This window comes from Patiria miniata, unplaced genomic scaffold (assembly GCF_015706575.1).
Source record: "Patiria miniata isolate m_02_andy unplaced genomic scaffold, ASM1570657v1 HiC_scaffold_16, whole genome shotgun sequence".
NCBI lineage: Eukaryota > Metazoa > Echinodermata > Asteroidea > Valvatida > Asterinidae > Patiria > Patiria miniata.
Genome location: NW_024037054.1, coordinates 17,426,257 through 17,498,345, shown reverse-complemented (window position 1 = coordinate 17,498,345; position 72,089 = coordinate 17,426,257). Strand labels below are relative to the sequence as shown.

At 40.2% G+C, this 72,089-nt stretch overlaps 4 protein-coding genes across 4 annotated transcripts; 3 read left to right on the top strand and 1 right to left on the bottom strand.

Annotated features, from left to right (window-relative positions):
• The first annotated feature begins 30,528 nt into the window (after positions 1-30,528).
• LOC119722585 lies at positions 30,529-33,793 on the top strand. Its single transcript, XM_038192766.1, has 4 exons — positions 30,529-30,674; positions 30,774-30,867; positions 31,374-31,457; positions 32,293-33,793. Exons 1-4 carry the CDS (start codon positions 30,582-30,584, stop codon positions 32,508-32,510), a joined length of 489 nt encoding a protein of 162 aa, XP_038048694.1. The 5' UTR covers positions 30,529-30,581; the 3' UTR covers positions 32,511-33,793.
• Positions 33,794-38,627: 4,834 nt separating this feature from the next.
• LOC119722584 lies at positions 38,628-42,686 on the top strand. Its single transcript, XM_038192765.1, has 4 exons — positions 38,628-38,784; positions 38,884-38,977; positions 39,761-39,844; positions 40,676-42,686. Exons 1-4 carry the CDS (start codon positions 38,701-38,703, stop codon positions 40,891-40,893), a joined length of 480 nt encoding a protein of 159 aa, XP_038048693.1. The 5' UTR covers positions 38,628-38,700; the 3' UTR covers positions 40,894-42,686.
• A 1,321-nt stretch (positions 42,687-44,007) lies between these two features.
• Positions 44,008-60,328, top strand: LOC119723168 (UV excision repair protein RAD23 homolog A-like). The gene is made up of 9 exons (XM_038193731.1): positions 44,008-44,212; positions 47,315-47,393; positions 49,443-49,522; positions 50,271-50,440; positions 52,148-52,343; positions 54,092-54,164; positions 55,645-55,772; positions 56,711-56,950; positions 58,625-60,328. The coding sequence occupies exons 1-9, from the start codon at positions 44,147-44,149 to the stop codon at positions 58,739-58,741; spliced, it is 1,149 nt and encodes a 382-aa protein (XP_038049659.1). The 5' UTR covers positions 44,008-44,146; the 3' UTR covers positions 58,742-60,328.
• A 4,857-nt stretch (positions 60,329-65,185) lies between these two features.
• On the bottom strand, positions 65,186-66,205 carry LOC119723167 (tctex1 domain-containing protein 1-like). Its single transcript, XM_038193730.1, has one exon. The coding sequence runs from the start codon at positions 66,019-66,021 to the stop codon at positions 65,314-65,316; it is 708 nt and encodes a 235-aa protein (XP_038049658.1). The 5' UTR covers positions 66,022-66,205; the 3' UTR covers positions 65,186-65,313.
• Positions 66,206-72,089: the final 5,884 nt, after the last annotated feature.

Here is a 72,089-nt window from a genome sequence, read left to right as displayed (position 1 = left end):
AAAATACTGAAATTATTTAATCCGTTCAAATAATATCACCATTTAAACGCAATAAACCTAAAACCTGTTTCGTCCAAAAAAAGGAGCAATTTATTGTGTATTCTGACTATTTGGAACAACAAAGAAAACTTGTTTCAACAACTGTCAACAACTGTAGTACACAATATCTTTATTAATAACCCTTGTTAGGCAAAACATAGTATTTTTAAAATCCACTTTATTAAAAGACGGGCCTTCAAAAAGACTCTGTGTAATATTTTTTTACTTTTCAACTGAGGTTTTATCGCTGGTGATGTTTGAAGACAATTTGGACGACGATTCTTGAAATCGCTTTTTTTGACGAAAGAGATTGAAGGGTCATTGTGTTTAAATGGTGATATTCTTTGAACGTATTGAGCAATTTCAGTAATTTTTTCATCTAAAAGTAGCTTATGAAATTGGCTTTCCAGTCAGTATTATTTTCGGTGCTACATATTTTTTTAAATATGAAATATAGTTTTGGGGGTTTGGTTGCCGCTTTTTTTGACTCACCCTGTAGTTACCATTTTTGCTTTTGATGAATCGCTTTCTTCGGCATTCCAGTTACTCTCCACTCCACTGACGACAAGCATCAGACAGGCAAGCAGGATTCGGAGCATTTTCGCGACTGATCAGTTCAACAGCTCTGGCCAAATTGTACGTGAAAACTGAGGACCATGCACCGATGTGTACCGTATATATGCTGTTTATTAATAACTCAATGATCTATGAGTAGGGATTGTTTTTGCATTAATATGCTAATGTAAATGTCTTTTATTATGTACACTTTGTACATCCAAAGAAACATTGTTACACGTCCTCAATTACTGCCCAGTAATGCTCAATCAAGGCAACAATGTTTTACTGGAAATCTGTAAATCCCTAGACAAAATGTACAACAGCTGCTCTTACCGCAAACTCTTTGCCGATCTCGATGGTAAACACGCTCCTGGCGGCAATACCATCCCTTCATCCATACTACCAACCACACTTAAGCCAGACATTGTCATAACAGACGAACATAACAAAGACATCACCAGAGTTGAATTAACGGTACCATTCGAAACTAACATAACTAAAAGCCATGACTACAAAATGCAAAAATATGCCAACCTAACACGAGATTTGCGTGAGATAGGCTTCAACTCCAAACTCATCGCCTTGGAAATAGGAAGTAGAGGCTTCATAGACGAAAACAACAAAACACAAATCCGCTCCCTATTCAATCTGATGACAAAAACCGAAATACGGCAACTCACCACTCACCTGTCAAAAACAGCACTGGTCTCATCCTTCGTTATCTTCTACTCAAAATACAGCCCCGTTTGGATTGATTCTCAAGATTAAGGTATTCTTTCATATCGCCCATCCCACTCATTAATATCCCCTTGACCTAGCCAAGCAATCATTATTCCTAATACTTTTCTTGTTATGCTTTTCTTGTTATGCTTAATTGTTAATTATTTAATTTGTCAATTCTGCAAACCATTTTTTCCCTCTTACTTCTACATTAATTTCTAGTTCCTTGCTTCATTGACATTTAGACTGTTTCTTTTGATTCGTCTTTCATGTTCATGATGTTCTAGGTTTCCTCCATGTCTTTTGGTTGTTGTTGATTTATGATTAATGAATAAAAGACATGAATTAATAAATAATTTGTCGAATAAGCAATAGCTTTCGAGTAATTAAATGCACAATTCAAGGTAATACATCTTCTAATGCCAGGTACTTTGTTCTTCAGTTCCAATGTACTGTTTTATGTTGCAAAGTGCAAGAGGTGCAGCGGTGGGCATATACTCGAACCGAGAAACACACAACACCAGAATATCCTAGATATTAAAGTTTGCCATACAATTCAGCGCTGTCAGATGTAGGGCGCCTTCGCTCGTACCCCCCCCCTCCTGCAAACAGGACGCTGGGAAGGGCTGATTTCTTCGAGCTCTCTTTGGAGAGATTTTGCGTGACCTGTGACGTAGCATGCAGCGCTGCTGATGAGCTACCCATAATGCCATGCATACTTCCTTCACAAGATTCTGTGAAGCGGCATCAGCCCTTCCTAATGTCGGAAAAAAAGTTGCCGATTACATTTCACTATAGCCCCACACGCGATCTCCGTGTGAGATGCATATTGCCCATCATGTTTCCAGTGGAATAACCTAGCTGTATTGCAAAAATTGTGACTTCAGTTTTTTTTTCCCTATAGGATTCAGAATATTTATTTACCCGAAATTATATTACAGTGTTTGAAATTACCCGGTCTGAAATGTCCCGGTCTTCAATTTCCACACTGGCGTAAAAATATGACCGAGTAATAATTATTAATAAAATGATTTATAAATCTACTGACAAAGTCAGTGAACTAGCACACCATTTACAAGCGTGCATGTAGGGCAAACTTCTGTAGGATATTATTATTATATTAGTGAGTGCTGCAATCAGAACCGTGATTGGTCAAAACATCAGGCCCGGATTAGGTGTTTCGTAGGCCCTAGGCACCAGTGTTCCGTAGGCCCTACTCCGCTCTAGCCACCGGCACCAAATTCAAGGTACAAAGCACTGTACAAATCAGGCCAGGACCCGGGTCCTAGCTCTAAAAGCCTGTTGACACCAAGGGCGTCAATTGCTTCTCAAAAGTGGAGGTGGTACTGTATCTTGATCAGAACTAATGCGAGTGCGAAGCCTAAACGGCGTGGGGTTGGGGCCCGCTTAAGGGCCCTGAAAAACCATTGGATTCTAGACACTCTGTGGTGACATCTGAGACAATTATGACCACTTTAACCAACTTTTGTTTAGCAAAAGAACATCATCATTTTCGAGTTTGGAGTACTTAAAACCAGCTGTTCTGAGCTATAGAATCAAAATATGAAGTTTACAATGTTTTATTCGGGGACGAAAATAGCTTGAAGACGACGACATGCCCCCCCCCGTCCCCCACCGATCGACGCCCATGGTTGGCACCGTGCTTCAGAAGCACATATTTTACACGTACATTGTATACGTAGGTCACGTATGCTTACGTGATGTACATTTTACGGCGCCGCGCCAGTTGGTGAAATCGTTTTTTTAAAACTGTGGGTGTGGGTGTGTGTGAACGTATAAACACTGCCTTATATGGGGTACCGGAACAATGGAAGGTACCCCAAAAGGAATGTCCACTGACTTGCGGGGTACCGTTTTGGTACCCACAAGTTTTTCACGAAATAGATATATGGATTTTACTCAAAAACTAGGAATTTCCAAGGTGGGTTGATTGGTCGCTAATGGAAGAGTTTTAGAAAAGGGATATTCAGTCCGAATTTCAGCCCAGGAAATTAATTCTGGTTAAAATAAGAGCATTTTGAAATTAGTGTGCGACATTTTAAAATTTTAGTACACGAGAACAAAGGAAGTACCCCACTTCCATGCCTGTGTAAGCGTGGGTGCGGGTATATAGGCCTGTAATTATGTGTTTTATGGCACATTGCGGTATTTTCGTAGGCCCCCGAATTTTTCGTAGGTCCCGGATATTTTCGTAGGCCCTAGACACAGTGCCTACTCTGTTCCTATTGGATAATCCGGGCCTGCAAAACATCATGGGCGTGGCTTGACTGAGGGAGCGGTCTATTTCCCAATGGTACATAAACAATAATGTGCCTACACGCGTACTGTTTTGTCGCAGTGCAAGTACAGTGTGAGTATAAAAAAGGAAACACAAATGGTAGGACCAATTATTTAATTAAGTTCTGCATGTAGCACTTTCAAAATGTAGGATATCAAAGCCCAATCAATAAGCTTTCGTTTAGTACAAGAATCATTCAAAACACGTATGTGTACCTTTCATGTTATATACGGAATGATGAACGCAAAAACCGTTTTAAGGTTATTTCCAAGGATCACAAAAAGGTAAATGTTCTTTCATCAGCAAAACGAAAAACATCACATAGGGATGTGTGTGAATTGTTTTCGTTTTGCTGAAAGAACACTTACCTTTTTTTTGTGATCCGTGCATGGACAGAAGTTTAAAACAATGTTAAAATTCTGTAACTTACATTATGCTCCTGACATTTGGGTTTTCTTTACCGAAAAACTCTTATTGGCATGTATATTTAGCTATCCGCGATATGAATCACTAAATCATTGCAATACTAAATCTTTTGAATAAGATTATGGTAATTTGCTTAAAAAAACAACGACAAAGTACAATGGACTAGGAAACAAATTCATAACTCTGTATAATTATCGCAGTGAATTATGCAATTTCCCTTCAATTATTGTATTGGAATGTACAAGTAACTTCCAGATTAACACAGGGAATTCACAGACAAGCTAATTTATGCCAGTAATTCTTTATAAAAAAAAATCAAGCTGGCCCAGCATTTATACAGTACACATCGGTGTTAGGTGCTCAGTTTTCATATGGCCAGATATGATACTGATCAGTCGCCAAAATGCTCCGAATCCTGTTTTCATGTCTGATGCTTATCAGTCAAGTGGAGAGTAACTGGGAAGCTAAAAACAGTAACCAATCTGGTGCAAATCTGGTAACTATTCTAGAGTGGTACCTCGTTTAACTTGAAATAGGTCTATAACTTGAAGAAAGTTACATCTCATATACTTTTGTTTCTCTCCTCAAATCAGGGATTCAGTCTCATCAACATGACATGCAACGACGCTATGGATTTGTGTCAACACTATTTTAATCTGCCCCTCTATAGTCACAAGGCCTTAGCAGGTAAGTAACACTGATGCTCAAATATGGTATGCATTAGACCTGATAGGGCAACAGGAAATCTGTCCATGGGTTTGATACTGTGAATTGTTGGATCGGTAAACAGGCTTTGAGACGAAATTAACCTAGCTATACTGCCGTGATCAAGATGTGACCAACGGTGGTGATGTTACTAACAGTTGTACAAGCGCGCTGTTTCATTGTCATTTAGTTTAAGAATGACCACATTTCAAAAACCCTGTTTTTAAAAGCTGTGTCTTTGTCATTTTAAATTGGCCATCAAATTGATTACATAGTTATTGAGCTGGTGAATGATCATAATCCCAGCTTGACAAGTTAGTAACAAAATGATGCCTAAGTTCAAAGCGAATATGGTTTGAACAACCATGGGCGTCACCATGATTTTTGTTAGAGGGGGCAAAGCACGTTTTCCTCCCCAAAATCCCTGTACTTTTCCAGCATATTCTCAATTGATCATTTTTCGAGGGTGGGCAGATACATTCCCCCCATTAAATAAACAGCAATATGACTCCGCGCCTCTTTTTTATCTGTCTTTCTTTTCCTTTTTTTCCTCCTTTTTTTTTTTTTTTTGCTTTTCCGGGGGGAGGGGGGGAGCGCCCCCCCTTGCCCCCCCTTCCCCTCGCGACGCCCGTGTGAACAACATGACGTCGAAATGTGCCTATTATAAATTATGGCTAATATGTTAAAGATCTACATGTATAAATCGCCACCAAACGTCTCAAAAAGCACCTGTGCATTAATTCTTTGTTTAACGTTAAGCTCACGCATGTACATACTGCGATTATTTTTTGCAGTTTTCGAATACACGAAGGACCCTTACAAACTCCAGGTCGGTGTTCGAGAAGGGATACAAAGCAGAGACTGGAGATTTTTCCAGGGTAAGTGCAGATTGGTTCCTTTACATTGACTTTGCTAAATGACAGGCCTGCGTTGCAGTCTATATTTGGATGGGTTTGAAAAAAGACCAGTGCAACCTCAACTGTAACGACCTGACGGAGAGTCTTTCGCTTTGCAAAAACACCAGCCTCGAATTTGGTCTCAATTTTGTGCAGTCATATCACCATGTAACACTGTGTATAGTCCGATCATTCACCTGACCTTTCGGCAGTCGATTTTGAATTCCAAAGTCACGCTTGCGTCTTGTCAAAAGGCCTGGACTGGTTGATATAAACGCGACTTCCGATAGTATTACTTATTGACCCCAGATTTAATCCCAATGGACCTTATTCACGAGTTAGTCATTTTTGTCGTGTTCCCTGAATGCATTTCACAAATTGTTATCTGTTGAATGGGATGGCGCCAGACCATTTATGCAGCCTTATTTTACTTTCATTTTTTTTTAACAATCTGTCTTAAAACATTAGGGAATGTTAAATAACAGATTTTAAATTATTCATTTAAGTAGACTTCAATTATTTATGTACTTGCTTTCATTTCACTTCGCAAGTTCCAAAAATGAAGATTTTACCTCACTTTCAATTCAACATGGCCGACTCGCGAATAAGGCCAATGAGGGCTACACTTCTTAATTTATCTTCGTGATTTTGGAAGGAAACCACTTTTGTAAAGCTTATGGTTTGCGTTTTTGGCAGCAAGGCATTAGTATATGGACTATATAAATCAGAAGATGCATGAGAAACCGAACCGCCACCCTGCATCATTGTCGGCTTAGAGTCTTCTTCCCTTTTCTTTTCTGTCTCTAATTCCCAGACGACTGTGATGAGAAGTATCGATGGTGCGAATCCGTCGACTCTGAAGCAAGTTGGGACTACGACCAATCGTGGAGATACACGATTTGCTTCGAAAACTCCTTTGATGATATTTCCATACCCGAAGGATGCGCCAAGCCGCTTGCCGTCGTAACTTATGACAGTCATCATTACGATGACAAAGTGCGCGGTCAGCAGATGCTGCTCTGTCTGCCCTAGTTTGCATGGTTGTAATCAAATCATCACAGGTCATAGTAAGCAGGAATGTTGACCAAACATTCAGGAGTCGAATTTAGGAATTCAACTTTATGAAACTATTATATCGCAGACTTCCTATATTTTCTAGGATCTCGGGTTTTCCGACCAGCCCGCCACATCCTTCCCGGATATACCTTTATGCTGCCGCCACAATTTCAGTCATGTCCCCTGGCCCTGTATTCAATAACGGTACTGAATAGTAATATTTTTGTGCAAAAAGGAGCCAGACTATTTTCCTTCCAGCCTCGCTTAGATTACGTTGATTTGAATGGCAAAAAATCAAGATGGCCGCTACATGAAAATGGTCTATTGCCAATTGTCACAAGCACATATAGGCAGCACCGATAAACCTTGGCTGCCGAGATAGAGCCCCACCTTTACGAAGATGCTAACTTGGACTTTGCGAATAGTCCCTATAGAGCTCCCCGATCACGCAAAGTTACTACTTGTATAAACCCCCAAATAGACTGTCTGCGACGTGTGATTGACCTGTGATTGACTAGATTACGACTCTGCTCTTTGAAACATTCAGTTCCATCAGATAGACACGTCACATTGGGAATTATGAAGGGGCCATACTATAGACCTTTATCATGCTGCCACCATTTCAGTCATGTGCCCTGTATCCAATAACAGTACTGACTGATAATGTTTTATGTACAAAAAGGAACCAGCCTATTTCCCCTTCCAGCCTCGCTTTGGTTGATTTGAAGGGGACAAAATCGAGATGGCCACAACATGATAATGGTCTTTTATTATTATTATTATTATAATTGCATAAGTGGGCAAGTTTTGGAAATTAAAGTGTACAGACGTTATGAAAACGATTATGCTATACATGTACTTTAAAATAAGTTGTCAAACTTTTGCTGTTGTATTTAGTACGATTTCCTTGTAGTTATTTCGGTATTTCACATCATTGTGGATGGATGAAAGATAATCAGCACGTTGGATGGGTTCAGAGATGTTCATTACAGCACAATGACGTATGTACCGATACCAGTGGCGTAGCCAGGAATTTGTGTGTGTGGGGGGGGGGGGGGGGGGGGGGGGCGCTGGGGGGCTGGAACATTTCATGGGGGGGGGGGGGGCGTCATGTAGATCATTGATAATTTTTTTTAGAAACTCAAAATCTCAGTGGGGGCGACTGGGGGGGGGGGCGACGAGGTTTCATGGGGGGGGGCTGTCGCCCCCCACGCCCCCCTCCCTTGGCTACGCCACTGACCGATACACAAGTGTATTCCATCTATTAAATTCCATCTTATTAACAAGTCTATTCATTTAATTTCAGTAGGCCTACATTTATTTTTAAAATAGTTCTATATAAAGTTCTGTATACAACTTACACTGTATACACCAGCACGCACCGGTATTTTACATGAGAGTAGCTTAGATATATATTGTGACTAATAACATATACTTATTGGATACAATTTTTTCATGCAACGTCCTCAAAAGAATTGGTACAAATTCTTGTTTCCTTTAATTATTGAAGCATAGTTACCATGAAGTTCTTTCTTTCACAATCATCGTTATTTATGTTTGTCATCATATTGTATCTATTCTTGTAAATTTTAAAATTGAAATTCATCAGTTAAAATTAATTCATCAAATCTAAATTAATTCGTGATTTTAAAATTAACTCGTCAAATTAAAATTAATTCATCAAATGTAATTAATTCATCAATTAAAATTAATAGACCTTTAATTAATACATACAATTATACTTCGGTGGAGGTCAAACTCGATATGTACAGCCTGTCGAATCCTGATAAGTCTTTGTTTTTCTTGTTTTCGTTTGTTTTCCAATACTGTTAATACAAGGTACCTGTTATAATAAGGTAATTTGTAAAGTCCCAAGGACCTTGTTATAAAGGTGTTCGACTGTAACTATTAATATTGGTGTTCTCTAATACTCGCCCGTCAGCACCATTTGTCATTCGTAAAGTATCAGTCACAGACAATGTACTGCTACCATATCACACACTGCTATCATACCATATATTTTTGTTATCCATTCATATTGCGTGAGGAACGTTTTCAAATTACCGTTGAACACCTATTCAGACGGAATTGCAAAAGATTCATTTGTAAAGTCTATGGGTCTAACAAAATTTATAGAACTATCCGAAAATTAATTGCGAGTGTCCACCTTCGAACACACAAAAGGTCAACATGAACATTACTGCCTCAACTTTCTCGGTGGTCAGACTGACAAGAGGACCCAACTGATACCTGGGCACGATGCCACATCTGGAATTGCAAAATACTTTTCATGGATCTATAACCTTGGCTCATGTGGTAGAATTTTTATAGAATCCTTAGAATGCACCTTTGTATCCAATTTATTGTAAATCTCCGTAATGCCTTAATTACCTACTCACCGTTAAGTTTGGATATTTGCACCAATCATATTTTACTGTGAGTCTTTTCACGGGCTTTTTAAACGATTATGCATGATAGCCTACGTAGTGTTCATTTTTAAAGGAAGTTTGGTCTTCCGTTTCTTTCTTTGGCGTAATGTTATAATGTTAGCGTTCAGTCATCGTTAAAATTCAGTCATCGTTAAAATACATATATATCGTGGAGTTATTACTGTTACTACACTATAACTGTTTCATGATGGTATGCTGCCTTCGATGTAGTTTTTCGGCCGTTTGGATTCTTGTATAACTGTATGGCGTACATATTGCTCTGCTTTGGTTGAATAACGCACAATATATCCATGTTATATCCAAACCACTGCCGGATAATACTTCAGCACCATTGTACACTTTGCTCAAAGGGAAGAACACTATCGGTGGAATATAACATTCAATACACAGAGTGTATGCAGTCAAAGGACTTACTTCTTCGAGTTAATTATTAGAAGATGTATTATTGTTGATTGTAAAATGGGGGATGAGGCGAGTTGTGATTTGTTTCGAGCCCTCAGCGTTTTAAAGTCAAACCTTTGGTATTATATATGGCTTGCAAATCAATTGTTACCTTACTATGAAATTAGTGATCTCTTCAAGACCAACCTTTCGTTCAAGTATGGTTCACTTTGATAATTCCAATGATAAATCCTTTGAATAAAATTGGGTAATTTGACAGTACTCCGTATGGAAATGAAATTCACAAGTCTGCATAATTATTGTAGTGAAATTATGCAATTGACCTTTCATTATTGCTTTAGAATGTCCAGTAGCCTCCAGATTGACACAGGGAAACCGAGGAATTCCAACGATAAAGCCCTAAAACCACTTACTAAAATCAAGGTGGAACCGCGTTAACTATACGGTACACATCGGTGTTCGTGCTCAGTTTCATAGCCAGACATACTGCAAACTGACCAGTCGCCACAATGCCCTGAAATCTGCTTTATGTCCGATGCTTATCAGTCGAATGGAGAGTAACTGGAATGCTGAAAACAGCGATCCATCGAAAGCAAAAATGGTAACTACTCTCGTGCGGCATTTTGTCTAACTTTAAGTATACGTTCTGACGTACTGTGTTTTGTTATACCTCAAATCGCTGCACTTCATGAACTTAACCTCAAAAGTGCATTCCAGGTTAAACACTAATTACTCTTTGGCATTTGAATATTTATGCCTCTATACCTTGCACGATGCATTTAAGTGGTACTCAAGACAGTCATTGCCTATTCGACAAATAAAAGACGTTTACTAGATTTAGTTTTTGTGATGTTAAAAAACGATCTCTTATTGAATTCGACTATCAAGCAGTTACCTCTGACTTAACTTAAACCTATCGGTTAATAGACCAAGTCCTAATGACGTTATGGCTTTGTTTGCATATGCGCTTAATTTCCTATGGGAGCGAAGTCGGGACGCCAGACAAAGTAGGGACCGTCTGACGCATAGGAAAGCGCACATGTAAAGAAAGCGTGACGTCATTAGGTCCCAGGCCTATTGAACTGTGGTCAGCGAAACACCATATGGATCACTTAACTATTCAATAACAAGTGTATTGAATAAAAGTATGGTAATTTGTGTTAAATTAACTGCAGGGCCTACTCGTAAGGCAACAAATTCATGTAATTATGCACTTATCTGCATAATCATCAAAGTGGATTATGCAGTTGATCTTTAATTATTGAATTTTAATGTACAGTATCTTTCAGTTCAGTAAACCTCCAGATGTGGACACATGGAAACGGATTAGTAGAACTCTCTGCTCTGGTCAGCGTGCCTTCGCCAAGGCAGCACCTGCCGTTTTTGAATAAAGGCTCCCTGTCCTGACTAGACAGTCGTGAAATAACATCCCTGGACATCTTGAAAAGAGAGTTGAAATCCCGTTAACTTCACTAGTTATTTCTCTCAGACTTCGAACTATTTGTCCGTGCTTGGTGTAGGCGCCTTGATCGTGTTTTTTGATAAGTGCTGTGATGCCTTCGAATTCAGTGAAAATCGAAGCTCATCACCACACAAACTTCACGTTATAGTGGTAAACGTTATTACCATTTTGCAGAAGGAATACATGCAGTCATATCTGAGCTAGTGCTTCAGACTGCTCCCCCCTTCTTGATAGGATCCAACAACGAGCTACTAATTTGGTTGGACTGGACCAGGCATCACCCCTAGAACCTCAAGGTCTGTGGCAACCTCGTTCCCCATGGGTACGATCTCGCTGTGCGCCATGTTGGTTCCCATTACCGAGGCTGCCGTGCGCGATCCTGTTTGCTCCACAAACAAAAACTATACATATTTTCTAGATTTTCTTAGACTAGTGTTTCCTTAAGCAGACCGGCAGCTGAACCCCTTTGAGAACATTCCAGATCTGCTCATGTTAAATGGAAATATTTGGCGCGGTTTCCGAAGGAAGCGGTCCCCACACACACCAATCATGATTTAAACCGTAGTCGCTGCTAATTTACCTCCAATATGCATTGGGTTGTCATACAAACTCTTCTATGATTAACCGTTCTGTCAGATAATGCAGTACAACGGGTAATTTGAGGACGTTCTTCACGTTCCTAATTATTTTAATGTATAGCACAATTCAGGTAAATGCATTTCGCTTTAACAAGGGGCCACATTAACGAGAGACACACTACATGTGAATGTAAAATAGCGACTAAAACTTTAAGAATGACAAAATGATGGATAATCTGACGGACGAGTTAGAGAACACCAATATTTATTTAACATTTTGGTGCACATCGAGTTTGACCTCCACCAAAGTATAATTGTATGTATTAATAAACGTTTATTAATTTTAAATGGTGAGTTCGTTTTAATTTGATGAAATAGTTTGAAATTAAATATTAAATTTAATATATTAAATAGAATACAATCAAGCAACATGATGGGAAACACCAATGACGATATGAAAGAAAGACGTCCATCGTAATTATGCTTCAATAAAGAAGAAAAAAATTGTAAAATTTCTCTTAAAGGGAAAATACAACATTTGCAGACATCAAAAAAATAAAACTACCAAATCATTTTGAAATACCTTGCTGGACTGTTAGTGAATGACAGTGTAAAGCATCCTGTAAAATAATGGCACCTGATATACTGTCATTTTCAAGAAAAGTGGTATTTTTGTATCAATTTCCAACGCTGGTCGGCCGACCAGCGTCGGAAAAAAATTGGCTTTTTTCAAATACTGGCCCCAAGTGACCATCGCACTTGTTTGCAATCGATTACACACCTATGAACGGGTACAAGCCAGCTAGACTGGTTCCCTGACCTTACAATTCCCAAATGTACGTAAACTGCCCTGTTTCTTCTTATATGGAGTCAGGGAACCAGACTACAGGAAAATGATTGTTTTTCTTGGTTTTTATAGCATTTTCGAACCCAAAACCTCAAAAAAAGTCAGTGTAACTATATTTGCTATATATTTCCAACCCCCCAATTCCATCCATTTCTGAAAATTACAGCAAAAGCAAATGATGTATATTCCTTTTAAGGACGTTGCTTCAAAATTAGTACCCAATAAGTATAAATTATTAATCACAATATGTATCTTATCTACTCTAATTCTATATATCGGTATGTGCTGGTTTATTTTTTGTTGTTTTCCTTTGTGTTTTTATTTACCTAGTTATGTAAAGAGATCATTTTTTTCGCGAGAGGGGCACTGCTGCTTTTGATGGCCAGTTTAGTGACAATTTTCTTCACGTGCAGAGCAGTACTGTTTTTAGGGGCCAGTTTTCAATCTTGAGAGGGGGTCCACAATTTTAATGTCGCGAGCGGGGCACTATGCTTTCGAATGGCAGTTTTCCATCTCGAGAAGTTATAGCGAGAGGAGCACTATTGTTTTTGATGGTACATTTTCCTTCTCGAGAGGGGCACAAGTTTATTATTTCGAGAGCGGTATTTGTGCTTTTGAGGGGTAGTTTCCATCTAGAGCTAGGTGCACAATCTTGTTAATGCGAGAGGGGTACTTCTGTTTTGAGGGGAAGTTTTGCATTACAAGAGAGAAGACAAATGCATTTGTAGCGCGATCATATGCTTTCATACCTGTACGTTTGAGGGGCAGTTTTGTTTTCATTTCGAGGGGGCACATTTGTAACCGTAAGAGGAGCACTTTTGTTGGCCTGGGAAAATCTGGGGGGGGGGGGGGCAAATGCCCCCATGACCCCCCCTTTTCCGCCGCCTCTGCGCCAGTGTATATGCTGTAATGAACATCTCTGAATCCATCCAATATGCGGATTATCTATTATCCATTAAGTGGAAATTAGTATCGAAATAACTACATGAAACAAAAGACAAAAAAAACAAACGTTTGTTAAATCTCCCATACCTATGTAGCACGAAAATTGGTATCACATTATTGTTTCATAACGTAGCCTATAATTTGCACTTTAATTCCCCAAACTATCCCACTTAAGCAATAGTAATAAAAGTATGGCCCCTTTATAATTCGCCAAATATGACCCTGATGGGGCCGAATATGTCAAACGAGCAGAGTCGTAATCCAGTCACAAGCCAATCACAAGTCAAATCACAAGTCGCAGACAGCCTGTTCGGTTATTAGTAAACGGAAGTTTTTGATAATATCTGACCCACAGTAATTTAGCGTGATCGGTAAGCTCTACATACTGCTTGTCCCACAAAATTAATAAAGGTATATTGCAGGTGAGTTTTTGGAATATTTTCAAATTATCTTTGTAACAAACGCTATGCTTTATCAAACTTAAGGGTTGAACATAAGTTTGGCCAGTTTGGAATCGACTATCTGCAAAGTCCAGGTTAACGTCTTCGATAGGCCAAACAAAAAAAGTCTCCGGTTTCTGGTATGCGCGCGCGTCGCCGTAGCCTTGCGCGTCGGCAAAATGAAAAAAAAAAAAAATTCAATAAAAGATGATGTCTCAAAACCGCCAAACTCACTGGTTTGACTGAAATCCTGCTGCAGCACAATTTTAACGTGTTTTTAGATGGAGTTATGATAGAGAATAAGCTTTATGTGGCCTCTGTGGACTACCATATAATTGCACTATTAAAGTTTAGTCGGGCACCATTTTGCAGTCATCAACCGACATTTGAAGCAAAAAAAATCAGGTAAAAAAAAGCCGCGTCGCCGCACCACTTTTTGGGCAAGCTCTATACAAGAAACCGGAGACTTTTTTTGGGCCTTATAGGGAACGGGGCTGATTTTTGCTGATCTTAGCAATCAACGCTCAAGGGCGGATCCAGAACACAATTTTTTTTTGGGGGGGGGGCAAACAAATTTTGGTCTTCCAAAAGTGTCTCCCAAAAATAACGGCTTGGGGTTCGGGGCCCGCTTATTAAGGGCCCTGTGAAAAAATTGGATTATAGATGCTCTGTGGTGCAATCTGAGGCTATTTCTGATCACTTTAACTAAATCTTTGGGAGGAATAGATGGTGGTGTACGCAGTGCCTGCCTTTGATTCGACGCCACTTCAAAAAAATTGTTTTGTTTGGGGCCCCCTGGATCCGCCCTTGCCAAGGCTTATATTATAATATGTGTCGCCTATGTTGTGGCCTTCGGGTTAGGTGAACAGACAATCGGCAATGGTAGAATTTGTGTGGGCCGGGAAACCCAAAAACAAAAAGGTTCCCACGGAAGTCGGCAATAATTTCAAGTTGAATTAATAAATTCGACTCCAGTATGTTTTGTCTACCGCACAATTGCTTGCTATGACTTGTGATGACTTAATCATTGATTACAACCATGCAAACTAGGGCAGGCAAAACAGCATCTGCTGGCCGCGTACTTCGTCGTCGTAATAGTGATTTTCATGCGTTACGACGGCAAGAGGCTTAGCGCAATCTTCGGGTACGGAGATATCATCAAAGATGTTTTCGTAGCAAATGGTGTATCTCCATGAGTGGTCGTAGTCCCAACTGGCTTCGGAGTAAGCGGATTCGCACCACCGATACTTTCCAGCTAGGTCGTCTGGAGATTACAGAGAAAAGAAAGAAGTTGGTTAACAATTAGCCAGCGAATTAATGTCAATAGTATGCCCATAATGCATGGGCTCGATTTTTCCTAGAGCGATTCCGGTTTCATTTTCTAAGTAGTCCATATTCCAATTCTTCTGAGGATTGCAACTTTGTCATTCTGGAAGGGTTTGTGTGTCCCCTGGATGCAAAGGGGTCCGCTCATACTTAATAAGTCCAACGCCTCATAAGTCCGACGCCTCATAAGTCCGAAATTTCGGACTCATGAATCGTCGGACTTATGAGGCAAACAATTTATTTATTCCGCCTCATAGGTCTGACGCCTCATAGCTCCGACGCCTCATAAGTCCGAAACAGCGTTTGTCCATTGTCGGACTTTGCGTCGCACTTTATATGAGGCGTCGGACCTATGAGGGGGAATTTATGCCTCATAAGTCCGACGCCTCATAAGTCCGACGCCTCATAGCTCCGACGCCTCATAAGTCCAAAACAGCGTTTGTCCATTGTCGAACTTATGAGGCGTTGGACTTAATATGAGGCGTCGGACCTATGAGGCGGAATTTATGCCTCATAAGTCCGACGCCTCATAAGTCCGAACCGTCGGACCTATGAGGCGTCGGACTTAAGATACGGTCCCGACCAAAGAGCAGTGCCGTCGGTAGTCTCGGTGCTACTGGCAGGGCCGCCCTAGGCGTTAAGGTCGAGGAGAGGACCCAGACCAATAGTGTGACGGAAAGTGTAGTGTTTATGCACATGTACATGTTATTGTACGTACACGTGTACGCGCGGAGGTTCTGGCAAGTGGCAGTGAGCTGTACGAACGTGAGTTGAGGGTGCTCTCGCTGTGGTGTGTATTGCTATATGGTGAATTGCGCTATTTGCTACGCGCGGGTGAATTGTTGGACTGTTTAGCCGTTCACGTGCGGGTGCATTGTGGTTGATTTGGGCTGGGCCCATGGTTTCGTAGTGCTACGTGCGCGCGAACCATATCTCCACAGTGGCACTGAGCTATGCAATGCGATACTATCGTTCAGGCAGTGCAGCATTGGCTACAGTGTTCCTGTAATGCAGCTTTGGTTGTGCATTGCTACAGTGTTCCTGTATTGCAGCAATGGTTGTGATTCAGTCCTGCCATCGTTTTGGACAGGAACAGGAGAGGGATGCGACAGCTCAATTGCTCCGCTACTGAGTAGCCCTGTTTAGGATCCACTCTGCTCATCCTAGACAGGGAGGGGGCTAATTCGATAATGATTTATATTAATTTTCTTCGAGACTAAGTTTTGTTTCATAAACCCATGTAGTAAGAAGGTAACAAAAATCAAGAACATCTTAGAAATTGTGACGGTAAAGTGGTATTTGTTGCGATTTTTTCATGTCGCCATCCAAGGTGCCTTTTTAAAAAAGTCTCCCATTCGTCTTCCATGTGTGCATATCAATGATTACCCTTTTATATTATTAGTCCATAGTATGCCCTAAATATACAATGACAAATCGAAAAAGATTGGCTCATTAATTTTACTTGAGCGCCTTCAGAGCGCATGTCGCCAATTTCATAACCAGATACGTTACTATTTTTTTCGAAACGATAAACAGACTTAAAATTTCAGGAATATGCACGTTGAAGTTGCTCACAGACTAGACCAAACTGGGTATTATATTGTACAAATGGCATGAATCTAATACATTTTGAATTTGAATTTTTTTTAGAACTGTCAACGAAAAAAATCCATGTGTTACGTATGTGTAGCGCCAGATACGTTACCTATTTTTGCTTTTCCTTTCGAGACACGTGAAGGAAGCTGACCTCAAACACCATACCAGTCAACAGTGTGTTGGGTGATGACTGATCAAGTGGCGGAAGAAGTAGTTAAGGTCACACAGTTTGTCAAGGGAAGCCTATTTCAACATGAGCGGGCCAGATACGTTACACCAGATACGTTACACCAGATACGTTACTGATTATGAATTCATCATGCAAATGTTATGCTGACGTCAACAAACATGAGCTACGTCATCGATTCCCACGCTGTCTACACGTTTTAAAGTTTCTTAACACATTTAATTGTGATTCATAGAGCGCATGCTTGCCGAGAAGGATTGTAATGTTGTGCTGGATTTCTGTCGAATATGTAAAATATTGGTAAAATATGTAACTTGTAGAATCTGTAGATAAAGATTTTAGGAAGTGAGGGGTTGTAATTGCACAAAAACTTGATAACATGAAACCATCGTTGTTGGTTTACATAGAATATCTTAGTTTATTATGGTAACGTATCTGATCAGCCTGGTAACGTATCTGATGAGCTCGGTAACGTATCTGTTCAAATATCAATCTTTAATTTGCGAGCGTAGCTAAGATGATACAATTAAATGTATTGTTCAGACATTATCTCTAAGCAACAGGGACACTTAAATGATGGTTTCGAGGGTTCGGGTGGTAGTGTAGGTGGGTTGGTTGGGGTGAACTTAGGGGTGGGAGGTGGGGCAGCTCAACACACTTGGGAAAAGGAAACTCTGACCTCCATCCTGTGTGCCTGAATTCAATTTTAAATCATTTGGTCATAGTTGATCAGGATTGTTTGCCAGGGGATGCACTAGTTGCATTTTAGTAAAGTCATTAACTGTGATATGCATGCGCAAAACATATCACGCGAACAAAACGTCACATGATTATTCCGTATAATTTATATTCCCCTGCTCTGACCCCCCAAAAATGAAAAAAAAAAAATTATAACCTTAATAATAGAACAAGATGATATTCTAAACGCAGGCGCGGATCCAAACCCACGGGTCTCGATCCCCCCCCCGTTATGCTCTGACCCCCCCCCTCCCAAATCGCAACATTGGTATACAAAAAAAATATCTGAAAGGCCGACCCCCCTGCAAAAATTCCTGGATCCGCCCTGCATTATGGTCCTTGAATTATATACTTAAGTAATTCTTTGTTTTTTTTAACGATTAATGATGTTTTTTTGTTGACAGACAGAATTAACGAAACCTTTTATTTCAGTCTGTCTGTCACAATGTGTACCAATGAAATTCACATCTACTTAAATATCTACATATCTTATTTAAAGACATGAATTTATTGAAGTGGACTTGCGGTAACGTATCTGGTAGATCGTTACACGACGTTTAGAAGACTTAACTTCAAGTAGTTATTTTCCCCCCAAAATAAAAACATTTGTTAAAAATCGCCTTTGTTTTATTCCATGTGTTCATCAAATGCACATTATAACGTAGAGTGACGAAATTGGGATCGTTTCTGCTGTGTTAAACAATGCAAACTCGACTTTTCTTGATTGTTTTTTAATTGTCGGGTTCTGACTTTTTTCGTTTACAGGGTGTACACATTTTTATATTTTGACAACAACTTTGGTGTATAGTATATGGAGCGCGTGGCGTTTTCAATATAACATCATTATAATATGATTGATTACAGCAGCTGCTATAAAGTTTTGTGTAAGTGCTGCTTACTGCGTCATCCCGTATATGGTGTTTTAATTATAAATCTGATTTGCCAGATGTTACCAAAGCAGCCTGGCATTGTGGATCTCACTATCTCAATCTCATGGGAAATATTCGTATAATTACCTGTTCATCGAAATGATAATGACTAATTATTAGTTAATGGCAAATAAATGCGAAATTGCAACGTGCAAAGTGATAGATGTAGCAACTGAAATTATGTGCATAGCAAATCGAGACAGACAATTTATGTGTCTTGTTTTCACAATCTAGAAAAAAACACGATGTTTTCCAATGTACCTGTCAAATATTGTCACTCAAATCCCTCTATTTTTAGTCTGTCTTTCACAATGTGTAGCTCCGAAATTCATATTGACTTAAGCCTCCCCAGTTTTTGTTTCAAAGACAACTTTTCTATAAATAAAATAGTGGTAACGAGGCTCGTGCCATATTTTCAGTTGGGAGCGCTACATTAACTAATACTGTACAAATGCACCATTCTCACGACTATTTATTTAGGGGGAGTACATTTTGCTGGTGCAATTGATTGTTTTCATGGATTTTTTTTCTTTTTTTTGGGGGGGGGGGGGGGCTTGACAAATGTTTTGGGGGGTAAAGCCCCCCTAGGCCCCCCCCCCCCCCCGTAGAACCGCCACTGGGTCTAACTTGATCTTTTCTGCCTTTTCCCGCTTTTCTCATTCCTCCGCGGCCGCCCTAACACAGGGCGACGGGTCAAGGGCTAATCGTCTTTCCAGCTCTCATTTGATATAATTTTGTTGAAAAATAAAATATAAGGTGATCGCCAAGTTGAAATCAAAACGAGGCTGTTGTGTTTGCAAAGCAATGGGTCATCCAAGTAGCCGCGAACCTGCTAACACAGCTTTTTTCCAATATAGCCAGTGCAAAGGAACCAATGCGCACGTACCTTGAAAAAAGGTCCAGTCTCTGGATTGTTTTCCTTCTCGGACACTGACCTGGAGTTTGTAAGGATCCTTCGTGTATTCGGTAACTGCAAATAACAATCGCAGAACACGGGCTTAATTTAAAAGAAATATTGCATTAGGGCTTCTTATACGCTCGGTGGGTTAACGTCTATATCTTTCATGTAAATCAAAGAAGAGAATGTTGCTTTAATACACGAATCCAGACACGTGATCACGCATGAGACCTTCAACAGTTCAATATTGTGCACTGTTGCATACCACAATTGAGTCGCGGAAGTTTTATGCTTTTGCTATGACGGGAACGTCATTCGTGATAGAATTGTTTGCGTGCTGTGATTTGTCTGAATCCTTTTCTTACAAAAATAAAATCAATGGTTTTATCACTGAGAATTACCATTCAATTTACAACTGATTGAGACAATGGTTTACAAACGGCAATAACTATTGATTAATACCATTGGTTACCATTGCGATGGTGTTTTGGAATGCTACCATTGGAATACCATAGAGTTTACCATTTTGTACCGCTGATAACACCATTGGATTCACTGAATGGTAGACACCATTCATGGATTAAACCATTGGTTCCACTCAATGGTGTTCCAGGCATCATTGGAAATTGTTTCTGTTTTTATACAAAAACATTTTTGCCAGTTCTATATAGGCATATAGGCTCATTTGCTCTTCGGGCATTTTGGTCGTTTCCAATAACCACACCAAATGTCTATAGCTTTGATTCTAATCGCAACTAGAATGCTTAAGCTTTCTTTTAGAACAACAGTAATTCAAATCACTGAACACAAACACCGTTTTAAAGTTCTGTCCACAGCTCACAAAAAATTAAGTGTTCTTTCAGCAAAACGAAAACAATTCGATCCCTATGAGAATTCTTTTCAGTTTGATGAAAGAACACTCACCTGTTTTATGATCCGTGGACAGAACTTAAAAGCGGTGTTTGTGTTCGAAATTCCGTAACTTGAAAAGTACATGAATGATTTGAATGATTCTTGTATTAAACGAAAGCTTATTGATTGGATTTTTATATCCTAGATTTTGAAAGTGCTACATGAAAAACTTCATTCAAAAATTGGTCCTGCCATTTGGTTTTTTTTTTTTTTTACTCACCCTGTACACGGACTGATTTATGTTGCCCAAGGCTTAATTTACCCATCAAGTGTGGATACATACCCATTAAGAACTCGTGTCCAAAGAGGGGCATTATGAAACAGTGTTGACACACATCCTCAGCGTCGTTGCATGTCATATCGATGCGACTGAATCCCTGATTGGCGGTGGGAAAATCAAAGAAAGGGAATGTAACTTTCTTTTGTTGGGACTTTATACGTTAGACAATATGCGGCAGGAGAATACATGTACAGGGTGAGTCAAAAACAGAGGAACCCAAACCCCCCAAAATATGTTTCATATTTAAAAAAAAAAATGAAGCACCACAAATAGTAATGACTGGAAAGCCAATTTCATAAGCTACTTTTAGATGAAAAAAATACTGAAATGATTTAATCCGTTCAAATGATATCACCATTTAAACGCAATAAACCTAAAACCTGTTTCGTCCAAAAAAGGAGCAATTTATTGTGTATTCTGACTATTTGGAACAACAAAGAAAACTTGTTTCAACAACTGTCAACAACTGTAGTACACAATATCTTTATTAATGACCCTTGTTAGGCAAAACATAGTATTTTTAAAATCCACTTTATTAAAAGACGGGCCTTCGAAAAGACTTTGTGTAATATTTTTTAACTTTTCAACTGAGGTTTTATCGCTGGTGATGTTTGAAGACAATTTGGACGACGATTCTTGAAATCGCTTTTTTGACGAAAGAGATTGAAAGGTCATTGTGTTTAAATGGTGATATTCTTTGTACGTATTGAGCAATTTCAGTCATTTTTTCATCTAAAAGTAGCTTATGAAATTGGCTTTCCAGTCAGTATTATTTTCGGTGCTACATATTTTTTTAAATATGAAATATAGTTTTGGGGGTTTGGTTGCCGCTTTTTTTGACTCACCCTGTAGGTACCATTTTTGCTTTTGATGAATCGCTTTCTTCGGCATTCCAGTTACTCTCCACTCCACTGACGACAAGCATCAAACAGGCAAGCAAGATTCGGGGCATTTTCGCGACTGATCAGTTCAACAGCTCTGGCCAAATTGTACGTGAAAACTGAGGACCATGCACCGATGTGTACCGTATATATGATGTTTATTAATAACTCAATGATCTATGAGTCGGGATTGTTTTTGCATTAATATGCTAATGTAAATGTCTTTTATTATGTACACTTTGTACATCCAAAGAAACATTGTTACACGTCCTCAATTACTGCCCAGTAATGCTCAATCAAGGCAACAATGTTTTACTGGAAATCTGTAAATCCCTAGACAAAATGTACAACAGCTGCTCTTACCGCAAACTCTTTGCCGATCTCGATGGTAAACACGCTCCTGGCTGCAATACCATCCCACCATCCATACTACCAACCACACCTAAGCCAGACATTGTCATAACAGACGAACATAACAAAGACATCACCATAGTTGAATTAACGGTACCATTCGAAACTAACATAACTAAAAGCCATGACTACAAAATGCAAAAATATGCCAACCTAACACGAGATTTGCGTGAGATAGGCTTCAACTCCAAACTCATCGCCTTGGAAAAAGGAAGTAGAGGCTTCATAGACGAAAACAACAAAACACAAATCCGCTCCCTATTCAATATGATGACAAAAACCGAAATACGGCAACTCACCACTCACCTGTCAAAAACAGCACTGGTCTCATCCTTCGTTATCTTCTACTCAAAATACAGCCCCGTTTGGATTGATTCTCAAGATTAAGGTATTCTTTCATATCGCCCATCCCACTCATCAATATTCCCTTGACCTAGCCAAGCAATCATTATTCCTAATGCTTTTCTTGTTATGCTTTCCTTGTTATGCTTAATTGTTAATTATTTAATTTGTCAATTCTGCAAACCATTTTTTCCCTCTTACTTCTACATTAATTTCTAGTTCCTTGCTTCATTGACATTTAGACTGTTTCTTTTGATTCGTCTTTCATGTTCATGATGTTCTAGGTTTCCTCCATGTCTTTTGGTTGTTGTTGATTTATGATTAATGAATAAAAGACATGAATTAATAAATAATTTGTCGAATAAGCAATAGCTTTCGAGTAATTAAATGCACAATTCAAGGTAATACATCTTCTAATGCCAGGTACTTTGTTCTTCAGTTCCAATGTACTGTTTTATGTTGCAAAGTGCAAGAGGTGCAGCGGTGGGCATATACTCGAACCGAGAAACACACAACACCAGAATATCCTACATATTAAAGTTTGCCATACAATTCAGCGCTGTCAGATGTAGGGCGCCTTCGCTCGTACCCCCCCTCCTGCAAACAGGACGCTGGGAAGGGCTGATTTCTTCGAGCTCTCTTTGGAGAGATTTTGCGTGACCTGTGACGTAGCATGCAGCGCTGCTGATGAGCTACCCATAATGCCATGCGTACTTCCTTCACAAGATTCTGTGAAGCGGCATCAGCCCTTCCTAATGTCAGAAAAAAAGTTGCCGATTACATTTCACTATAGCCCCACACGCGATCTCCGTGTGAGATGCATATTGCCCATCATGTTTCCAGTGGAATAACCTAGCTGTATTGCAAAAATTGTGACTTCAGTTTTTTTTTCCCTATAGGATTCAGAATATTTATTTACCCGAAATTATATTACAGTGTTTGAAATTACCCGGTCTGAAATGTCCCGGTCTTCAATTTCCACACTGGCGTAAAAATATGACCGAGTAATAATTATTAATAAAATGATTTATAAACCTACTGACAAAGTCAGTGAACTAGCACACCATTTACAAGCGTGCATGTAGGGCAAACTTCTGTAGGATATTATTATTATATTAGTGAGTGCTGCAATCAGAACCGTGATTGGTCAAAACATCAGGCCCGGATTAGGTGTTTCGTAGGCCCTAGGCACCAGTGTTCCGTAGGCCCTACTCCGCTCTAGCCACCGGCACCAAATTCAAGGTACAAAGCACTGTACAAATCAGGCCAGGACCCGGGTCCTAGCTCTAAAAGCCTGTTGGCACCAAGGGCGTCAATTGCTTCTCAAAAGTGGAGGTGGTACTGTATCTTGATCAGAACTAATGCGAGTGCGAAGCCTAAACGGCGTGGGGTTGGGGCCCGCTTAAGGGCCCTGAAAAACCATTGGATTCTAGACACTCTGTGGTGACATCTGAGACAATTATGACCACTTTAACCAACTTTTGTTTAGCAAAAGAACATCATCATTTTCGAGTTTGGAGTACTTAAAACCAGCTGTTCTGAGCTATAGAATCAAAATATGAAGTTTACAATGTTTTATTCGGGGACGAAAATAGCTTGAAGACGACGACGACATGCCCCCCCCCCGTCCCCCACCGATCGACGCCCATGGTTGGCACCGTGCTTCAGAAGCACATACTTTACACGTACATTGTATACGTAGGTCACGTATGCTTACGTGATGTACATTTTACGGCGCCGCGCCAGTTGGTGAAATCGTTTTTTAAAACTGTGGGTGTGGGTGTGTGTGAACGTATAAACACTGCCTTATATGGGGTACCGGAACAATGGAAGGTACCCCAAAAGGAATGCCTACCGACTTGCGGGGTACCATTTTGGTACCCACAAGTTTTTCACGAAATAGATATATGGATTTTACTCAAAAACTAGGAATTTCCAAGGTGGGTTGATTGGTCGCTAATGGAAGAGTTTTAGAAAAGGGGTATTAAGTCCGAATTTCAGCCCAGGAAATTAATTCTGGTTAAAATAAGAGCATTTTGAAATTAGTGTGCGACATTTCAAAATTTTAGTACACGAGAACAAAGGAAGTACCCCACTTCCATGCCTGTGTAAGCGTGGGTGCGGGTATATAGGCCTGTAATTATGTGTTTTATGGCACATTGCGGTATTTTCGTAGGCCCCCGAATTTTTCGTAGGTCCCGGATATTTTCGTAGGCCCTAGACACAGTGCCTACTCTGTTCCTATTGGATAATCCGGGCCTGCAAAACATCATGGGCGTGGCTTGACTGAGGGAGCGGTCTATTTCCCAATGGGACATAAACAATAATGTGCCTACACGCGTACTGTTTTGTCGCAGTGCAAGTACAGTGTGAGTATAAAAAAGGAAACATAAATGGCAGGACCAATTATTTAATTAAGTTCTGCATGTAGCACTTTCAAAATGTAGGATATCAAAGCCCAATCAATAAGCTTTCGTTTAGTACAAGAATCATTCAAAACACGTATGTGTACCTTTCATGTTATATACGGAATGTTGAACACAAACACCGTTTTAAGGTTATTTCCAAGGATCACAAAAAGGTAAATGTTCTTTCATCAGCAAAACGAAAAACATCACATAGGGATGTGTGTGAATTGTTTTCGTTTTGCTGAAAGAACACTTACCTTTTTTTGTGATCCGTGCATGGACAGAAGTTTAAAACAGTGTTAAAATTCTGTAACTTACATTATGCTCCTGACATTTGGGTTTTCTTTACCGAAAACTCTTATTGGCATGTATATTTAGCTATCCGCGATATGAATCACTAAATCATTGCAATACTTAATCTTTTGAATAAGATTATGGTAATTTGCGTTAAACCCCCCCCCCCCCACAAAGTACAATGGACTTGTGTGGAGACAAATTTATAACTCTGTGTAATAATCGCAGTGAATTATGCAATTGCCCTTCAATTATTGTATTAGAATGTACAAGTAACTTCCAGATTAACACAGGGAATTCACAGACAAGCTACGCTGATATAGCCCTTTAATCACAAATAATTTATGCCAGTAATTCTTTATAAAAAAAATCAAGCTGGCCCAGCATTTATACAGTACACATCGGTGTTAGGTGCTCAGTTTTCATATGGCCAGACTTGTTATCTACTGTTCAGTCGCCAAAATGCTCCGAATCCTTTTTTCATGTCTGATGCTTATCAGTCGAGTGGAGAGTAACTGGGAAGCTAAAAACAGTAACCAATCTGGTGCAAATCTGGTAACTATTCTAGAGTGGTACCTCGTTTAACTTGAAATAGGTCTATAACTTGAAGAAAGTTACATCTCATATACTTTTGTTTCTCTCCTCAAATCAGGGATTCAGTCTCATCAATATGAAATGCAACGACGCTATGGATTTGTGTCAACACTATTTTATTCTGCCCCTCTATAGTCACGAGGTCTTAGCAGGTAAGTAACACTGATGCTCACATATGGTATGCATTAGACCTGATAGGGCAGCACTGCAGGAAATCTGTCCATGGGTTTGATATTGTTAATTGTTGGATCGGTAAACAGGCTTTGAGACGAAATTAACCGAAGCTATACTGCCGTGATCAAGATGTGACCAACGGTGGTGATGTTACTAACAGTTGTACAAGCGCGCTGTTTCATTGTCATTTAGTTTAAGAATGACCACATTTCAAAAACCCTTTTTTTTTTAAGCTGTGTCTTTGCCATTTTAAATTGGCCATCAAATTGATTACATAGTTATTGAGCTGGTGAATTATCATAATTTCAGCATGACAAGTTAGTAACAAAATTATGCCTAAATTCAAAGGGATAAGCGAATATGGTTTGAACAACCATGGGCGTCACCATGATTTTTGTTAGAGGGGGCAAAGCACGTTTTCCTCCCCAAAATCCCTGTACTTTTCCAGCATATTCTCAATTGATCATTTTTCGAGGGCGGGCAGGTACATTCCCCTCCCCCCCATTAAATAAACAGCAATACGACTCCGCGCCTCTTTTTTATCTGTCTTTCTTTTCCTTTTTTTCCTCCTTTTTCTTTTTTTGTTGCTTTTCCGGGGAGGGGGGAGCGCCCCCCCTTGCCCCCCCCCCCTTCCCCTCGCGACGCCCGTGTGAACAACATGACGTCGAAATGTGCCTATTATAAATTATGGCTAATATGTTAAAGATCTACATGTATAAATCGCCACCAAACGTCTCAAAAAGCACCTGTGCATTGATTCTTTGTTTAACGTTAAGCTCACGCATGTACATACTGCGATTATTTTTTGCAGTTTTCGAATACACGAAGGACCCTTACAAACTCCAGGTCGGTGTTCGAGAAGGGATACAAAGCAGAGACTGGAGATTTTTCCAGGGTAAGTGCAGATTGGTTCCTTTTATGAAGGGACATCGCATATCGCAAACGTGTGCGCATACGTATGCGATGTCGCGAAATTTATCGCGAATGTGTGCGCACACGTATGCGATGTCGCAAAATTTATCGCGAATATGTGCGCACACGTATGCGATGTCGCGAAATTTATCGCGAATGTATGCGCACACGTATGCGATGTCGTGAAATTAATCGCGAATATGTGCGCACACGTATGCGATGTCGTGAAACAATTCGCGAATATGTGCGCACACGTATGCGAATTTGTTTGCAATGTCGTGAATTTTATTGCATACCTTGTCGCATACCTTTCAGTAAAATTCCTAATGAACTGGGGAGTTGTAGCAGCTAGTCTGGAATCTAGACGTACTGTTAGATATAAAAAGGGTCTGACTAATAAACCTTCGCGCGTACGCTGTTCCTCGTGCAATCGTTACTACTAGTACTGTCGAGCGCAAACTTGCTACTTGCGCAACTTTGAAATTTGCGCGCGCAAGTTTGAAACTTGTGCAGAGTGGTGAATTTGTTTCAATACACGTACTTTTTGTGATATTTAATACAAATTAGAGAAATCTTATTCAATAAAGGATTTAGTATTGCAATGAACAAGTGATTTATAATTGTGGATAGCTAACCACAGGTCAATTTTCTGATGATTTTTAGTCTAAGTCCGGGGGAGGCGCCATATAATCGAAATAATTTATGAGTCGGGGTTGTTTTCGCATAAATATGCTAATGTAAACGTCTTTTATTATATTTGCTGAGTAGGCAATAGCTTTCGAGTACTAAGATGCATAATTCAAGGTAATACATCTTCAAATTCCAGGTACTTTGTTCTTAGGCCCCCCAAAAAACGTCTCCGATTTCTGGTGTGCGCGCGCGTCGCCGTAGCCATGCGCGTCGGCAAAATGAAAAAGTTTTTTTTTCAATGAAAGATGATGTCTCAAAACCGCCAAACTCACTGGTTTGAATGGAATCATGCTGCTGCACAATTTTAACGTGTTTTTAGATTGGGTTATGGTCTAGAAAAAGCTTTATGTGGCCTCTCTGGACTCCCATATATTTGCACTAAGTTTAGTCGGGCACCATTTGCAGTCATCAGCCGACATTTGTAGCAAAAAAATCAGGTAAAAAAAAAAAAAAAAAAAGCCGCGTCGCCACACCACTTTTTGGGCAAGCTCCATACCAAAAACCGGAGACTTTTTTTGGCCTTAGAAGACAAACGAAGGACGCTCACAGGGGGAACGGAATGATAGAAACGCGTTAAAGGGAATGAAACGAACTCCAGTGATGTGCACTGAATGAGACACAATAGCATGAATCTGGCAAAGGGACAGAGACAATGAGCATACAGGATGGAATAATACTTTATTTATTCAGATTTATTGGTAAAAACACCTGTCTCCCAATAATACAACTATCCAATTAAAAGTAGTATACCAAATTTGATTAAAAACCGTCCAACAGAGTAAAAATACATTAACAACAATAATTCCCTTAATTACAATAATTCCCTGAATAATATGAAAAATCTGTGCGACAATTACATGTAGTCGTGTATATTATAATTATTTTGAGTTGCATTATAACAGTGTGTTAATTATCTCAAATTTCTGAAAGATTAACGAAATACAAAGTCAATTGCAAGACTGAGCAGGAAAATATATACTAGAAAAACTGCATAGTTATATTTCTACAGAAATTCTATTGATAGAGGATAGTCGTTGTGTTTTCCAAGCTTTTGATTCATTTTTGAATACAACCGTTGAATGTCAATGAATCGAAAAATAAAAGTTTTGAATTGATGGGATGGAGCAGCGTTTTGTGCATTTTCACTTTGACGTAGGCCATGATGACATTTCATGCCAGATTGACTTTTTTCCTTAAACTTGAGCACCCTTCGTATTTCTTAGACCTCATGGGTAGACTTTATGAGTATAGCGGCCGTCTTATAGGGCATCCTTTGTTATTTTAATTCAGTAACAATGAGTGCTTAAAAGGTTTATTTCTGGTATGTCACAGCAAGACAAATGTATTGCCTTGATGACTGCTACCTATAAGGTCCATATACGCCTTTTTTGAAATATTGTGGGCAAGAGAGAGCGCCTTTTTTTCAGTGGGTGACCTCTCTTGTATATTCACCCCGCAAATGTATTATATTATGTTATTCATTTTTTTAAAAACTATTTCATTGAAAATAAAACATGACAGAATATAATTCTGGTATGCGCGCGCGTCGCCGTTGCCATGCCCGTCGGCAAAATGAAAAAGTTTTTTTTTTCAATGAAAGATGATATCTCAAAACCGCCAAACTCACTGGTTTGACTGGAATCATGCTGCTGCACAATTTTAACGTGTTTTTAGATTGGGTTATGGTCGAGAATAAGCTTTATGTGGCCTCTCTGGACTCCCATATATTTGCACTAAGTTTAGTCGGGCACCATTTGCAGTCATCAGCCGACATTTGAAGCAAAAAAATCAGGTAAAAAAAAAAAAAAAAGCCGCGTCGCCGCACCACTTTTTAGTTTGCCATGCAATTAAGTACTGTTACATGTACGAAGCCTTCGCTCGAACCCCCCCCCCCCCCGCCCTGCAAACACGACTTTGGGAAGGGCTGATCTCTCCAAGCTCTCATTGGATAGATTTTGCGTGACCTGTGACGTGCACTGCTGATGTTTATCATACATAGCGCGCGCTATAGCTGAATGCGAAGGTCATGATAAGTTACCCATAATGTCATCCGTACTTCCTTCACAAGATTCCGCTGTTTTGTCGTAGTGCAAGTACAGGGTGAGTAAAAAAAAATGAAAACACAAATGGCAGGACTTATTATTTAATGAAGTTCTGCATGTAGCACTTTTAAAATCTAGGATATGAAAGCCCACTTAATAAGCTTTCGTTTAGTACAAGAATCATTCACATCACTTGTGTACTTTTCAAGTTACGGAATTTTGAACACAAACAAGGTTTTTAAGTTCTGTCCATGGATCACAAAAAAGGTAAATGTTCTTTTAGCAAAACGAAAACAATTCACACAGGGATGTAGTGTATGTGAATTGTTTTCGTTTTGCTGAAAGATCACTTCCCTTTTTGTGATCCGTGCATGGACAGAAGTTTAAAACGGTGTTTGTGTTTTAAAATTCCGTAAATTGAAAAGCATGGGTGATTTGAATGATTCTTGTACTAAAAGAAAGCTTTTTAATTGGGCTTTCATATCCTAGATTTTGAAAGTGCTACATGCAGACGTGCACGTATTATGCTTAACTGCTGCACTTTGTGACTTTTTAGCAACTTACAGTGCATTTGAACTTAATAAAAACTCTAATTGGCATTTGATTATTTGTTCGTTGAATGATGCTTTGAAGTACTCAAAAGCCATTGCATATTCGACAACTAAATTGACGTTTACATTGAGTATTTTGATGCCAAAAAACCGAGTCTGAAATTATTTCGATTATCTGGCGTCTCCCCCGCGGCTTTAGACTAAACCATCAAAAAATTTACCGTTAGCTATCCACGATATGAATCACTAACTCATTGCAAGACTAAATCTTTTGAATAAGATTATGGTAATTTGCTTTAAAAAAAACCCAACAAAGTACAATGGACTAGGAAACAAATTCATAACTCTGTATAATTATCGCAGTGAATTATGCAATTGCCCTTCAATTATTGTATTAGAATGTACAAGTAACTTCCAGATTAACACAGGGAATTCACGGACAAGCTACGCTGATATAGCCCTTAAACCACAAATAATTAATGCCAGTAATTCTTTATAAAAAAAATCAAGCTGGCCCAGCATTTATACGGTACACATCGGTGTTAGGTGCTCAGTTTTCATATGGCCAGATTTGATACTGATCAGTCGCCAAGATGCTCCGAATCCTGTTTTCATGTCTGATGCTTATCTGTCGAGTGGAGAGTAACTGGGAAGCTGAAGACAGTGACCCATCTGATGCAAATCTGGTAACTATTCCGGAGTGAGACTTTGTTTAACTTGTATAATAGGTCTATAACTTGAAGAAAATTACATCTCATATACTTTTGTTTCTCTTCTAAAATCAGGGATTCAGTCTCATCAATATGACATGCAACGACGCTATGGATTTGTGTCAACACAATTATATTGCGTCCGTCCATAGTCGCGAGGTCTTAGCAGGTAAGTAATACCGATGCTCAATATGGTATGCATTATACCTGATAGGGCAACAGGGAATCTGTCCATGGGTTTGATACTGTTAATTATTGTTGGATCGGTAACAGGCTTTGAGACGAAATTAACCGAAGCTATACTGCCGTGATCAAGATGTGACCAACGTTGGCGATGTTACTAACAGTTGTACAAGCGTGCTGTTTCATTGTCATTTACTTTAAGAATAACCACATTTCAGTAACCCTTTTTTTTTTAAAAACCCTAACAGGCCGGGTTATTTTGACCATCTCTCAGCCGTGGGGTGGGGGGGGGGGGCGCATTTCGTTCCCCCCCCTAAGATCTCGGCCATCGAGTAACGAAACATTTTGAAACTTGGTACATGCATAGAGCAATTCTTCATGAACATACCCAAGAAATTCATGACTATATGTCAAAGTGCATAGGCCCCTGTGCATTGATTCTTTGTTTAACGTTAAGCTCACGCATGTACATATGGCGATTATTATTTGCAGTTTTCGAATACACGAAGGACCCTTACAAATTCCAGGTCAGTGTTCGAGAAGGGATACGAAGTAAAGACTGGAGCTTTTTTCAGGGTAAGTGTAGATTGGTTCTTATTTAGTTGGCTTTGTTGAAAGACAGGCCTGCGAGGCAGGCTGTATTTGGATGGGTTACAAAAAAAAGATATGTGCAACCTCAACTGTAACGACCTGACTGAGAGTGTCTTTCGCTTTGTAAAATGAGCAACCTCGAATTTTGTCTCAATTTTGTGCCGTCACATCCCCAAGTTACACTGTGTATAGTCCGATCATTCACCTGACCTTTCGCCAGTCGATTTTGAATTCCAAAGTCACGCTTGCGTCTTGTCAAAAGGCCCGGACTGGTTGATATAAACGCGACTTCCAATAGTTTTAATTATTGACCCCAGATTTAATCCCAGTGGACCTTATTCATGAGGTAGCCATTTTTGTCGTGTTCCCTAAATGTATTTCATAAATTGTTAACTGTTGAATTGGATGGCGCCAGACCATTTATGCAGGCATATTTTACTTTCATTTAAAAAAAATCTGTCTCAAAACATTAGGGAATGTTAAAATAACAAATTTTTTATTTTTCATTTAAGTAGACTTCAATTATTTATGTACTTGCTTTCATTTCACTTCGCAAGTTCCAAAAATGAAGATTTTACCTTACTTTCAATTCAACATGGCCGACTCGCGAATAAGGCCAATGAGGGCTACACTTCTCATTTTATCTTCATGAGTTTGGAAGGAAACCACTTTTGTAAAGCTTATGGTTTGCTTTTTTGGCAGCAAGGCATTAGTATATGGACTATAAATCAGAAGATGCATGAGAAACCGAACCGCCACCCTGTATCATTGTCGGCCTTATAGAGTCTTCTTCCCTTTCTTTTCTCTCTCTAATTCCCAGACGACGTGGATGGGAAGTATCGATGGTGCGAATCCGTCAACTCTGAAGCAAGCTGGGTATTCTACTACTCACGGAGATACACGGCTTGCTTCGAAAACTCCTTTGATGATATTTCCATACCCGAAGGATGCGCTAAGCCGCTTGCCGTCGTAACTTATGACACTCATCTTTACGATGACAAAGTGCGCGGCCAGCAGATGCTACTCTGTCTGCCCTAGTTTGCATGGTTGTAATCAAATCATCACAGGTCATAGTAAGCAGGAATGTTGACCAAACATTCAGGAGTCAAATTTAGAAATTCAACTTCATGAAACTATTATATCGCAGACTTCCTATATCTTCTAGGATCTCGGGTTTTCCGACCAGCCCACCACATCCTTCCCGGATATACCTTTATGCTGCTGCCATATTTCAGTCATGTTCCCAGGCCCTGTATATTCAATAACGGTACTGAATGCTAATATTTTTTGTGCAAAAAGAAGCCAGACTATTTTCCTTCCAGCCTCGCTTGGATTACGTTGATTTGAATGGGAAAAATCAAGATGGCCTCAACATGATAATGGTCTATTGCCAATTGTCACAAGCACATTATATAGGCTGCACCTATAAACCTTGGCTGCCGCGATCGACCAAACGAGCCCCAGTATACCTGTACGAAGATGCCAACCTAGACTTTGCGAATCGTCCCTAAAAGAAAGAGCTCACTTCTAAACCCCCGAACAGACTGTCTGCAACGTGTGATTGACTAGATTACGACTCTGCTCTTTGAAACTTTCAACCCCGTATCAGATAGACACGTCACATTTGCGGGATCAAGGGGCCATACTATAGACCTTTATCATGCTGCCACCTTTTCAGTCATGTTCCCTGTATCTAATAACAGTACTGACTGATAATGTTTTATGTGCAAAAAGGAACCAGCCTATTTTTCCCTTCCAGCCTCGCTTTGGTTGATTTGAATGGGACAAAATCGAGATGGCCACAGCATGATAATGGTCTATTATTATTATTATTATTATTATTATAATTGCATAAGTGGGCTAGTTTTGGAAATTAAAGTGTACAGACGTTATGAAAACGATTATGCTATACATGTACTTTAAAATAAGTTGTCAAACTTTTGCTGTTGTATTAAGTACAATTTCCATGTAGTTATTTCGGTATTTCACATCATTGTGGATGGATGAAAGATAATCAGCACGTTGGATGGGTTCAGAGATGTTCATTCCAGCATAATGACGTATGTACCGATACACAAGTCTATTCCATCTATTAAATTCCATCTTATTAACAAGTCTATTCATTTAATTTCAGTAGGCCTACATTTATTTTTAAAATAGTTCTATATAAAGTTCTGTATACAACTTACACTGTATACACCAGCACGCACCGGTATTTTACATGAGAGTAGCTTAGATATATATTGTTACTTATAACATATATAAGATTTGAGGCTTTGCATGGTGGAGTATCGGTATCGTTTCGGTTTGCGGTAACACCATGTGGTAATAACTACTGCTTAGAAGATATTTAGTTCTGAAAAGAACTTGTCCTGCTTTTTATCAACTTCGCTAAGTAGTTTTTTGTTCTGATAAGAACAGTCCTGCTGTAAGTTCTAAACGAATTTGTCTTTGGTCTCAACGTTTCGACTAGCCTGCTCTAGTCATCGTCAGGTCTATTCCATCTATTAAATCTGACGATGGCTAGAGCAGGCTAGTCGAAACGTTGAGACCAAAGACAAGTTCGTTTAGAACTTACAGCAGGACTGTTCTTATCAGAACAAAAAACTACTTAGCGAAGTTGATAATAAGCAGGACAAGTTCTTTTCAGAACTAAATATCTTCTAAGCAGTAGTTATTACCACATGGTGTTACTGCAAACCAAAACGATACTAATAACATATACTTATTGGATACTATTTTTTCATGCAACGTCCTCAAACAATTGGTACAAATTCTTGTTTCCTTTAATTATTGAAGCATAGTTACCATGAAGTTCTTTCTTTCACAATCATCGTTATTTATGTTTGTCATCATATTGCATCTATTCTTGTAAAATTTTAAATTGAAATTCATCAGTTAAAATTAATTCATCAAATCTAAATTAATTCATGAATTTAAAATTAACTCGTCAAATTAAAATTAATTCATCAAACGTAATTAATTCATCAATTAAAATTAATAGACCTTTAATTAATACATAAAATTATAATTCGTTGGAGGTCAAACTCGATAAGTACAGTCGAACCCTGATAATAAGTCAGTTTTTCTTTGTTTTCCAATACAAGATACCTGTTATAACAAGGTAATTTGTAAGTCCCAAGGAGCGTTACAAAGGTGTTCGACTGTAACTATTAATATTGGTGTTCTCTAATTCTCGCCCGTCAGCACCATTTTGTCGTTCTTAAAGTATCAGTCACAGACAATGTACTGCTATATCATATCCCCCAAGTTTTTGTTATCCATTCATATTTTGCGCGAGGAACGTTTTCAAATTACCGTTGAACGCCTATTCAGACGGAATTGCAAAAGATTCAGTTGTACGGTTTATACCCATGGGGTCTACCAAACTATCCGAAATAGGGGGATGATTCCATAGCCCATCCCCGCGGTCAACAAGTGTGGGGGTATACACCCCCACCCCACCCCGGGAATTACGTATAAATGCGGTGACAGCTTGATTTTTTATAAATAAATACTGGCATAAAGTATTTGTCGTTTTATAGTTATATCAGCGTAGCTAGTCCGTTCCCTGTGTCAAACTGGAGGTCACTGTACATTCTAATGCAATAATTAAAGAGAAATTGCAAATGATAATTGTGCAGAGTGGTGAATTTGTTTCAATACAGGTACTTTTTGTGATATTTAATACAAATTAGAGAAATCTTATTCAATAAAGGATTTAGTATTGCAATGAATAAGTGATTCATAATTGTGGATAGGTCAATTTTCTGATGATTTTTAGTCTAAGTCCGGGGGAGGCGCCATATAATCGAAATAATTTATGAGTCGGGGTTGTTTTCGCATAAATATGCTAATGTAAACGTCTTTTATTATATTTGCTGAGTAGGCAATAGATTTCGAGTATTAAGATGCATAAGTCAGGGATGTTAGGGCGTTATAGGGGCTGTTTGGTTCAGATTCTTCCAAAAGCACCAAATTCGGCACAGATGTCGTCCATACCATACTATTTCGATTTTTGACGGGCGCCAAGACAGGCGCCCCACGGGGCCGCCATATTGGCAAAATCCAATATGGCCGCCAACCGGGTCAGAGGTCAATCAAACTAAACGAGCCAGAGTCATAAATAATACCACTTTTCAGGTATTTTCGGGGTCGAGCAATCTGAATCTGATGTTATTTTAACGATTTGAGGCAAGACAGATGCCCCAAGGGACCGCCATATTGGCAAAATCCAAAATGGCCGCCACACACCGCAGTTAAAAAACTAAACTAGCTAGAATCATGAGTAATACAACTTTGGAGGGGTTTTCGGTGTCAAAGAATATGAATCTGAGGTTATTTTAATGATTTGATGCAAGACGGATGCCCCGGGGGCCACCATATTGGAAAAATCCAATATGGCTGCCAGCCAAGTTTATAGAGGTCAGTCACAGTTAAAAACTAAACGAGCTAGAAGCATTAATAATACCATTTTACAGGGGTTTTCAGGGTTAGAGAATCTGAATCTATTGCTTTATTAAAGATTGTAGGTCACATTTTGCCCTAAAGTTCATTAGGGATCAGACTTTTCAATAAAGATTACTGTTTTAACTATGTTTATTAATATATTTGGGGATGATATCTGCAGTGACAAAATGCTATATGCCGCTGTGTGCGTTTGAATGGAGCTGTTTATTTACAATATGATGATATTACCACCTATACGTTCTGGCCCGCCCTCTATGATGCCCGGCCAGAAATGAGTACTGTACTGGTCATCACCACCGTCCAATTATGCACATTTCTCCATGATTTGTAGAGGACCTTGCATATAGAAACCCAGTGTGGTTGCATTTCTACCTTCCCTTGCATGAGCCAGCCGCAGTGCAAGAGAATGGCGCATGCCACTGAAGCATCATTGAGAGTGTGGTCCATAGTGATTGCCATGTACTGGTACCATCTTTGTGCCAGCCCCACTCCATGAAGTCAGGAATTTCCTGCTAGACCGAGGTGGCCTGTAGTAGCGGTTGCTTTACATGTTCAAACAGCACAGCAGGTAGCTGGATTGCTTCCGACAAGCTGCTTTCAGTAGTGAAGAAGCGATACCTGGCCCATTTGACACCTGCAGCTGCACCACCTCCTTGCTCTGCATGACATGGCGAAGCAAGTCGTGTCGCACCATGTTAGGCTTTGGAAGAGGGGTGGTGCCAAGGACTTTGTCAGACCAAGATCGGAGTAGATGCTATGGACTAGTGTCACTGTACTTTTCACCACTTCTGAAGCCCACCCAGAGCTCCAATAGGCCGAGGATCTCCAAAACAAGCTTGAAATGATCTCGGAAGTGATTGCAGTGACTCTCAATCCTTCAGGCTCAGTGGGTCGCATATCAAATTACTCCGGTGTGTCCATTCATTCCTACAATGCTCTGAGTAGGCGGTCTGCTTGACCAGGTAAAGTGACGTGAGAGAGACTTAAATGGGCGTACCTCGTGCGGCTGATGTGATGCTCATTGAGTTCAGACTGTGAGCGAATGTCAGGACCTCAGCATTAGAAAGGACAGTGGCCCTCCCATCCTCCATGCCCAGAGTGAGGCAGGTGCTTCCCTATCACATTGATGAATGTCTTCAATGTGCAGCACGCTGCACGCCCATCATAGGTACAAACTTGTCTTCTCCTAAAAAAAAATTCGGTGGTATTGACTTTTGAGAGCAGCTTGATGATATCATACAGTGACTGATCCAAACACGCCGGTCTGGCCTGGATTGAGGAATTCAGTGCCCTGCATCGTCAGTTCCTTCACGTGCTTGAACATTGAAGATGTGGATGTAGCCTTGTGTAGGAAAAATTTAATAGGGCATAGATGCCGATTTCGGCAAGGGGCTTCGCTGACTCGTTTTGCTAGCACTGAGTTAATTGTATCCCAATCAGGTGATGATGTCACCATCTGCAGGCCTGCGTTGCTTCAGTAAGCTGGTACATGTGCCATCCAAGCCTCATCCTTTCTTGACCTTGTCCACTCGCACATCAAGGGATGGCTTAACTTCGCTTGTCAAGTCTGGGTGCAAAGACAAGAGTTCAATTTGGGGGAGGCTGGGTCATGTAAGAGTCAGGTAGCTTTGGAGTTGATGTGTCGGAGAGGTCAAGCTTGATGAGCCCGCTTCACTGCAGGGTTTCATGCGAGAAATGGATATTTACGGTTTGGGCATATCACTGGAACTCACCAAGTGAGAGGTTGCCCTGAGCCTCGGTTATCTGTGATCAATATCTTGGGTGGTGAAGCCAATGAAACGACCGTTGGTTGATAGCACCACCCATCCTCAGCATGGCGGGCACACACCACCGTACACGCGCCTGTTCATCCTTACAATAACTTAGGACATTTTTTTTCGCTCCAATTTAAGATTGTTTATGTGGTATGTGTAGAGATGTCAAACTTTCCGACATGTGCAGCTAATAGGAAAGAGTTTTTGTATATGGAATGACGCACCAGAAACACCAGGTTTAACCCAAATGATCTCAAGTGGTAAACTTGACCTCAAATCATTAAAATAACATCACAAAAACTTCATTGAAAATATGGTCCTAATTTGTGTGTTTCCATTTTTTGACTCACACAGTACACGTATTATGCTTAACTGCTGCACTTTGTGAACTTTTAGCAACTTACAGTGCATTTGAACTTAATAAAAACTCAAATTGGCATTTGATTATTTATTCGTTGAATGATGCTTTGAAGTACTCAAAAGCCACTGCATATTCGACAACTAAATTGACGTTTACATTAAGAATTTTGATGCCAAAAAACCCGAGGCCAGTCCGAAATTATTTCGATTATCTGGCGTCTCCCCCGGACCTATAGACTAAACCATCAAAATTTGACCTGTGGTTTATAACTATCCACGATATGAATCACCATATCATTGCAATACTAATTCTTTTGAATAAGATTATGGTAATTTGCGTATACAATGGACTTGTGTGGAAACAAATTTATAACTCTGTATAATAATCGCAGTGAATTATGCAATTGCCCTTCAACTATTGTATTAGAATATACAAGTAGCTTCCAGATTAACACAGAGAATTCACGAACAAGCTACGCTGATATAGCCCTTAAACCACAATTAATTTATGCCAGTAATTCTTTATAAAAAAATCAAGCTGGCCCAGCATTTATACGGTACACATCGGTGTTTGGTGCTCAGTTTTCCCATATGGCTAGATTTGATACTGATCAGTCACCAAAATGCTCCGAATCCTGCTTACATGTCTGGTGCTTATCAGTCGAGTGGAGAGTAACTGGGAAGCTGAAAACAGTGATGCAAATCTGGTAACTATTCCGGAGTGAGACTTTGTTTAACTTGTATAATAGGTCTATAACTTGAAGACAGTTTACATCTAAATACTTTTGTTTCTCTCCCCAAATCAGGGATTTAGTCTCATCAACATGACATGCAACGACGCTATGGATTTGTGTCAACACTATGTTATTGTGTCCCTCAATAGTCGTGAGGTCTTAGCAGGTAAGTAACACCGATGCTCAATATGGTATGCATTAGACCTGATAGGGCAACAGGGAATCTGTCCATGGCTTTGATACTGTTAATTGTTGGATTGGTAACAGGCTTTGAGACGAAATTAACCGAAGCTATACTGCCGTGATCAAGATGTGACCAACGGTGGCGATGTTACTAACAGTTGTACAAGCGTGCTGTTTCATTGTCATTTAGTTTAAGAATAACCACATTTCGGTAACCCTTTTTTTTTTTTTTTAACCCTAAAAGGGCCGGGTTATTTTGACCATCTCTCAGCCGGTGGGGGGGGGGGGGGGGGGCAGATTTCGGTTCCCCCCCCCCACCTAAGATCTCGGCCATCGAGTAACGAAAAATTTTGAAACTTGGTACATGCATAGAGCATCTCTTCATGAACATACTCAAGAAATATCATGACTATAGGTCAAAGGGGTTTGGAATTATGGCTAATTAATTATTCATATGTACGAATGGTAATTCTGGTCTGTGTACACGACGTATATGGGGAAATTCAGTTTTCACGGCGCGTAGCGCCGGAAAATTTTTCGCTGCGCGACAACCCCTGGTCCGATTTTTATATTCTTGGTGTCAAAAGATGCGCAAGGCTTGAGGCTAAAAAGTCATAACAGCTCGGGTCGCGAAATGTTTTTTTTAAAGGCTATCGCGGAAAAAGTCGAGGGGGGGGGGGACGGATTCCGCCCCGGCCCTTTTAGGGTTAAAAAGCTTGTTTAACGTTAATCTCACGCATGTACATACTGCAATTATTATTTGCAGTTTTCGAATACACGAAGGACCCTTACAAATTCCAGGTCAGTGTTCGAGAAGGGATACAAAGTAAAGACTGGAGCTTTTTTCAGGGTAAGTGCAGATTGGTTCCTTTACATTGGCTTTGTTGAAAGACAGGCCTGCGTGGCAGGATGTGTATTTGGATGGGTTACAAAAAAATCTGTGCAACCTCAACTGTATTACGACCTAACTGAGAGTGTCTTTCGCTTTGTAAAAAGAGCAGCCTCAAATTTTGTCTCCATTTTGTGCCGTCACATCCCCAAGTTACACTGTGTATAGTCCGATCATTCACCTGACCTATCGCCAGTCGATTTTGAATTCCAAAGTCACGCTTGCGTCTTGTCAAAAGGCCTGGACTGGTTGATATAAACGCGACTTCCAATAGTATTATTGACCCCAGATTTAATCCCAATGGACCTTATTCATGAGGTAGCCATTTTTGTCGTGTTCCCTGAATGTATTTCATAAATTGTTAACTGTTGAATTGGATGGCGCCAGACCATTTATGCAGGCATATTTTACTTTCATTTAAAAAAAAACTGTCTAAAAACATTAGGGAATGTTAAAATAACAAATTTTAAATTTTTCATTTAAGTAGACTTCAATTATTTATGTACTTGCTTTCATTTCACTTCGCAAGTTCCAAAAATGAAGATTTTACCTTACTTTCAATTCAACATGGCCGACTCGCGAATAAGGCCAATGAGGGCTACACTTCTCATTTTATCTTCATGAGTTTGGAAGGAAACCACTTTTGTAAAGCTTATGGTTTGCGTTTTTGGCAGCAAGGCATTAGTATATGGACTATAAATCAGAAGATGCATGAGAAACCGAACCGCCACCCTGCATCATTGTCGGCCTTATAGAGTCTTCTTCCCTTTCTTTTCTCTCTCTAATTCACAGACGACTTGGATGGGAAGTATCGATGGTGCGAATCCTTCGACTCTGAAGCAAGCTGGGAATTCGACTACTCACGGAGATACACGGCTTGCTTCGAAAACTCCTTTGATGATATTTCCATACCCGAAGGATGCGCTAAGCCGCTTGCCGTCGTAACTTATGACACTCATCTTTACGATGACAAAGTGCGCGGCCAGCAGATGCTGCTCTGTCTGCCCTAGTTTGCATGGTTGTAATCAAATCATCACGGGTCATAGTAAGCAGGAATGTTGACCAAACATTCAGGAGTCGAATTTAGAAATTCAACTTTATGAAACTATTATATCGCAGACTTCCTATATCTTCTAGGATCTGGGGTTTTCCGACCAGCCCACCACATCCTTCCCGGATATACCTTTATGCTGCTGCCATATTTCAGTCATGTTCCCAGGCCCTGTATATTCAATAACGGTACTGAATGGTAATATTTTTTGTGCAAAAAGAAGCCAGACTATTTTCCTTCCAGCCTCGCTTGGATTACGTTGATTTGAATGGGAAAAATCAAGATGGCCTCAACATGATAATGGTCTATTGCCAATTGTCACAAGCACATTATATAGGCTGCACCTATAAACCTTGGCTGCCGCGATCGACCAAACGAGCCCCAGTATACCTGTACGAAGATGCCAACCTAGACTTCGCGAATCGTCCCTAAAAGAGAGAGCTCACTTCTTCTATATCCTAAACCCCCGAACAGACTGTCTGCAACGTGTGATTGACCTGTGATTGACTAGATTACGACTCTGCTCTTTGAAACTTTCAGCCCCATATCAGATAGACACGTCACATTTGCGGAGTTATCAAGGGGCCATACTATAGACCTTTATCATGCAGCCACCATTTCAGTCATGTTCCCTGTATCTAGTAACAGTACTGACTGATAATGTTTCATGTGCAAAAAGGAACCAGCCTATTTTTCCCTTCCAGCCTCGCTTTGGTTGATTTGAATGGGACAAAATCGAGATGGCCACAACATGATAATGGTCTATTATTATTATTATTATTGTTATTATTATTATAATTGAATAAGTGGGCAAGTTTTGGTAATTAAAGTGGACAGACGTTATGAGATTGATTATGTTATACTTTAAAATAAGTATATAGTTGTCAAACTTTTGCTGTTGTATTTCTAGTATGATTTCCATGTAGTTATTTCGGTATTTCACATCATTGTGGATGGATAATAGATACACCGCACGTTGGTTGGGTTCAGAGATGTTCATTACAGCCTGATGACGTATGCACCAATACACAATAATTTCATTTAATTTCAGTATATTTATTTTTAAAAATTGTTCTCTATAAACTTCTATACAACTTTAATAAAAAAAATACACCAGCACGCACCGGTATATAACAGATTAGATATATATTGTGACTAATAACTTATACTTATTAGATACTATTTTCCATGCATAGTCCTCAAAAGAATTGGTACAAATTCTTGTTTCCTTTAATTATTGAAGCAATAACCATGAAGTTCTTTCTTTCACAATCATCGTTATTTATGTTTGTCATATTGCATCTATTCTTGTAAATTTTAAAATTGAATTCATCAGTTTAAATTTAATTCATCAACTTTCTCTTAATTCATTAATTCATGAATTTAAAATTAACCCGTCAAATTAAAATTAATTCATCAAATGTAATTTATTCATCAATTACGATTAATAGACCTTTAATTAATACATAAAATTATACTTCGGTGGAGGTCAAACTCGATATGTACAGTCGAAGACTGATAATAAGTTTGTTTTTCTTTGTTTTCCTTTGTTTTCCAATAGAAGATACTGTTATAACAAGGTCATTTGTAAGTCCCAAGGACCGTTACAAAGGTGTTCGACTGTAACTATTAATATTGGCGTTCTCTATATAATACTCGCCCGTCAGCACCATTTTGTCATTCTTAAAGTATCAGTCACAGACAATGTACTGCTATCATATCAGGCGCGGTTCTAGAACCAATATTTTTTTTAGGGGGGGGGGGGGGGCTAGCAGGGTGGATCCAGAATTTTTTTCAGGGAGGCGTGCTGAAATGTAGACCGGTTTTTTTCTCCAGACACTTAGGCCTCCGAAAAACAATGGGGGGGGGGGGGGGGGCTCATGCCATATTTTCAATGGGGAGCGCCAATAAAATCCTAAAATCATTCACACTATATTTTAATGTGAATGATGTGTGAATGATTAAAACTACAAACAATGATTAAAACAAATGATTAAAACAAATGATTAAAACTACAAATGCACCCTTGTCACGACTATTTCTTTAGAGGGAGACCGTTCGCATGTACATCACAATCCTTCTTTTTGCTAATGCAATTTTTTTTTACAGAATTTATTTTTGGGGGGCTAGACAAAAAAAAATTGAGGGGGGGGGGGGGGGGCTAAAGCCCCCCCTAGCCCCCCAGGTAGAACCGCGCCTGTATCATATCCCCCAATTTTTGTTATCCATTCATATTGAGCGAGGAACGTTTTCAAATTACCGTTGAACACCTATTCAGACGGAATTGCAAAAGATTCAGTTGTACGGTCTATACCCCATGGGGTCTGCCAAAATTTATAGAACTATCCGAAAATTAATTGCGAGTTCACCTTCGAACACACAAAAGGTCAACATGAACATTACTGCCTCAACTTTCTCGGTGGTCAGACTGACAAGAGGACCCAACTGATACCTGGGCACGATGCCACATCTGGAATGAAGTCGAAATGTATTAAAATGTCCCAGTTTGATGATGCACAATATCGTCCCCAGTCGTGCTGCTCTGGTGTAAAAAAAAATGTAGTAGACCCTGGGAAGGTTGAATGACTGCCATAGAGTTTACATGTTTTTTGATGGCTCTGATTGAAAAGATGATGATTAAAAGTTAATGGGCTTAATGGCGTAGCCCAGGGTATACTTTCCCGTTGGTGCGACCCAGTCAATTCACATTATCAATTGAGTTCTACCAACAATGCAATGCCTTATGATGAAAAGAACATAGTGCACGTGGTTGTTGGCGCGTGCACGATTCGTTGAGGACGAGGCTAGCTGTATGAGAACGAGGTTGAGAACCAGACTAGTTGCCAAAACGCACAAGGATGTAGTGCGCAGCGAGATTTTTTATTTTATATCAACTCTCCCACGATAAAATATCCGAAACCATTTAAATGGTCAATCTTAGCATTTTTAATGTATTAGATGTTAACATTCAGTAAAACGTAGTACTAGTCTTTCGTCATGGTTGGCGGATGAATTTGGGTTGTGTAGAACGATGACGTCACATAAATCTTGACTGACTAGTGTCCGGTTCCCTGTATTCTTTGGGTAATGTATATTGAATACGTGTGTTCAATATTACTTGGTCATTGTGTGCGAAATCGAACATCGCTGCGAAACTCGAGGGAAAATTTGGCTTTATATTTGAATGTAGCCATCAAACAGAGACAGAGAAAATGCTCATCACACTGAAAACGCTTCAGCAGAAGACTTTTAAGGTGGAAATCGAGGAGTCGTTAACGGTACAGTATTTTTACTCGCTTTGTGCAGCTTGTGCCCAATTTCCGGACATGTCCGAGTACTGGGCAGCTGGGCCATCCATGTGGAGTAACTAGCGTCATCATGTCATGAACGTTAGGCCATGGGCATGATGGGGCTACCTCCATAAGCCTGATCGCAAATAGCAAATTACACTGCTGCGCAAAGCATTATGGGCAGGATAAGGGGGCAAAGAACCAAGCATGAACGCCGTGTTCGAACGCACATGCCGTCGCCGCTGTGTTGTTAAGCCATGCGGCGTACGTCCGCCATGGCGCGTGTGTACGTACGTTAGCCCCACTAGTGTGGCCGTCGGTATGCTGCGCTGAACCTCTGGCCACACACCGTGGTACCGCGCGCTACTGAGGACGAAGTTTTCATAAAATCTGCGGTCCGTTTCTTACATTCTCAGTTTCTTACTTTCTTATGGTTGTATTCTATGATGTCTCACCTATCACTTCTGGGATGCTTAGGTCTAATGATGTTCCAGTTTCTGAGATATTCTTCAATCTTTCTGTAGCCCATATGCACTCGTGAAACGTCTGGTGATGGCAGCCATTTTGAATGTGACAAGAGATGACCTCAAGCTGTGACGTCGCGTTTATGCAAATTGCTTGTCGAGCGCGCGAGGGCGCGAGTTGCAAATGCGACGGCTGTTTCCTGTGCCGTAGATCCTGAATAGAGATCGGTGCACATGGCCCCCTGACGATAAATGCATGGTACAGGGAGCATGGAATGGGGAGCAGGGGAAAAATGTCTAAGTCCAAAGTAGGTACCGGGAAGTGGATACGCGGATATGGGGATACGGGGTGGACTTTAGCGGATGCGCACGCGTGTGGTTTTGGTTGAGCATCCAAGCGTGACTCCGTATCCGCGTATCCGGATACGAGGTGGGGTAGGTGAGTGGCGGGTATTCTGCAATTGTGCCTTGTTTGCGGCACGAAACACCAATTAAGTACAAAAACGTCCATCAAAACAAACAAAATTTCCCACAGAACCGCTGCACAGCTTGCCCCTTAACTCAACACAATACCTCATGACATACTCACGTAGGTTGCGCAGAACAAACATAGGGGGATTCTGTCGGTTTTTAGGCCAAAATGATGAAAAATATGCCCTTTCCGCACTGAGCCAACCTGACACTTGAAACGTGCACGTAGAGATTAGATGGATTGATGATTTTCGGTTCGCTCGCTCGGAGGTCGCCGCGGGGGGTACGGTACTTGCACTTGTATGCATGCTCATACTATTATTTCGCTTGTACCGTACCCCCTTGTGGCGCGCTCTGAGCGAACCGAAAATCATTGATCGATCATCTCTGCGTGCACGTTTCAAGTGTCGGGTTGGCTCAGTGCGGAAAGGGCATTTTTTCATCATTTTGGCCTAAAAACCGACAGAATCCACCTATGTTTGTTCTGCGCAACCTATGTGAGTATGTCATGAGGTATTGTGTGGAGTTTAGGGGCAAGCTGTGCAGCGGTTCTGTGGGAAATGTCTGTGTTTTGATGGACGTTTTTGTACTTAATTGGTGTTTCATGCTGCAAACAATTTTGCGGGGTTCTGTATCTATGAGGCTCCGCTCACGCCGAGCCTCTGACATAGTTCTAGGACTAGTTAGCAGTGACACTTGGTACCAAATTTATTTTCTCATTTAGACTGCGTATGCAGTTTATTTATGCTTAAAAAAAACACGGAAAGATTCCCATATCTGGCCATCACTGTCACCCTGTGCACAAACCCTATGGGACTGCTCTGAACATTTCTAAGTGTTTTCTCAGTAAAAATTCAAAATTTGTCCCTGCTAAATTTGACTTTTTAGGACATGTTATCACTTTCTGATGGCTGATAGGTCATTTAAGGGAAAATTTACTGATGGCAAGATATGGGAATCTTCCCAAAAACACTCACTTTGTTAATAACAAAGAGAAAATAATACGCAAGAGTATAACTCTCCAGTTTTCGTGTCATCTCCCGGTCCTTTTTGACATCCGTTTGTGTGTAACTCGATTGCACCATAACAATGCTCTCACGCAATGTACAGGGATCGTTCACCTGTCAGTCATGCAGAGTTGTAACGAGTCACTGATTTTTGTGACTCGAGTCAAGTCATTTTAAAGAAGTGACTCGAGTCGAGTCATTAGGTCAAGAAGGTCGAGTCAAGTCGAGTCGAGTCACAGTGTGTAGTCGAGTCGAGTCAAGTACATGTTGTATTTAGCTTGAGTCAATTCAAGTCACAAATATTCAAGCACTATATAGTAAATAAGAGAGACAGTCATTTTTTGGCTTTTTAAATTTTACATCAAGGCTACTACATGTGGCGACACCACATTTGACTCTTAATGAAAATAAAAAGGGGGTGCCAGCTGATCGTCATTCAACTAATGGGGACACTGATCAAACCACGTATGTATATGTATACATGTATGTTTACATTATTCGCGAACATTCTAACGTGACGTGAACAAAAACCGGCTCCGGCGTAAGTCATTGCAAATATTTTTCGCAAAGTTTTGCTTTTAATGGACTCGAGTCTCAAAAGCCTTCCTCGAGTCGAGTCGAGTCGAGTCATTCTGATGAGGGACTCGAGTCGAGTTGAGTCATTTGCCCACAGCGTCTCGAGTTGAGTCGAGTCATTTGCCCTTAAGGACTCGAGTCGAGTTGAGTCACCAAAAATTGTGACTCGAGTCGAGTTGAGTCACCAAAAATTGTGACTCGAGTCGGATTCGAGTCGAGTCATTGACTCGAGTCATTACAACTCTGCAGTCACGAGGTGCGCCGCATGCCCAGTAGTCTTGTTCCAACACTGGCTTTGGATTATTTTCATCTAAGTGCAGTTGGTGCCAGTGCGGGTGCGCGCTGGTAAGCGCAGCCAAACGGCATCAACGGTAGAGGGCGCTATCAGTATCAGCGAGACAAAGCCGGCCTTGGGCCAAGACTACGGGGCATGCGGCGCGCAGCATGACTGACAGGTGAACGATCCCTGTACATTGTGCGAGAGCATTGTTCAGTTGGAACATGGTGCAATTGTTTATTTCTGTTTGCATATCAGGGTTTTTATTTGGTGGTGTTTAATATGATTTGTGTAGGTGAAAGAATTAAAAGCAAAAATTGAGGCTGAAACAGGAAAGGATTTTCCGGCAGCTGGACAGAAACTCATCTATGCAGGTAAGAAATTGGTGTGCACATCCGTAGATAGTCCTGGCAGTGTTGTAGAACTTGTGTTGACTTCCAAAACATATTAGTCACTGTGGCAAAAAATTATCAATTTCGTTTATAATCCTAATTCCTGTCACGAACATTTCAACCCCAGCATATTGTATGTATTAGGCCAAATAAAATAAATAGTTCTGCTTCCGGATGCCCGACCAACCCTTTTTTTATGGCGCGACCCTAAAATTTTTATCGGCAAGTTAAGAAAAAAAATTAAAAATACTACTAATAAAACAAAATCTGATTGTCTTTTCTTCTCCAAGAAACGCCTCTCAACAGCCTTTTTACGTCAAAAACCCTTGTATTTATATGTTTGTTTAATAACATTCACTATTGTTGAGAAGAAACCTCTGTTGGTTTTACAAGTTCCCTCAAGTTCCGTGCGCAATTGCAAATTCCCTGTGCGATTTGTCTTGATGAAAAGACGTGTGTAGCAATGCTGTACTGGTTCCCGCCATGCCGCACACTTGCCAAAAACGGCATGATGGAAATGCGGCAACTAGTCTATGCCTGTGTCTGTGTGGCAGGCTAGGCCAACATTGATAGCGCTTGACACATACATGTACACAGACGCAGAGTGCACATAAAAATGCCCTGTAAACATCGATGGAGAAAGAAGATTTCTGCAAGTCAATTCACAGAACTTGATCTATGTATGCATTTTTCATAGAGCTATATTAACCCTTACCCTACTTGACCCTCCAACGCATGCCAATATGTGCCTCAAGAAAATCTCCTATGTTTTTTGCATGGCCCTCCAATATCTGCCATGTCATTTCAAGGGTAACTGGACAGGCACTCCAATACATGCCACAGAGAACAATGAGAGTCCTCTGATAACAAAGTGAGTGCCCCCAGCTGGTCAGTATCAGGCACCCTCCAGGGCCTCCAACTCCTGCCAATTGGAGCCTTCACTGTCAAGATAGTTTATCTGCCAATATACTGCAGCTGGAGGGCATTGGCATAACCAACTGACATGCAGTAAACTACCCTCAGAGAGTAAGGGTTAAATTACTATAGCGCTAACTTCGTGAACAAAGTAATGCCTGCTGGGCGCATCCATGTTTGTGCACAAACCTATGGAGACCTAGACATTTTGTACGGCTTTTGTACGGCTATTTGCATATCTGCGTTTGTATTCCATACCAGTGCGTTATCGAAGCCAATACGCCCAAAACCGAAAAGCACGATCAGCAAATGAACGTGTGATTTTGCTCTACGCAAACAGCGCAACGCGTGCGCGTATTCGCTGCTGATGCTTGTTGCCGTCACGTTTTTTTGAACCGTCAATGACGCGCTTAAGTTGTTTGCGTATGTTCTACTTGCGCGTTGCACGTAGAGTACACTTTCAAAATTCAATCCATCTAATTTCATTATGTTCTACAAACACGCACATGAATTCAAAATGTCTGTGCTCAGGACGGCTTCAAAGCATCTCCGCGCGCAGAATGACGAGTTAGCGCTCTAGTAATTTAATATAGCTCTATGGTATTTTAAGTGTTCATGAATTCATTTTGATGTTGTACCACTCGTACTTATAGCAGTCAGAAAATTAGCCTGAGATTTACTGCCGGGACTCAAGGTTTGTCGCATCACGTTCGCTTACCGTGCGAAATCCGGACATTGTTGGCCAATTTCCCATCGTGACTAGCATTGTGCAAAGTGGTGTTTACTACATGTACCTGAATTCTCCATTATTTTTAAGACTTACCGACCTACCCTATATTTGAAAAGCATGTAATCGGAGGCAGCATTATTGCTTTTTGGTCTTATTTTGATATTGCTAGGTACCTTGTGGTTAGTTCAGAATCCCAGAAATGTCACATGAAATGATGAAATTTACAAGATTTTTGCAAACCGAGATCACAGGAGTATCCACTTGGCCACCATCTCATTGCGTGTTGTTGACTGAGGGCGTATTACATTGTATATAGTAAAATTCATTTTGTGGAATATTTTTTTGGAAAAAAATACATTTTTAAATATTTTTTTTTATCATTCAAGGTAAGATCCTTAACGATGACCAGAAAATCGGTGACTACAAGATTGACGAGAAGAGTTTTGTGGTTGTCATGCTGACGAAGGTAGGAATATTTGTGTGTCAGTCTAGAACTGAGGAACAGTACAGTCCTTAAAGCTAGCTCATGTGCATGGCAGCGGCGTAGCGATGGGAATGGGATGTGGTACATTCTGCCAATCTTAGAATTTGGGGCAGTTGTTTGGTCCTCTGGTGTGTCAATTGCTCAGTCCCTGAGTATTGAGCGTGTGCAAAAACGTGCACTTCGTCTGATAGCTTATCCTCATTTGCTACCTTATGCTGACCTTTTGAATAGGTTTACTATTCAGACACTTGCTGCCATACGTAACCAATCAATTGTTTGCTTTGGTAACTCTTTATTTGAATCTGACAGACACCATTATCCCCTGCCATCAACTTGTCAGACTGTGTCTGGTCTTAACCTTAGACATTCTCATCTTCTCGATCTCCCCCGATCAAGGACCCAGAGGTATAAACAGTCACCAATTCCATTCATGGTCACACTGTTGAATGATTGTTCTTAATGTGTAGTTGTATTTTTAATGCAATATTGTAGTTACATTTTGTTTGTAAGCCAACTTTTTCTGTTTTATTTTGTCATTACTGTTTTACTCTTGTATAAATTTGTTTTTAACTTGTAAATCAGACATTGTTAGTCTTTTGACTTGCTGTTTGATATTTTTGATGTGTAATAAACCGTAATGTATGAATGAATGAATTTTGTGTGTTGTAATCCTCCCGGCATGTAGATGGTACGGAAATGATGTGGTTCTTTTTTGTCTTCTTTGTCTTAGCCAAAGGCAGCACCAAAAGCCTCGGAGCCAGCCCAGCAAGAAACCCCAGCTACCCCTGCAGCAGCTGCCTCGGAAACGCCGCCGGCCGCCCCGGTGCAAGTCACAGACGCCAAACCAGCTGAGAAACCAGCCGAAGAGAAGAAAGAAGATGCGCCAGCTACCACAACAAGGTGATTCAAAGGACTCAGATTGAGTCGGGAGGGGGGGGGGGGGGGGGGGGTGCAGAGCTCGTCCGGTCAGTACCCAAAACTGCGCTTTGGTAACAAGTCACTGAGATGTCATAATAATAATAATAATAATTACCCTGGATTGGACATTTGGGAGACATCCCCATAGACTTGTGCACAAAAGTTTTTAAACTTAAATGTGCCCTAACCCAATATTCGCTTGTCCTTTTTCCACAAATTTTGGTATGTTTACTAATTAGACTACGAGCAACAAAAATATTCTAATTGCGACAATAAAATTGTGCCTCTAAAGGGTGGCTGTGACATTAGGGAGACATGAAAATGTCTCCCTAATGACCGATGTCTCCCATCGTGCCAAGAAATTACGATAACGTGTCTCCTTAGTTGTACCTTTACACATATAATGTCTTGCTTTATACAAATGTCTCAGAGCACTTCACAATTACTCCCCTGTACTTCAGGCCATGAGGGGGAGTGTGTGGCCTAGTAGTTAGGGTTCGTGACTCATGATCAGAGGGTCCGGGGTTCGAATCCAGCTGCTGGTCATATATTGTGTCCTTGGGCAAGGCACTTCACCCCCACTTGCCCCTCTCCACCCAGGAGTATAAATGGGTACCGGCATCAGCTGGGGAGTAACCTGCGATGGACTAGCATCCCATCTAGGGGGAGTAGAAATATTCTCAGTCGTTTCATGCTACTGAAACCGGAGATAAACGCCGGCCTGATGAGCCACATTGGCTCGGGACAGACTTTACTTACTTTACATCAGGCCATGAGACCGTTTTTGTGTGTGTGTGCAGCAGCTTGGGATTAGCACAATCTGGTCTCTACCTTCTCAGGTTCTCCTTTATACTCCTGGGTGGAGAGAGGCAAATGTAGTAAAGTGTCTTGCCCAAGAACACAAGCAGCGTGTTCCCTGCCAAGCTTCGTGTTCCCTGTCAGGGTTCGAACCCACATACCGTCACACAGGTGTCAAAGACCGTAACCATTGGACCACGATGCTCCACAGTTATGTAACTCCTGTTGTGTCAGTTCTTTGTCTGGTTGGAGTTGAATCAAGTTGTTGCGTTAACCCTAACCCCCTAGGCCCTTTTTGCCAGGAACCATCCTCAATCCTCCAAAATCTTTTAAAATTTTTAATTTTTTTTCTTTCAAAAACGCCTAAATCCTTCAAAATCGTCAGTCACTCTTGCTTCTACATGTAAATGCATTCATCGTCAATCCTCCAGTATCCTTCTCATCTCAAAATTTTGCACTCATGTTCAAATGAAGGATAACCAATGCCTCAATCCTTCAAAATCATCAGACAGCCCTGCCTCAAAATGCATTTATCCTCAATCCTCCAAAATCAAACACCATTCGTCCTCAATCTTCAAGAATCCTCCAAAACAGCAATGAGGATTTTGGAGGATTGAGGTGGGTTAGGGTTAAGGATGAGTCGAGTCAAGTCACATTCTTGCTCAAGTGACAACTGAGTAACTGATATTGTAATGTCAGGTATCACAAACTGAGACTGGGTAATAAGTTTCATTATTTTTTTTAAACATTTTGGTTCAGGCATAGCAAATTCTGTAATAAACATAATGCATGTGCCTTGTAGTGCAACCAGTTTACTGAGCTTGACCATGAAGTATTAACTTCTCAGTTGTTTTCCCAAGTTAACTGTATCGATGAACTTTTTTTGACCAGTTCCTCTTCTACAACGACGAGTACCGGTTCAGCGGCAGGCTCATTGAGTACTGCCGAGTCTATGCTGGTTACCGGCTCAGAGTACGATAAGATGCTGGACGAGCTGGTGGCCATGGGGTTTGAGAGGGAGCGAGCGAAACGGGCACTGCAGGCGAGCTTCAACAACCCAGACAGGGCCGTGGAGTACCTGACGACGGTGAGTCTGGTCTTGTCTGTAACCATGGGCCTTATGCACGAGTTGGCCATTTTTGTCGAGTTCCCTGAATGTATTTGATAAATTGTTAACTGTTGAATGGGATGGCACCAGACTATTTATGCAGCCTTTTTTTACTGTCATTTTTTGTTTAAATGTGGCTTAAAACATTAGAGATTGTTCTATTACAAATTTTAATATCATTCATTGAAGCAGACTTGAATTAATGAGTAATTTACTTGCTCTCATTTCTCTTCGGAAATTCCAAAAATGAAGATTTTAACTCGCTTTCAATTCACTTTGGCCGACTCGTGCATAAGGCCCATGATCAAGGCTTCAGTAACCCCAGGTCAAAATCACGTCAACTTTATTCCATACCTGGAAACGGAATCACGAATCTGCTTCGCAATCTTTTATAAGATGGAATTTGCCTCGGGAAGATACAGATTTTATGTTGGATTCTACAACAAGTTTGGATGTGATAACCACTGCTGCACTCTGGCAGGGTCAGTGGTCAAGCAGGAGGTCGTGGGTTCGAGTCCCACCTGATTATTAAAGCGTGTGAATTTGTTTTCCTCGCAAGCCTTCGGACAACACTGAGTATACAGGGTGGATAAAAAAAAAGGAAATCGAGATATTATTATCCTATTATTGCTAATTGGAACAGAAGTAGGGCACATGTGAATCAAAGGGAGATATCCTCTTCGGTTAGGATGAATCTCCTCTTTAAAATGACACCCTGGTCATGTCATTACATTCACGATTGACTGAGCAGTGACCAATTTTATGAAAGGGTCTATTTAGAGACTTGCGCCACTTTTCATGGTGAAATCTCTTTTTTCCCCACCTGCCTTGATTGGCAACCATAGCCTTTCACTCTGTGACAAATGACACCACAAAAACCACAATTGAAAAGTTGCGCAAGTCTCTAAATAGACCCTTTAATAAAATTGGTCACTGCTCAGTCAATCGTGAATGTAATGACATGACCAGGGTGTCATTTTAAAGAGGAGATTCAACCCTAACAGAGGATATCTCCCTTTGATTTACAAGTGCCTTACTTCTGTTCCAATTAGCAATAATATCACGGTTTCGTTTTTTTTTTATCCACCCTGTACAGTGTTAATACAAAAATTACGTTGGAGAAGGGCAAAACCCAGTATCAACTTCACGTGTTCTTATTTGATTTGATTAATCCTACCTCCCTAGGCATTTTTGCTAGGATGCAACCTCAATCCTGCAAAGTCCTTCAACTGCCTCCTTGTAAAAATAACACACAGCCTCAATCCTGCCAAATCCTCTGTTATTTCTTGAATGTGGTCCTTGGAGGGGTGACCACTGCCTCAATCCTGCAAAATCCTCTGGCAATCACTGTCAATATGTTGAGGCAGAGCCAGTGACATCCTGGATCAGTGTGGAGGATTTCAAGTATTATATAGGCCTAAATGTATGCACGGCTGAGCATAAACAACAGAGGGTCCGGCCAAAGACCTTGACACAGTGCATCCTCCAAAATCGGCCACACATTTTCACCATATACATGATATAGCCTCAATCCTGCAAAATCTTCCATTTTGCAAAGAGGAATTAGAGGATTTGGGAAGGTGAGGGTTAATCTCATTTTGATTTGGTAGCCTCTTTTAAATCTTTGTACCCGCTACATCTATTTCAATTATGTTGTTTGACGACTGCTTTCTAGAAATGAAACAATATTGTCAATTTGCTTGTTTTTGTTTTCTGTTTGTATTTAGGAAATTCCCACCATGCCAAACGTTGAGCAGCAACCACAGCAGCCCCAGCAAGAATCAACTGGTGGCACAGCAGGTATTCCGTTATTTATTTGTATCCAAAATACCTCCGGAAGCTTCTTATTAACTCTTTCAGTGCCCACGAAATTTGAAAAGTTTAACCCTTAAGTGCTCAACTTCGATCAGTTTGGTTAATTGTTCAAAATTCTGTAAAAAAAAAAAATTGTTGTTGTTGCTCTCTGGTATATCCTTGGTATATTGGAAAGTCAATAGTAGTCACATACATATTGATACACCGTGAAACACTGTCCTGCACACAGGGGAATTCCGCACTTTTTGCAGAAAATACGAGTGTCAGTGCTGCGCCCTCTCGCAAGAACTCGAATGAAACAAATAAATACAGGTCTTAACTGAATGAAAATGATATTATTAGAAAGAGCGAGAGCGCCCCCATGTGATAACATGCTTACTCTACCTCGTACATGTACGAGGTTTAGCAATTTTAAGTACGAACATTACCTCGTACATGTGCGAGGTTAGTGATTTCGAACTAACAAATAAACCTCGTACATGTACGACTTTGGCACTGAAAGAGTTAATAAAAGTCAAAAAGAAAAGGAAAAAAGATTAATTCTTGTGGCCCCAGTATAAAAAGGTAAAAACTGTTAAGCAACTTCTTTGAAATGAATGCTGCCTTTTGACAATAAAGCAGGGTTTGGACTAATAATGGCAGCTCTTCTGATGTGTTGATCTCTGAATTATGTTAATATCTGAATTAATGAATTAGCTCATTCTAAAGGGCGAGGGGATAGCCTAATTGGAAGGATTTTTGACTTTTGAATAGATTGACAGGGCTTTGAATCCAACTGCTGGCCATATGTACGTTGTGTTTTCTATCATATTAACTGAATCTTTCTGAGAGGAAGGGTGGGGGGAGGGGAGGTGTATGGCCACTTCACTTGTCTCTGCCCACCCAGGAGTATTGACTTGCATCCCGTTCAGGGAGATAGGAAGTAAACCTACTTGTTTCTTTCGAGAGCGAGATAGGTAACACAAGCCTTGTGAGTCGTATTGACACAAGATAGACTTTAACCCTAACCGCCCTGAATCCTTCAAAATCCCCTTTGCCAAAGTGGAGGAATTTGGAGGATTGAGGTTACATGGCAAAAGTGTGTTACTGATTTCGTAGGATGCACTTTGTCAAGGTCTTGGGCCGGACCTTGTGTTGTTTTTGCTCAGCCATGCAAAAATATAGGCCTGGATTATGCTTGAAATCCTCCGCGTTGCTCCAGGATGTCACTGGCCAAGCCTCCACATATTGACAGCCACTGCCGTAGGATTTTGCAGGATTCAGGCAGTGGTCACCCCTCCACGGACCATATTCAAGAAATAACGGAGGAATTTGCAGGATTGAGGCTATATGCTATTTTTCCATGAGGCCAATTGGAGGATTTTGCAGGATTGAGGCTACATCCTTGCAAAAATGCCTAGGGAGGTAGGGTTAATCTAACTTACCTCATGGGTCTTTGTGTTCTTGTTATGTCCTCTGTCCGCAGAAAACCCGCTGGCGTTTCTTAAGGACTCCCCCGTGTTCATTCAGATGAGGCAGGCCGTTCAGACCGACCCTGCAATGCTCCAGACAGTCATTCAGCAACTGGGACAGGCTAATCCTGAACTCTTACAGGTAAGTTTGGAAGGCCCATGCAGCAATATTAATCTGGAGAGGATCAACAGGGAATCTCTCTCCCCCCCCCCCCCATTTCTCTTCATTTCTTTCTTGCTAAGCCTTTATTAGTTTATCAAGTGAAGTCTCACGGATATTCTCAAAAGATATTCTCAGAAATATTTTGTATCTCCTAAAATGGCCGTACGTGAAAGGCGAGTTTCAGAATGTAAAAAAGGTCGTATCTCACTTAAAATAACCCGGATGTATACACAAAGTCAATGGACGTCGAGATTCGACCTTGTTACACAGAGCATATCCGCGCAAGATACGACTTTGGTGCAGAAAGGAGTTACGACCTTGTTGCACTGACGCAACGATTTGACGAAACATTCTCCCAAAACGTCAATTCTTTCAACGTGTGGTACTGGAGAATCTCATTTGCGCACAGACAGAACTGTGAAATATTTATGATCTATCTTACAAAGTGGTTCGCCCCAGTGTCTAAAAACTTTTTCATGTGTATAATAGGCATGAATGTCTCTGGTGGCACCCCGAGCATGTCGTCATTTCATCTCCAAGATCAGAAGGCGGAGGTGGAACCCCGAAAAAGAGTTTTGCGTTTAGGAGGGGAGTCGGGTTGGCGCAGTGGTACAATCCTCGCCTTCCACCGCTGTGACCCGGGTCCGAATCCCACCTGGGCCAATGTGGATTGGGTTTTCAGTCCCTACCTGATTCTGTGGGTTTTCCTCAGAACTTTCTTCTGGGCTTTTCCTCCCACCTCTAAATCTGTAATTTCTTCTCATTGTCTCCTCTCTACAGGTTTCTTTCAGGCTTGCGAGCTGCAGTGCCTGGCGCGCTTTTGCAGAGTCCTTGGTTTCATTACCAGAAATAAATAATAACAATAATAAAATTAAAAACAAAATTGTCATCTGAAAATTTGTTTTTGACTTTTCCAGCTCATCACTCAACACCAGGAACAGTTCATCGCCATGCTCAACGAACCCCTTCCTGAAACCGCCGGACAGACTGGTGGCCAGGTGGGTTCACAACCTGCAGGCGAGACGACTCCACAGAGTGGTGGACAGACAACGGCAGGGCAGCCAGTGGGGCGACCGGTAGGGGAAGGCCCCCCTCAGGCTCCCCCCGGGGTGCATTATATTTCCCTGACCGAACAAGAGAGGCAGTCCGTCGAAATGGTACGTGTAGCTATTAAATTGTTTAAAGGGGCACTAGGTCCTGAAATCCCCAAAAAATTTCATGTTTTGGATTGTTTACTTATCCTATTTCAAACATCTGGTTGAAAGGAAACCAACCTAATGTCTAACCGTTCCCGAGAAAAGACAAAAAAAAACCCTGGTTGTTTACATTGGACATGTCGCAGTACGAATACGTTTTTCCTATCGTTCAATGTACGATATACGTGTTGTGTGTGTAAATTGTAACGTACTTATACAGCACCGTGCTCGCGAACAGCGGGACCAATCACCATTGCACAAAATGTGGTTTCTTACACGTCCGCAAAAGGCGACCACTTCACGGATGCTAGCATCCAAACAGCTCGAATTTTTGGGGTCGCAAAAGTGGACCCCGAAAGTCATTCTCGCACGTATGATACAGGAATAACACACAAACGCCCAGATTTTAAAGGATAGTTGTGTGGATGTTTATATACTACTTCTACATGTTCTTTTCGATCAACATCATTGTTCAAAGCGCCTTTTGTAGCCCAATTGGGCTGTTCCAGGACGCAGTGTCCCAATAAGTAAAAAGTACAGTACTTTTGCTGCACCGCAAGGTGGTGTATCGTCTAAGGACTTTGTGCACATGATATTTTGGTTAGGGCGACTCCAACATTTAGATTCCGTTCAAGAATTGCATTTCTACTTGGGTTCGATTCCAGCTTACCCCAGTGATACAACATTTGAAAAAGCTCCATTTCTAAAAAGTCTACATGCTAATGATATTGAAGGTCACATACAAAGGTGAAAAGTCATCTGAGGTTAAGTTGTAAATTAGGCTGAACATTTAATATTTGTCTCATTTTAAAAGTTGAAGTCTAATTGGAACCAAACTTGGGTCATAGATGCAATATGGGAACCTTCAGATGATAATGATGTCAAAGGTCACATACCAAGGTCAAAGGTAACACACCAAGGTCAAAGGTCACTCTTTAAATATAATCAGGGGTACCTTAATCTGTAAGTCCTATTATACCTTTGTCCACCTTTTTTTAGCTCTATCAACTATCGTTTTAGTAGTTGACTTCTCCTTAACTGTAACACAACAAGATTTTTGAATGCCGTTTTTTTATATTAGTTTTGTCATTTCAATTTAGTTGGCAGTCTATATTTCTCAGTAATCCTAACTGTTATATACCTTTGGAAAGCTCTTGTTCTGCAGAATCCAGATATATAAATATCTGAATTCTTGAAAAGTCTGACGACAGGCCACAATTAAGCACAACATTCGAGACAATCAGAAGTATTTGCAACTGTGTTAAAGGCAAAACACAACAAGAAAACCTTGAGGTGCTGTAAATTTCACTATTCGTTAATAAAAAAAAAATTATTCCAGCATTTATTCAATCATTGAACATTCATGTTAAAGTTTTCAAAAATTTCAGAAACGATTCCATTAACTATGCTGTCTATAATAAAAGCTACTACAGGGGATTAATTCCTCAAAAAGTCGGAATTAGATCCCGAATTGTGACTGTAAGATCACTGATTTCCTCATTTTTAACTTCTCAAATTTTTCTTTAAAAAAAGTAAACAGAAAAGCAAAAAAAAAACGCAGTAGAAAGTTAGACGCTGCTTGGAATTGCATGTTTGATTTCAGATTTATTTTTATTCCCACCCATTTCCCTTCAGCTCCAGGCGTTGGGCTTCAGCCAAGAGGAGGTGTTACAGATTTATCTAGCCTGCGAAAAGAACGAGAACCTGGCTGCCAATCTTCTCCTACAGCAAAAAAACGAGGAGCAGAATTAGCATTTGCTTTGAAATCGCTCACCCAAACTTTTGTTTGTGTAAATAATAAAACCGTAACCTGTTTTTTTTTTCTTCTTTTTTTTTCTTTTAGAAAAGAAAATGAGAAAAAAATGCACTTCTAAAATGGAAATCGAAATTCAAGCTCGAGTTGGGCTGTTGTTCCTTTTCTAATGTCTGATTAGTCTGGTCACCCACCGTTGGGAACGTTAGTGATAAAAACTTGCGTGGATTCTGGATGCCAGACGAACAATAGTCTTAGTCCGAGACTTGATGTGGATTTTATTGTCTTGATACAGCTGGTCCGGGACAAGCGAGGTCGCTGTCAGCAAGATGAATCAAATGCAGTCTTGGCAATATTGGCAGCGCTACCCGGGAAATTCCGAGCATACCTCATGCGCGCAGTATTCAAGCTACTGCCGGCACGTGAGGTATGCTCTGAATTTCATAAGTGGCGCTGCCAAGAATGGTTATGATCCATCTTGTTGATACAGACCTCCACTGCCGTGGTAATTTATCCACATTTGTCATGGGAATGGCTGCTACAAAAAAAAAGGAATAAAAATTCAAATCCAGTCGAGCAATCGTAAGAGCCCTGAAACAACTGTACACAAATCCATAATGGTTCAAGGGAAATGGCAAAATTACTTTTGCCTCTTGAGAACAGGCTTATTTCGTATCGGGTGTAACAAGTGCATCAACCATACATCTCCTGTAAGTTTCTTATTTGGCCTGTCATATTAATGAGTCACTTAAAAATATAATGACACTTGTTTATATTGCGATTTTCATTGGTTGTACATGTAGGTGCTATTCATTTCGACCGATTTAAAAAAATATGCATTTGTTAGAGACATAGTTTTCCGAGCTAACACTGTTTTTAAAAAGTTGCACAGAAATTTCCACGTAATTAGCCCTTAATCAGCGAAGAGAAAAACACTATTCGTTTCAATGCCTGCCTATGGAGTTTTTACACTTGCTCTAAATTGCAATTTAACTTCCTTGTTTTTTGTGGTTTTTAGTATTAAGCATTTTACTAAACCAGCACACAAAACTAGTTGTAAAAAAATGCTGCATGCTTGTAAAAATTCTAAATTTTTTCAGTGGCGTCACAAACAAGAACCGAAATGTAAAAATAAGTCTAAGTAATTCTACAAGTTTGAAAAAAAATTGGTGGCCCGGTGAAATAGATCAAGGGGCAAGTAAGAAATCTATTTGGTTGCAGGATCTGCAGTGTTCAGTCGTGAAAAATTTAAACTCCCAGAAAATTGAGTGTTGCCACTGTTTGCTAATTGACTGTAATCATATTACTTGCTGTAAGCGATTCATTTTTGTCTTAGCGTCCTTAATATCCTGAGATGTGACCTTATTCACATGGTGTCAAATTCGCATGGTGTCAAATTCACATGGTGTCAAATTCACATGGTGTCAAATTCACATGGTGTCAAATTCATGGAGCTATGTAGCGTGGAAATCTGCAGGCATTATAAAGTATTCCTACTTTTCCTACTTTTTGCTATTTTTTTTTAACCTAGCTCCTACTTGTCCTCTTTCTTCTTGAAATTCCTACTTTGTTGTCCCAGGGCAATTTTTTTTAAAATTTAATTTAGTGGCAATGAAGGGAAAAGTGTAACCTCATGCATATCAAAGGAAAGAAGACCTCTGTTACAACTGATAATGTAGTAACCAACGGATAATGTATCACCAACCGATAATGTCACATAAATTAACCAATACTGTATCACTAACCGATAATGTTGCACAGACTTGACTGATAGTGTACTAAAACGTACTACACTATCAGTCAATTGTTGTTACATTATCAGTCCTAACCGATAACGTAACAAAAATTGACTGATAGTGTAGAAACATTTACTACACCATCCATTTACTACACCACCATTTTTGTTACATTATCGGTCAGTGATACAATATCGGTCAATTTGTGTGACATTATCGGTCAATTTGTGTGACATTATCGGTTAGTGATACATTATCAGTTAGTTACTAAATTATCAGTTGTAACAACCTCTCCTTCGATGTGCAACCTGACGCCACTTCAGCGGTTGTGTACAAAGTCTATGGAGAGTCCAGAACACTTTCTAAGTATTTGCTAACAAAATTGGAAATATTTCTCAGTCCAAGATTCATGTCATCGTTATTTTTGCAATAACGTACCTTCATTGAGATGATATATGAAGAAGAAAAAATTGCGTCAGGTTGCAACATTCTTTCCCCAGCTATACTGAGCTTGCCCTGTCTTGTTTGATCATCTCCGTAACCCTGCAAACGCTCTAGTTAAATTTGACTACAAAAGAGTCAATCTTGCAGCCAGCTGACCCTAGCTGTAGTCAGCTGGGTGTAAGCTGGACTCTTTTCTAGTCAAATCTGACTACATGTAGTTATTTTTTTACAGTGCATAATTATTATTGGTTTGGCCCACAGGACAAAACGTTTTTGGATTATCGTAATTTGTCGCTCAGTGCCAATTTGCCAAATCACTAAGTGATTGTTTGAGGAACGAAATATTTTAGTGATGATTGTATTGACATGCAAATCTCGCCCTGGTGTCTCATAATCCTTTCCATTCAGTTTACACCTGCGTGGTCTAAGCCATTCTGTGCATATACCTGTTACCTGTTCACCCTACAAGAGTTTGTATAAAATCGGTCTCACTGTTCACTTGGGTCACCACACGGTGGGAAATCATCTCAAAATAAAATGTAATCTTGAAATTAACAGTAAATGCATTTCTTTTTTATGATTTCCTTTTTAAATGTTGGAATCTATCAAACCATCACTGTAATTACAAAGATTGAGTAGAATTGTTATCTTGCTAAAAAAAACATCTTGCTTAATTACACGGGAGCGTTTTCAAGTGATCGTAAATTTAAGATAGTATGGAGCGGAAAAAAATGTTAAGCGTTTGGCCAAAGAAGAAAAATAAGGAGACTGCAAGTTTTAAATTAAGAGGTTATTGTAATTTAAGCCCCATTTTTTTTCTGTAATTAAAACAATCGAAAATTCACCTTTAAAAATCTGGGAATGTTATTTTGTTGGCAGATTGTGCGATCCCTATTACTTTCTTGCGTACATGATTTTTTGTCTGGTTCTCTTTGTACCTTTCTTGCTGACTGACTCACTAAACTGACAGACTGTCACTTTTGAGCTGGGCAGTGCAGTCGTATATGATTACTCCATAACATCAACGAACGGACTTTATCGGGCCCATGGGGAATCCGTTGAGTAGAATTGTGTGCGTTGTGGGACTGAGACCTTATAGCGGGGCAGATAGGTTAAACATTTTTTGGGGGGAATTGTGCCTAAATTTGATGATACAACAAAGCATTTGGCACACGGGTATGTCTTAAGAAAGATATCTGGCTATAGGGCCAACGCAGATTTGCCCCTTTAGTGAAAAATACAATGGCGTACGTATAATAAAAGACTGCGCAATAGTCGTAGCCTTGTTGCCATTTTGTGATTGGTCAATTAACGACGTTGAAGTACATGTACGCAAGTACGTACGGTACCATGTACACGTACGGGCGCCGCATGTACATGTTCATCGTACAAGGCCAGATTCTGCAGGTTTTTTTGTGACACATTTCGTTCACATAGGCCTAATGATACAGAAAGGGGGAAAAGAAAAATCATTTCACAAAACCCTACTGTGTATATATCTCGATATTTAAATGAACATTGCAAGCTATCTGCAATGATTCGTTGGACATTAATTTTGTGCATAAACTTTGGGAATGGAAGAATTACTTCTCTCTTTAAAAAGAAACTTATATTATTCATCTATATTCATGCTTTCTTTGAAAAATTATTTTATGAATGTAAATTTATTAATTGTGTGTACATATTATGCGTATTAAATTGATCCCTGCTTTTTTCTTCAATCATTGTTTTAATTTAGAAAAAAAATACCTCCCTAATATCTAAAAAGCTAGGACTGATAATGCGACCGGAAGAATTACTTAAAAACACTCCAATTCCGTATTCACTTTCATGGATTTATGGGGGTGTGTCTAAACGATCTCACGATGTAATCATAGATCATTTGGAAAATTGGAAATTTATTTTCTTTACATGATGTTCATTTATGAAAACAGACCGTCACTAAAATGATTCTGAAAGTATTGGTATTGTATACTGAGTGCGGACGGATCCCAGGTGCGTAAGCAGCACTACTTGCGACCGCACTTGCATGCAGCTACTTGCACTGGAGATACGAAGACACCATCAAATGAACGTCGTTCATTGTCCAATCACAAAATGGCAACAAGGCTACGACTATTGCGCAGTTAATAAAAGTATCGTAGAGGGCGCTCATCATCCATCCGAACGATGTTTGGGGGAAAAAATAATTCGCAGCGGGCGGGATGGGAATGGGTAGCGATAATTACAATGTACACAGCAGATTGATAAAGCACAATTATTTTATTTTATTAGCTATTTTATTAATAGTAAGCAATTTACACTACATATAAACGTACTCTAAATTTACTGAGCGCTATGTATGGGTCGGTGTGTTTGTGACCAATGATAAACTCTATAGCAAATCAATGCGTAAAATAAGCGCCAAACCATGCGCAAACAAAATTGTTCCTTATAAAGGGTATCACTTGTTCTCTTATCTACGGAGCTTTTAAAGGGACATAGTTAAAAAAAAAAATTGAAAACATCTTCGTTAGAAAGAAAAAAATCTGCGTTCGAACGAAAAAAATCTGCGTTCGAACGAAAACAATCTTCGTTCGAACGAAAAAAATCTTCGTTCGAACGAAAAAAATCTGCGTTCGAACGAAAAAAATATGCGTTCGAACGAAAAAAATCTTCGTTAGAACGAAAAAATCTGCGTTCGAACGAAAAAGCTGTTTGCTGTTTGCTGTAAGCTGTTTGCCCTCCCTGTGCTGCCCCACCACTTATGTGGGTGATTTGGTCATGTTTTTTCAGGTCCAACATGCATGACATATGTGCCCAATGTAGGTCCGTGGCCCAAGTACAGGAATTTCAATAACTGGTCTTAAAGCAGTCTATGAGCTTTCAAACGGTCTTACTAGGGCTTGCTGTTAGTTGGTCATGAAGTTTGACCATTGCAATGAAGATCTAGCTAATTGTCCTTCTTTTTTTAAGAGTCCCTATCCTGTTACAATACTAGCTACAACACAACCAACCCCCCCCCCCCCACCCCATCAGTCCCACCCATTATGCTATGCTGAGGCAACACACTTATGAGACATTTTTAAAAGTAATTTGCCTTTTTGGCTTCTTTTTATAAAGTGAGGCAAGTTTTAAAAAAATAATTTAAAAAGGCTATATATATAATTATCTTTCAAAGTTTTCAGGTAAAAAATATAACTGGTCGTCATTGTGATTTTCAGAAATTTGTCTATCCACAAATCCTTTACAGTATAAATTTTCATTCCTAATCCTTGTAATAGTTCCAAACTTTAGAAGTAACTGACATGTATATATTGTTTGATCATTTCTGGCTTTCAATAAGCCTACTTTACTAGTCTAACACTTGTACATGTACATGTACTTTCTGCTTCCTCACTTTCAGATACGGGATTCACTAATTAGCTGATTCCTACTCATACTCATAGCAATCGACAAACATGTCGGGCTATTCTGATAGCCATGGCTAGCCCGACATGTTTTTTGGTGGCCCATGGATAACCAGTTAAATGTGGAGAAACTGTTGCACTTACAAGAGCATGATATGAGTCACATCATGATTGATACGTTTTACATGTTTGGTACAACAGTTTTCAGGGCAAAGAATGTTTTGACCCACAAAAATCACCCACATAAGTGGTGGGGCAGCACAGGGAGGGCAAACAGCTTACAGCAAACAGCAAACAGCTTTTTCGTTCGAACGCAGATTTTTTTCGTTCGAACGCAGATTTTTTTCGTTCGAACGAAGATTTTTTTCGTTCGAACGCAGATTTTTATCGTTCGAACGCAGATTTTTTTCGTTCGAACGCAGATTTTTTTCTTTCTAACGAAGATGTTTTCAATTTTTTTTTCATCTATGTCCCTTTAAAAGCTCCGTACTTATCGGACCTCAGGAAAATCTTAATATTTACTTCAGGTCTACCTTGCATATTGATATTCCTTCTCTCGTTCAATTGCTTCCCAAAGTGTACCAGAAAAAAAAATAGGAGGGGATGGCGTGAGTTTGAATTTGTCATTGTACTGTAGGCTCTTGGTGGCGCTACAGGCGTTTCTCTTCACTGGTGCCCACTGCAAAAAAGCGCTGGTGACAGGTTATTCATGGAGAAGGAATAGCCATGATTAATGCATGTACAATCCTTGCCCCCCCCCCCCCCTTTTCGGGGTGGAGCTGATTACATACAGATCACAAGTTCAACAGTGAATTTATACATTAATTCACAACAATGCGCAGCGGCATACTGTACGTCTAAACAAAGTAGGTAGGTGTTATGCCAAACAAGATGTAAAAGATGTATTTTCATGTAAGAAAAATGACTTAAACAGTCGCGTTGTGCGTATAATGATGTCATTGTCCAATTATTATTTTTTGCGGCTAAAGTGTTTTATAAATTCTACTCTTGATAAACAGCGTACACACTGACTACAACGAAGAGGGTTGCATTCTCATAGGCCACCGACACGAAGCCGTCTTTGGTGGCATCCCAGAGGCAGCGGCCCACGTCCTGCACCTCTTGTCCCTTCTTCTGGCCCAAGCAGGCCACGCAGACCAGCTTGTACCGGTCAAAACCGATCAGCTTGACTCGCTGTTTCACGGTGTCGCTGATGCTCCGGGCTTTGGCGGCCATTATGCTGGGGCTCTCGTACCGCACGTCGTCCATGTCCTCCAAGACGTTCTCGATGACTTCACGGACGGCCTTCTCCCGAAACGGTCGCTCGGGGTTCATCCGGTAGGTGTTGGGCTTGGGGAGAGACGCCGAGGCGCCGCGGGCAGTGATGCTGCCGCTGTCGGTGCCCCAGCCGCGTTCCTCCACGCTGAGCGTGCGGCGTGACGTGGAGATCTTGCGTGATCTGTCGGGGTCGCCTACGCTGTGCTTACGGTTGCGCATGATGAGATCGGCTCCCTCGGAGCTTCCTACAGAGATGTTTCGTGGTCTCCCCGTGCTACCGAAAGACACCTTCCGTGACCTCCCCTCCAGCTGGTGGCTAGCCCCGCCCTCCCCGTGCTGATCCACCCCCGTGTGGTGGACGAGGTCCGCCTGGTTTGGTCGCGTATACACGGACGTTTTCCGCCGTGGTTTCTGCTCTACGTGCTCGGTCATAGTCTACCGGAATTTCAATTTTATATCCAGTCCAAGTACAGTATTAGATCGCCAGATGGCTGCAGAAAAGCGGTCGAAAGCCTTGTTTGGTCAGGTTCAAGAGTGCACTTGTTCAAACTTCAAGAGATTCTCTCAACCAGAACTCGTCATCTGGTGCAACCCACGGATGTTGACAAAACAGATAAATCCTGCAAGCATATGACAGAATATTATTTTGTTGGGTGTAAATAATTATTGGCCCTTTTCGGTATTTTTAATGAACAATAAACGTCAGGAAATCGGACGAGGAAGGCGGGGATAAACGAACAAACACTTCAATTCAGATAACGGTTTAGAGAGACTACAAGTGAGACGACTAAAAAGCACACTTCTTAAATCATGGTTTTTACGTAACCTCACCCTGTATTTTGTTAAAACAAACACCAGCATTTTTAAAATCACAAGTAGGCCTATCATTGTTTTGTTCAGCAGCCAACGAAAGCCGTTGCAAGAACGGTACATGATACTCTGCATTAGCTAATTAAATCTGTAAGCCAAAGTGTTTTTTCAACAGGGCAACTCACGGTGTTGGCAATAAAATCGTATATGTAATTTTTGCTGCAGGAAAAACAAAACATTGGCAGATTAGTAGAGTGTAACGAATAAAAAAAATATTGTTTTCAATTGAAACAACAAGCCAATAGTTATGATGTGATGTTTTCAAAATCACTGCACTTCAAAACTGGACACCAGCAGGAGTTTGCAAACAATTAATGTGAATTGTTCGTCTGACAAAATATAAATCTAAACGATACTTCATGATTAAACAGAATGAAAAGGGTCGCATTTTAATGCGACCTTGTAAAATTGCAGGTTGATATTTAGACAATAATGACTTTCACAACCAAAATTGACGCAGTTTTTTGCACGAGACTGAACAAGCTTGTACAAAGAAAATAAAGTGTCTTTATTATAACATGATCGAAAATTCCAATCTTTTCTTGTCTAGATAATAAGCAAATTAATAGGGGGCCAATTCGACAAATGGACATGTCCACTGAGAATTATTCCGTAAACTTACTTATTCCGTAAATTGAAGACGTAGAAAGCTTTATCTATATTTCGTCACCGTTGTTAACTTATATACGGCAATCGACTCTGAGAAACGAAAGCTTGGTGGAGATTTTATTCTCAGGAAGAAAAAAACACCCTTTTTCTGGGGTGTGTGTGGGTGTATCTTCCATGAACTCTCTCACTTGTTCTTGTACTGATGTGGGCTTTTGGTTCTCTATTCTGTCCACGTCCATACTGCACTTATTTTTCTTTTTTGATTTGAGTAGTTCCTTAATTTTTGCCTACTTTCGGTCCCACACCGATTGCGTCCCTCCCATCAAATATTCCAAGCTCTTACCTTCACGTAGAAAGTTTTCCAACTTGCACCAAATCATAAAGTAAACCACATCCTCATTATCAATCCAAAATATTGTAGTGATATTCTGGTTGACACTATTGGCCAAAAAAACACCTCAGCACACGACAGCCGTGATCCGTAAACCTAGCTTGCTGTTGCTGCCGTATTGCATGCAGTGCGCGCATTATGCGAGTGACCGCGTAACCAAGACCGACCGCTTATTATCTTTTTTTCCCCAGTCGATCAAAAGTCCACGTTGAATATGGACTTGAACATAAAGTAGAATGATAAATTGATTGATGGCCTGCTTAAACTTGATGAATGGCCTCTTTTGATAAGAGCACAATAGCCATTGCAAAACAGCGGTCCGGCTCACAGTCAACTCTACCAAAGTACTTTTTCCATGGGTATTCGAGCATAACTAAGTTAATTCGTATCTGATGTGTTTCCGTGTTATTAAATATCGGTTCCAACCCGTTTCTCTTTAATTCTGTCTGCAGCCAGGCTGAGCCTTAAAAATAACTCGAAAGTGCATACAAACCCGGACGAACAATGTAGCAGTTACCATGGCGACGGTTGTTAAGCTGGCCCCCATACTGGGTAGAGTAAGCACCCCTGTTGGTACCCACGTTTCCAAGCACCAGCGGAGGACCACGCGTTTAATCATTCGCTGATAACTGTTCCGCTGTGACAACGGCGAAGGGTGGTTTTGAACTTGAACGACCCCCACATTGGTCCCCTTAGCGTGCAAACTGGGACCTTCTGGGAGACATGGCCTACTGCACTGCATTCAGAAGCTTTACATGGCCCACATAATGAATTGTTGTGCTTTGTTAAATGTATAGAGTATTTAGATAATGACATCCGAACAGTTGGATTCAAGTTACAGTATTTGGCACGAATGTAGCAACGGTTATTAATGGTTTCTGTATAGACCTTTGTGTTCTTTTGCTCTTTTACCCATTGTGGGACTAACAACCTGTCGGTGGCAAACTTTACGGGTGTACGTGGCTTGCATGAAAACTCGATGTGTTGATAGAATGCGGGCTGCCGTATTGGTGGGGCTAGGGATTTCAGATGACAACGCATGTAGAACAAAGTGCGGTGTTCACGACTTTTAAAATGCTTGCCCATTACGTGGTAAATGCATAGGCTATAAGTGGAATGGTCTTCAAATCCTGAAACCTGTGAGCTCATTTCTTCAGAATGTAAATTTCTCCTTTGCGTTTTGGTTCTTGTGTCTTTAGTGTCCATCATAAGCTTTTGTAATGTGCAACTTCCATTAAAAAGTAATTGATAAGCGTAAACGTTTATTTTGTTGTTATATAGACCTACAATAGTACGTTGCATTATTTAAATATTTTGTTTGATTAAAAAAAATGAGCAAAAAATTAATATCAATCCATTTTGTCTCTCCAATCATGCACGCTTGGAATACTTTGGCATCATGTTGCGGCCATCTTGATTTTTTTCCTTTTCAAATCAACTTACCAAAGCGAAGCTTGAAGGAAAAATAGTCTGGTTCCTTTTTGCACAAAAAAATTATCATTTAGTACTGTTATTGGATACAGGGAACATGACTGAAATGGTGGCAGCATGATAAAGGTCTATAGGGTTTGGGCGCTTTGACGACGAGACGACTTTTGTTGTTGTTGTTGTTGTTGTTGTTTGGTGGGGGGGGGGGGTTAATAAACAGACGTGCATCTAATAATTGGTTGTATGTTACGTCAACTAATGGTGCAGGTTAAAATCTACACTTTTACTACCGTTTTGTTTTAGATTTAAGTAAAGTTACTCAAAACCAATGAAAGTGTCTCTTCTAGTGTTTGTACCACGAAAAATGGTGTCATTCCGCGCCAAGGCAATCGATCAGCCATGGAATAAGTGTTTCTAATTCCTAGCAGCGATGCCTTTCGTTTTTCAATTTAGTCTCTTTTGATAGCAATATCCACAGCCATATGGGTGGCGATACCGGGTTCGGGGGACATATCCTCCCAAATTTTGTTCGGGGGGGGGGGGTGGTCTGTGAAATAGCCCCTTGCACAGCAAGGGTCTACAACATAATTTTTAATATGTGTGCAGAGTCGGTGATTAAATTAATGCGAAACAAAACTGCGTCTCGACCTCCGGATTCTGACCATTCAGCGGGCGCCTTCTATAGAGGGTCTTTTGTAACCTGTTCATTCTTTCACGGTTCCTGTCAATTTTTCTTGAGTCAAGTATCATGGCAAAATACACTGGACGAAATTTCATTTCAATGCAATGAACAGAAGTCGGCGCGAGGTGAGCAGTGTTTATGTACATCTCGCCCTCTTTTGGAAGAAATTTATGACGATAAAATACGGAGTGTCCTTTTACTGCAATTTCTTTATATTAAATTCATTCTTTCACGGATCTTGTCACTTTTCAAGATTCTTGTTTCAAATAATCATGACAAAATAGCCAGGTGCCAGGTGGATGAGCAGCGTTTATGTAGCGCGCCCTCTTTGGAATATGACGATAAAATACAGAGTGTCCTTAAATTAATAATTACACTGTAATTTTCTGAAGTTATATTAAATTCATTCTTTCACGGTTCCTGTTACTTTTCAAAATTCTTGTGTCAAGAAATCATGACAAAATTTGGATGAAATTTTATTTCAATGCAATGTGTTTATCTTGAGTTTTCGACTTTACAATAACTTTGTTTACATCGAGAATGGACAGAAGTACGGAGTGTCCTTACACTGCCATTTCCTTAAATTATATTCAATTAAATTTTTCACGGTTCCTGTAAATTGTCGAGATTCTTGTGTCAAATATCATGGCAAAATATTGGACGAAATTTCAATTCAGTGCAATGTGTTTATTTTGAGTGTTCGTCGTTACAATAACTTTGTTTACATCGCGAATGGGCAGAAGTCGGCGTGCAGTGAGCAATGTTTATAAAGCGCGCCCTCTTTTGGGAGAAATTGATCGGATGACGATAAAATACGTGTCTTAAGTTACACTGCAATTGCCTTATATCAAATTTATTCTTTCACGGTTCCTGTCACTTTGCAAGATTCTTGTGTCAAAGGGAATATACATCATTTGCTTTTGCTGTAATTTTCAGAAATGGATGGAATTGGGGGGTTGGAAATATATAGCAAATACAGTTACACTGACTTTTTTGAAGTTTTGGGTTCGAAAATGCTATAAAAACCAAGAAAAACAATCATTTTCCTGTAGTCTGGTTCCCTGACTCCATATAAGAAGAAACAGAGCAGTTTACATACATTGGGGAATTGTAAGGTCAGGGAACCAGTCTAGCTGGCTCGTACCCGTTCATAGGTTTGTAATCGATTGCAAACAAGTGCGATAGTCGATTGGGGCCAGTATTTGAAAAAAAGCCAGTTTTTTCCAACGCTGATCGGCCGATCAGCGTTGGAAATTGATACAAAAATACCACTTTTCTTGAAAATGACAGTATACCAGGTGCCATGATTTTACAGGATGCTTTACACTGTCATTCACTAACAGTCCAGCAAGGTATTTCAAAATGTTTTGGTGGTTTTAATTTTTTTGATGTTTGCAAATGTTGTATTTTCCCTTCAAATATCATGACAAAAGTTGGACTAAATTTTATTTCAATGCAATGTGTTTATCTTGAGTTTTAGTCGTTACAATAACTTTCTTTTCATCGCGAATGGACAGAAGTACGGAGTGTCCTTATGGGTGCAGACCAGTAAATCGGTCCGAAATTGCCTGCGCCGGCCAAATCACGATTTGCATGCCCTCAAAATCTTCGGTATTTGAGCATGCTGTGGGCCATGAACTTGAGGGTTTGTAAAAAATATGGGTGGAAGCCGTGCACAGGACTGGGAGCTTGCAGTTCTGTGTAATTTTGATGTAATTTGGACCCTAAAAGCGCTCTATTTTGCAATGGAGTGTAGCCATCGTTTTTCAAAATGGCGATGGGCTTCAGGACTATTTTTAGGGGTGATCATCTTCGGATGGAAATTTCTCCTAAAAGTCATCAGTTGACCCCCCGAAAATTGAAAAGAAAATGAAAGGTGATAAAATAAGCTTTAATTTGATGTGTGTCTCGAACACCTTGGAGAGTTGTAAGTATTTTTCCCGAATTTCTGAAGTGGGAGCATTTACCATTGGGGTCTATGGAAGTTTATTTACTGGTCTGCTACCTTATGCAGCGAATTTCTTAAATTACATTCAATTCATTCTTTCACGGTTCCTGTCAGTTCTCGAGATTTTTGTGTCAAAACATTATGGCAAAATATTGGAACAAATTTAAGTTCAATGCGATGTGTTTATTTTGAGTGTTCGTCGTTACAATAACTTTGTTTACATCGCGAATGGGCAGAAGTCGGCGCGCGGTGAGCAGTGTTTTTACGTAGCCCGCCCTCTTTTGGAAGAAATTGATGACGATAAAATTAATACCGAGTGTCTTTACATTGAAATTTCCTGAAGTTATATTAAATTCATTCTTTAACGGTTCCTGTCATTTTTTGAGATTCCGGTGTCAAATATCATTGCAAAATATTTGAATAAATGTAATTTCAATACAATGTGTTTATCTTGAGTTTTCGTCCTTACAATAACTTTGTTTACATCGCGAATGAACAGAGTGCAGAGTGTACTTGTATTACAAAACCACGGCAGCCAATTGAACAATCAACAGCTTAGGCCGAATTTTTGC

Coding starts and splice junctions, on each gene's coding strand:
- LOC119723167 (XM_038193730.1), bottom strand. CDS start 66,021: ATGACCGAGCACGTAGAGCAGAAACCACGGCGGAAAACGTCCGTGTAT.
- LOC119723168 (XM_038193731.1), top strand. CDS start 44,147: ATGCTCATCACACTGAAAACGCTTCAGCAGAAGACTTTTAAGGTGGAA. Junction 49,523..50,270: donor TGGTTGTCATGCTGACGAAG/GTAGGAATATTT, acceptor TCTTTGTCTTAG/CCAAAGGCAGCACCAAAAGC. Junction 54,165..55,644: donor ATCAACTGGTGGCACAGCAG/GTATTCCGTTAT, acceptor CTCTGTCCGCAG/AAAACCCGCTGGCGTTTCTT.
- LOC119722584 (XM_038192765.1), top strand. CDS start 38,701: ATGCTCCGAATCCTGCTTACATGTCTGGTGCTTATCAGTCGAGTGGAG. Junction 38,785..38,883: donor AAAACAGTGATGCAAATCTG/GTAACTATTCCG, acceptor TCCCCAAATCAG/GGATTTAGTCTCATCAACAT. Junction 38,978..39,760: donor TAGTCGTGAGGTCTTAGCAG/GTAAGTAACACC, acceptor TATTATTTGCAG/TTTTCGAATACACGAAGGAC.
- LOC119722585 (XM_038192766.1), top strand. CDS start 30,582: ATGCTCCGAATCCTGTTTTCATGTCTGATGCTTATCTGTCGAGTGGAG. Junction 30,675..30,773: donor ACCCATCTGATGCAAATCTG/GTAACTATTCCG, acceptor TTCTAAAATCAG/GGATTCAGTCTCATCAATAT. Junction 31,458..32,292: donor AGACTGGAGCTTTTTTCAGG/GTAAGTGTAGAT, acceptor TCTAATTCCCAG/ACGACGTGGATGGGAAGTAT.